This window comes from Thermobia domestica, chromosome 8, assembly GCF_964235325.1.
Source record: "Thermobia domestica chromosome 8, izTheDome1.hap1.1, whole genome shotgun sequence".
Classification (NCBI taxonomy): Eukaryota; Metazoa; Arthropoda; class Insecta; order Zygentoma; family Lepismatidae; genus Thermobia; species Thermobia domestica.
The window spans coordinates 177,796,522-177,868,610 of record NC_137461.1 but is presented as its reverse complement, the minus strand read 5'-3'; positions in this window follow the sequence as shown (position 1 = coordinate 177,868,610).

Genomic DNA, 72,089 nt, shown 5'->3' with positions numbered 1-72,089 from the left:
CTTGGTGTGTCCATTCATTCTTACTCGGAAGATTTAACCAAGTCTACATTCGCGTTTCGCCTGTCGATTTCAGTTTTTGAAACAACATTTGGATATCTATTCATTTTGTGAAAGCTACGCCACAACGATTGTGAAATTCTGATATACACACACCTCCTTTTGATATAAGCAGTGTAGTCATTTTGTATATCGTCAATAATTCAACTCAAGTACCAATACTATATGTTCTACTCCTTTGCATACAATATATAAGTGTAAGAAAAGTTGACAAAGTACATCTGTTATTACTTTAGTACATCAGCCATTATACTTTAATGCTGTGCAAATCCTATATGCAGCTGAAAATATTTCTGAACTGTCCAAAGTTTTACCGCCCTCAGGAAGTTTCCACTTAAGTAATTTCTAGGCACGATTAGATACATTATTTCAGAAAATGGTATAGAAGAACTTTGGGGTATCCTGTACGCTAAGACTATACAAATGAAAATCCAGAATAGCGAAAACGTATAAGCATGAATCCAATCGAATGAGGTTAATGTATATGAATTTTAGGACCCACAGAGATACTATCAGCTCCAGAGACCCGAGATCTCATGTACAAATGGCAGATCGAAAGAAAATCTGATACTGATGTAGACGAAGAAAAGCTGCAGAAAACCAATGTGATTCACCGCAGTCGAATTTACATTTTGTGTATTCAGATATCATCACATATTGAAGGTGGCATTAGCTCTACGTGCAACATATGACAAAATGTTTCCCACAAAAGCATTGTAGAACTTTAGTTATCGTAACACTATATAGGAATGAAAGATTAATGTAGCTAGCGTAGTGTCTGACGTTGAGTTAATCCCCCACAAAACTTCGTGACTTCATTAAGCACTGTTCGATAATCATATCATTTGGAACTCGCTCCAGAATCTCATTCTCACTATCTCATAATCTCATATTATGACATTCTCATTTCGACATTCTCATAATCTCACATTCTCATAATCTCCAGAATCTAATCTCACTACCCTTCTTATCAAATGTCACTATGTCTGTTTGGTTTTACTGAATGTTATCTGGTTGCATTGGTTTTAACACGTACCTCAGCATCTCTTCTTACTAGGCAGGGTACCTCGGTGTAACACGCCGATTTTGATAAGATTGCACAGACATACATATCATCAAGAAAGAAGCGACACGTATTTTTTTATATCGGCCAACAAGCGTATTGAAAGGGTCAAATGGGGGCATAAAAATGGGGTCAAAATGAGATTTTAAGCAATATAGCGAGAACGAGAAGAGATATCGGGAAAGGTTAAATGTACGAAATACTACCCATAGTTGACGCAAGCCATTGAGGTAGAACTTACCCATGTGAAGAATGCAGAACATCCGGAAATGGACCAATCACGTTTACAACATTGTCATAATGTGCTACAGAAATGAGTGAAGAGGGTGGCAAGGAGCAGGAAGATAGAAAACACGAAAATGTAAAATACGTGTTTTTTCTTTGGGTGCATACGTTATCCATATGCGAAAGAGACGCAAATTTATCTCACTGCACGAAGATTCATCTCTACAAGCATGAAGGATGCAAACGCCGTTCATATAGGCAGCCAGTGAGACAATACTGCACAGTGGGTTGCATATATTGTGGAATGGGAGGAACGGTGAGATACATATTGGAAACGGGAATGTTTGTAGCTAGTAACACACACACACACACACAAAATGCATTGCACAGTAGAATGTAATAGCAGGTGGTCCACATGTAGAATAAAGAGCAACAGCAATTTCAGTTCTACGCATGAGTATCTACATTATATCATGAAATGAAAATGAAATGAAATCTTTGAGTTTTACGTCCCACGGTTATGCCGGTTAGGCTAAAGGAGACGGTGATTATGAGAGATGAGTGAAATGGTGGAATGAAGAAAGTGGGAGGAAACGGAAGAACCCCGAGAAAATTCACGAGCACGGTGTATATTATATCATGAAAATACGCGTACATGTGTACGTACAACATAAAATTCAGCAGAGGTGTATGCTGAAAACAAGACGCTCACTCCTGATAAGTAGCACAAAAATGATATTTCAGGAAGAAATCGTCCAAACAAAAACAGTATTTGCAGCACGAACACTTGATGATGGATGGGTTCTGGCACTCTGCTTCTTCGCAGACCAATGACGTCAACTGATGAAAACAAAACTCCACTGGATTTGGAAAATAATCTGGTCGTGATGAAAGATATCCAGAACAAAACCATGCGTATTGGAATAGATGTATGTACCGTGGAGATGAAAGTTGATTATGCACAAGGGATTGAAGTTTCAGTATATTGTCTCTGCTGTATAGATTGATGTTGAGTTGCTGAAGGCGTACCGTATCAGATACTTTGCGTACGAAGTTCTTCCAAATTCTGAAACCATACACATCCAGAGGTTGTATTAACCCAGTTGTGTGTGTAGGTATCGTCATAATGTTGCACTGCTTGTCCTGTGGCATTATTGTTGCCAAGTCGGATCGATCATAACCCGTCCACGAGTCTACTAACAGTACCGTTTGCTCATTGACTTGTGGAAGGAACACTGATTGGAACCACGTCTTAACGATCTGTTTTGTCACTTTCCAAGATGATGATGCACAAATATATGTTTTGTGGGCGAAACATTGTTTGCTGAATCCGTGGCCCAAACGTACCATGAAGTTCTTTCAAGACTATGAGCATGGGCGACAGCAATCTTCCACTGGCAGATATAACAGGCTGTATTGTGTAGCTATGTGTGATGGCAGGTAGAGATTGCATTGTTGCTGTAATATGCTTCTCGCCTCGCAAAGCCAGAGAGCGTCCAGAGTGAAATTCTGAAGCAAAGCCACTCTGATCTGTGTTATATACGTTATCCTCGCCATGAGCAGTAATGAGTAATTGTACATTTTGGACGAAGGTTTTAGCGCTTTCGTGCACTTGTGTGGCCTTCGCTGTAATGCTATGTGTTACAAATTTTGTAACTTTGCGTGAACCAATACCGTGACGTGTTTTAAAGCGCCATAACCATTTCTTCGAAGCTTTGAAATTAGCAACGGCTGTTGTTTGGTTTGCTTCTAACGCCCAACGTTGCAAGTCTGTGTCATGGACAATTAAATGCCGCTGTTTTGCTGTCGCAAATTTTTCATACACAGTTCGGTCTAACTAATACGTACTCACGGAACGGCAAATATTTTATGGCACCATTTTCATTCTATGAATTTTAATACATACAAAAACTTTATATTTCCATATGAAATTATATAGGGACATTAATGGGTCATTTCAAAAGAGTGGGGGGTGAAATGTTCGCATTTGCCCTTCTAATCGCCGCCCATGCTATGATGTGTGGCACATTTGTGCGAAATTAATAATAATATGATTAAACTGTTTAACCACAACAAAATCCTTCTCGTTGTGCTGAAGTGGCTTTTCCTAAGTTTTATTTTTTTCATATAACCTACAGGTTTTTTTCAGGCCTTTTTTTAAATTTGTCCAAATTTATATTTCTCCTTTTACCACACAATCGTCCAATACTTGCACTATAATATTTACAATCAGTATATCATCCTGTAACGTATTTTATTCCTAACACAACATACAAACCCTATCTCACTGGCTTGCACGCGAACCTTTGGGGCATGGGGTCCTGGGGACAATTCCGAGTGGGAGAACATTGAACGACAGTGGGTCGAATTCCGCGTTAAACCTATAGGTCCAATTCTCATAGCCTCGCCGACGAAAGAGGACGCTAAACGGCAATCGGTCAACAGTTGCAAATTTCGGCTGCACAAACAACTTATGTCTTGTGAAACTTATTAAATTTATTTTGTTAAAGCAGCTCTTTTAACAAAATTTCAGTATTAACGTGTCAGATATTTCTATTTAAGGACAAGAAAAAACATATTATTTATTTTGTAACTAAATGATAGCTCTACCCACGTAGATTATAAAAGCAGAAACAATGAAAATCGATACAATAGTGACTGACATTATTTTAACAAATATCGACTCAGATAATAGTTTGGGCTGTATGAAAAGTTAAAAATTCCGATTAATTGTAACTTTATTAGTGGTGGACATTGGAAGAGGATGTATGCTATTAATCAGCCCATTTCATGGGCATCCACACTCACGAGCTCAACGCTCACTAGCTCGGCATTCGCGCTCGACCGTTCTCGGGTTCAATAATTAAGCGCTACCCCGAGCGCCAATGAAATAAGTCAGCGCGAGTCCAACTGAGGGAAGTGAGCCCGAACACGATTCCCAAAGGGATAAATGAGCGAGAGCCCAGTTGAAAAAGATGAGCCCGAGTCGGAGAGAGTCCAGAGCAAAATGGCCATCTATGAACCAAAGTCATCCCATCAAGTCTTTTTCTGTATTCTGATGGTTCCCTCATTGATTGTGTTTGTTCAGATATCAGCCCTCTTGTCATTTACAGCTGAATGACGTGAGTGACTGTCTGTCTGTCTACCAACACTTTAAACATGACAGTGTAGTAGACACTTCTTATCTAAAATGTCTCCAGCACAGGGAGGGCAACAATGGGGCACACTTACTTCTTGATGTAGCGCTATTTCTACCCGGAAACTTTCATGGGAAAAATCAAATATTATTCTTATTTGCATTATTATTTTTAATAATGATGTACGTACACACGAGAAATTGTCTACTGCAAATAATTGAAAGGAAACATACGATCAATGTATAACCTTGCTATGACACTAACTTTTCATCTAGTGGACATGGCAGATGATATTTTAAATTTTGCTTCTTCAAAAGAGGTAAAACAGCAAACTCCAAAGCAGTTGCTTTTAAGGAAGCTTCTCCTCCTCACTCGCTTGCCCTCGTTCTCCTGAAGGAAGTTGTCTCTAGCCATCGTGCACCCTCGCTCCCGGAGTAACACTTGCCCCTCACCCTCGTTCTCTTCGTCGAAGCTTTTACTCGCCCTCGCGCACCCTCACCCTCGGCATCGTAGCTTGTCCTCGCCCTCGCGCACCATCGCCCTCGCTGCCGAAACTTGTCAACGCCCTCGCGCACCCTCGCCCTCTTCGTCGAAGCTTTTCCTCGCACCCTCAACCTCGTCATCGAAGCTTGTCCTCGCCCTCGCGCACCCTCACCCTCGCCATCGAAGCTTGTCCTCGCCCTCGCGCACCCTCGCCCTCTTCGTCGAAGCTTTTCCTCGCACCCTCAACCTCGTCATCGAAGCTTGTCCTCGCCCTCGCGCACCCTCACCCTCGCCATCGAAGCTTGTCCTCGCCCTCGCGCACCCTCGCCCTCGCGGCCAAAACTTGTCCACTCCCTCGCGTCACTGTGGGCGAGGGCACTTGAGGGTGAGGATGCCCTCGAGAGGGCCACCCTCGCGTGGGTGAACATCTCTGCATATTAGACCCTTTTTGTTCTGCTGAATATAGGGATTCAATTACCGTATATCACCGCTATAGATGATTCTGGGAGCAACATTAACGAGTCCACTATTTTCTTCAAACGGATTCCACAAATTCGACGAAGACTTCTTTCATCTTTCCAACAGCCGATTTAAATTTTTCTTGCTTCGACGAGTAATTTTCATGGTGCTTATTATCAAAATCATTATCATTATTTGACATTTTGAATTCGTTAATTAGCCTACTAATTTCTGGTCCCGCTGTCATCCATTTGACAAGAGCATTGAAGCCGTGTAAGAGATAAATCGCCCCGCCATCCCCTTTTATAATTTTGTTATTCTGTTTGTGAGCCGAACTATAGCTATTGCAGAGAAAGGTTTTGATGTCTTTCTTATCACCAAGTAACCCATTTCGAAAGCATTCAAAATCTCAGGGTGTGTTTCTTCCAAATTCTTGAAATAAAAAATGCGAACGGGAATCCAACGAGCATAGTTCAGGAGGTTCGTTACGAAAAACCATTCTGCAATTGGTTTTAGTGATTCAACGTACTAGGAGGTACTAGAGCATATTTATCGGGGAGAACAGGAGCAGTTTTCTTTTTTATATTGACATTATCCAGTGAGACATGGTCACCTTGAATGCAATAGTTATCCTTATACAGAAGCTGGAAAATAGAAATGTTCGTAGGATGAAAAAAATCCTTTGATGTGCTAGAAGGATTGTAGTCAATATAGCTAATGTTGCAATGGTTAAAACACCTCGACGAAGAGTGGAAGGACATATATTTCGTCACTTTGTTTTATCAAGCACTGAGAAAGACTTGAAGGTATTTCCTCTACACATGTAGACGATATACAATACTTTAGTGAATGCAATTCTTTTATGATATAAATTTACGAGTTTTAGCCGAAAAGCTCAGTTCAACATTGAGAAGAAGGGATTGCACGCGATTGCGTTTGTGCCTTGCTGTTTTTGTTTCAATATCTCCTTTTTTCTGATGGAAGTTTTAAAATATAAGTAAGCTAGATGTGGAAGTTGGTTGACTTACGCTGCTATTATGGGTAGCAGATGAACCATGAAGTAACATATTAGCAGCAGCAGCTATTAGTGAAGGAGGAACAGAATCTTCCTGGCAGTGATTCTCAAATTTTCCTGCAAAACGACTCTTGTGGTTTACCATATCCTTTCGAAGCAACTTAACAACACGACTTAGTGCCATAGCATCTACATCAATGCCTTCCTCCAACTCTCTTATTATGTCTGATCCTTCTGAAAGTAAACCATATTCTCTGCCAGACAGAGGAGCTATTACCTCTGGCCTGTGACGAAGAATCCTTACACAAAATCTTGTACTATGAACTTCTATATATTCTGATTTAGGCTTCTACATTATCGAAATTAACCGTGTTTTGTACAGTATAAAAAGATCGCTCATTTTGAATCGGCGGCTTCTTGGTAACACAAGAATTGCGCAGGTGCCTCAAACTTCGCCCTTTTGTGTGATTCCAAACTATTCCCGCTGAAACATTACAAATACTTCGAGAATAGTGCAGTTGTAATTATACCAAGTTTTTTAACACAGTTTGTTTTAGGCGTCCCTTGGTGTTGAAAAAGGTTGTTATACCAAATGTAAAAAACATAAGATTAATTTATCATGATAATCAAGCAATTGGTATACTTCCCGTTCATATGCAACTACAATACTATTCGAGAGTGCTTCCTGCTGAAAAATCTACTTAGCACTCACAACACACTCACGTTTTTCTAGATCGTTTCCTGATAGATACTGTTTAATCTAAAGAGTTGTGTAGTTACGGATAAATTACTTAAACAAAGAGACTTGTTAACACTCGAAGCTATCAAATATGCATTTAGTTAGCGTCCTTGCTGCTCACTAGGGCTTACATACTGATTTGTGTAAGATTCAATATATTCAAGGCTATCATTAGTAATATTTTTCCGAATGTATCCTATAAAACTTGCTATTCAATCCATTATATTCTAACCTCCGAAACAGCTTTACGTTGGTCCTGAGTTTCTTTATGTGATCGAAGAGACAAATAAAGAAGAACAAAACTGTGGTCTATTCCAATAATCATTTCATACAAACTCACTCTATGCCTTGATTATAAATGCCACAAATTTTATACAGCAGGAAACGTCATTCATTCAGAAATCTCTTGATGAAAATTTTTATATCCAAGTGATTGAAAGAAAAACTAATCTGATATCACTGTAGCATTGTTTCGATAAGAATATCGTATCACATTTCGTAATTCTGACTTCCTCTTCTCCTCTAATCTATATGCTAATGTTCTTGGTTTCAGTGCTGTATTACTCGGAAGATTAAATCAAATCTTCATTCGCGTATTGCGTTTCGATTTCTTCTTCTCAAACATCCTTTGGATATCAATTCATCTTGTAAAAACTTTGTCACAAAGATTAAGGAATTGTTAGTTACATGCCTTTGCATTTGTTATAAGCAGTGTAGTTCCTCTGTATTTCTTTAATAACTCAACATCAAATACTAATACTATATTTTATAGTCCATTGCATACATAAATAACTTCAAGCAAAGTGGACAAAAAACATGTGTTATGACATTCATTCAGCTATGTATACGTAAAAAGTGTTCAAATCGTACCTGCAGCTGAGGAAAATTCTGAAATTTCGAAAATTGTACCGCCCTTAGGTCTTCACTTAGGTAATTTATAGGCACAATTGGATACTTTAAGTCAGGAAATTATATAAAAGAACTATGGGGTATCCTGTACGCGTTGAAAACGTAAGTGAATATGCTGAATTGCCATGAATACTCAAGATAATTGTGAACTCACTTCTAGATTTTGCTCGGATATCTTTACATGTAGTTATGAATAGATTTACAACCCTCTGACGAGATGGCACAATCCAAGAACTGCGATTTTATTCAAAAATGTCTGGATGAGGAAATCAATATGCAACATTTACAAGAAAATGAAGCTGCATGGAAAAAAGAAAACGATATCGAGGAATTATCTAAATTAAGACGATGACCTTTACCGAACCTGTAAATTTTGGCTGCATATATACAGAAGGTCAGAATCGTATTGCTATTCATTCAAAGGGACTAGATCGAACAAAGGAGTAGAAACTTTATTTGTAGGCAATTTAATATTTCTTTCGTTTTCTCACGCAGCTGGTCATGTTTTCTATGCAACTTTTGCACATCACTATACTATGCAGATGGAATCCTTGGAGGCAATTACGTTATCAGATGATTACAGGAAATTAATAGCTCAAAGAACTTTCACAATTCGCAGAAAAGGAGGCCTTCTGGGGCGTAGATAAAAGTTATATAATATCGTACAGTGCTTAATGAGTCCACAAAATAATCTTGGGGATTAACTCAACGTCAGACACTACGTTAGTAAGAGTAATCCTTCTATCCCAAATACTGTCACGATAACAGAAGTTCTAAGGACCTTTATGGGAAAAGGTTTGTCATCTGAAGGGCACGTTGAGCTAACGCCACCTTCCTTGTGTGATCATTACTCAATCCACAGGAATGTCAATTCGACTGCGGCGAATACTACAGAGTCGCTGTGGTTTTCTGTTTTAAATCCCACACGTAGAAGATGGTGTCCTTCTAAACGCAATGCTGTGGACTAAAAATGACAAGTCATATCTGCGTTAAGTACGTATATAAATTAGTTATGCGCTTTTTTCATCTAATATTTTACGGATATAAATTACAATTAGACACGGAAAGTCCCGAAAGACCAGAAAGAGCTTTCGCGAAATATATAAAACGATAGAATTTAATTCTGCCTTTGAAGCCACGTCAATTCAATCACAGTTTTTGAGAAACTTCTAGTGATGAAGCAACTGTTCAGGGAACAAAACGTAGTTTATACGGACAACAGTAATTGAAGAAACTTCAAGCGGGAAATATGTGGCTTATGATGGGTCTGATTGAGATCTCTTAAGAATCTTGTTAGAAGAGTTCATATCAGTGTCTGATTGTCTTAAGGCCAAATACAAACAGAACTAAAAGAAAATGCTAGTAATCATTAAATTTTAGAAACTCTAGTGTCATTAAAAAACTGCTTTCACTTTTTTCATGATGCAACAGGCTGTGAATCGATTTCATCTATATTCAGGAGAGAACAGCTGGCAGCCTACAAGATCGTTCAAGAAGAAAAAGAATTCTATAAGTTAGAGTCTTCAACCAATCAGATCTCAATGTATACAAAATGGTCAATATTCGACACTTCGTATTCCCCTGTAAGGAGAACGAAACGTATCCTCTTTGGTATAAGCCACATTAGGTATAACAAGGAAGTAGTTCCAAATCATCAGTATCGCCACTTTTCCCCTTACTATCACGGCAGCTGCGAAACATCAACTCGGAAGTACCTACAAGTCCAGGAGCGAAAAAATCTAAGCATAAACCCAACCGAATAAAGTTACTGTATGCCATTTTCAGGACCCACGTAGCTCATATCAGCTCCAGCCAGATAAGCTTACTTACCTGTAGAAAAAAAGTGAATGTAAGGTAAGATTATGAACCAGCCACATTTTAGTGTAAAACCAGGATATTATGTATTGAAATTTTTGAGAATTCTGCCAAAGGAGTTTATGTAAAAATGCGAGATCGGAAGAAAGTCTGATATAGATGATGACGAACAATAGCTGTAGAAAATCATTCTCTTATTGACAAAGGCTTAATTGTTGATCCAATCAGTTATGTTTAATGTATTGTAATTAAGTCCCCACCTTATAGACCTAAGAAAAATGGACATGAAAACGATCTTGATGTAAATTAAAATGAAGTATAATGACAAGGCATATAACATGGTGGCGGTTTATTATTCTGTTTACATATTTTGGAATCCTTTAACATGAGAGGCATTGGTACCCGATGAGAAAACGAAACTATAGCAGAACACATTTAATTTGATGAGTTAAACCAACTCAATTAGATATAACATTCGCGTACTACAGAACTATTCAATATTACGTTTATAACAATTATTTATATTTTATTGTTGTCTGTTAAGATGTTAAACAACAGTTTACTTCCTCAAAGGATTCTGCCATCTGCAAGGACACTTAAAATTGTGTAACTACTGTTTAGTTTTCAATTCTCCTACTAAGAATCATAGTTTAACATTCTTAATAAAGAGCAATGTTTGGATATTCCGCACATACAAACATTCCATGTACATTTTTATCCAAAACGGGGTCCTAAGAATGAAAGCTCTACTACACGTCGATCCCAGTTGGTTTCAAATTATTGTCCTAGGTTTTTATACGACATACGAATAATCAATGCTTACTGCTCAGCGCCTTGTACCTTTGCGGCTGTATCAAGCTTCTTTTCAGACAGAAGCCAGCGAAGCTTTCTATTTTCTATAACAGATATATTACACTTACTGTAGTAAGGTTGTAAAGGATACACATCCAAGTTGTTGCACTGAATCTCTAGTAGATGATCCTTATGTAATTAGGTATGTGATTAGATGGTAGAACCTGTGAGACTAGTCCTGCCGATAATTACTAAAGCTAGCGTAGTAAAGCACTGTTTCACGATACAAAGGAGTTATACAGGCAAGGACGAACAGGAGTAGAACAGAGACATCAACAAAATTTAAAATTGGCAGAATTTTTTTTATGTAGTTAGGTAACTTTGGGAGATTTTCAGTTTACACCTGAAACACGGAAAACTTCCTAGGCTCACTTCCAACATCTCGGACCAGAAGCAATAATTTCTGGTCTTGGGAATAGTGTTCGAGAACTTACTCTCCTGTGCAAAGGAAGTAAATGAGACTGCGATTAACTTTCGATTAGCCAAGAAAGTTAAACTTGCGTCTATAAAAATTTTCGAGGCGTCTTTTGTAACTTGACTCACTTCTTCAAGATGCTATATTATTAACGCTACCTATCTCTCACAGTGATCTTTAGGCTATAGAACCTTAAAATCTGTCTGCTTTGCACGGTTCATCTACAGACTGCCATAATCACATACAGTGTTTAAACTCCCCTCTAGTGGTATATACTCAAGTACTTGGCGTGTCAATGCTGTCTTACCCGTAAAAATTAATCGTCTTCACTCCCAAAGCTATACATCTGTGACACCCTCGTCTTATTAGAGGGAGAAGTAAATTCACGTTTTTTAAAATGGTACGCCTTTTTATAATGTGAGATAAGTAACACTAAAAGACTACTGCTCCATTTTTAAGACCTTCACAAGTTTCTGGGGCTCCGATTCCATATAGAATCATTTTACTGACTGGAAGCTATTAGGAGTTAAAGATTACATGGCGATGTCCAATGATGACTTCTAAATTTTCAGAAAAAACTTACAAGCCTTACCGAACAACAAGAAAAACAACCCACAGATTATTAGCACGCCTTATGCACCTTACCGTCACAAAGTCCTTTCACTTCTGTTATCATTACAGTTTTTCTGAAATAAGGATTAATCTTACTAACGTAGTGTCTGACGTTGAGTTAATCCTTCAGAAAATTTCGTGGCCTCATTAAGCACTGTTCGATAATGTTATCACATAACTTTGCAACTCTATTTCTGTGAATTTTTAAAGTCCCTTGAGATCTTAATTTCTTGTAATCATCTGGTACCGTAGTTGCCTCCAAGGCTTCCATCTTCTGAATGAGGTGATGTGCAAATATTCCATAGAAAAGACGACCAGCTGCGTGAGAAAATGGAAACATTAATTTAATTGCCTACAAATGACATTTCTAATTCCCTGCTCGATCTAGTGCCTTTGGATGAATATCAATAGGATTTTGACCTTCTCTACGTACTGCAGCCGAAGTTTACATGTTCGCTAAAGGTCATTGTCTTAATTTTGAGATACCTAGATATCGTGTTTTTCATGCAGCTTCATTTCCTTGTATATGTTGCATATCGATTTTATCATCCACAAATTGTTGAATAAGATCGCAGGTCTTAGATTTTGTCATCCCCTCACAAGGTTGTAAATCTCTTCATAAATACACGTAAAGGTCGCCCAGCAAAGTCTAGAAGCGAGTTCTCAATGATTTTGAGTAGTAATGACTATTAAGCAATCTACTAAGGGGATACGCCAAGGTTATTCAATACAATTTCCTGACATAATGTATCCAATCGTGCCTAGAAATATAGTGGAAACCTAATAACGGCGGTTCATTTTTGGATGGTTGAGAAATTTCCTTAGCTGCAGTTATGATTTGAACACCTTTTAAAGTACAATGGCTGATCTAATGTAATAACACGTATTTCGTCCACTTTTATTGTACTTATTTTCTGTATGCAAAAGCGTAAAATAGAATATTGGTACTTGATAATGAATTATTGAAGAATTACAGACGGAGTTGTCTGCTTGCCAAAATTATCAGCTCTTAGGTGTAGTGTGAATGTATTCTACCCAGTTTGCCATAATATTCCGCTATATGCAGCGAAGACGTATGCAGAATTTTAGAGACAACTTACTGCTTCATTTTTGGAAAGTAATTTACTAATTAAAAATCGAACATTCCTAAATATCGGAAAATTTTCATCACTGGTGATACGCTCCTCTTATTATAAGGAGAAGTTAATCCACGATTTTTTAAATGCTACGCAATTACGCCATTGTTAATGTGTCCTGCGATGGTTTCGTTTTCTCTTCCGGGACCAAAGCCACTCATTTATACTATTTAATAAAAGATTTAAACATAAAAACACACCACTTTCATATTTTATACCTTGTCTTTATACCTCAATTTAAATTTACATGAATATCGTCTTCATGTCTATTTTTTTTTGTCTAAAAATCGTGGACGTTATTACAAAATGATAATCATAACTGATTGGACTGTTGTAACGAATAGTGATTCCATTGATTGTGTGGAAACAGTAACATGAAATAACAAAGGGCGTAAAGAAAACATCAAAGTGCCTGCATGTATTGCTTCATATAACAAATACAAGACTGGCGTAGATTTATATACAAATTGATGAGCCTATACCCAATCAAGGTGAAGGGAAATAAGTGGAATTGGAACTAATTTACGAATGTTGTGGAAACTGCTTTAGTTTAGATGGAAACTTTATCGGAATTTCACAGAAGTGTTACAGAATCTCACAGTCTGCAGACTTCGTCCGCGGCTTCAGGGATTTTACAAAAAGGGTTCTGAAGCACGGAAACATAGCAAACGTACCCGAATACGAAATGAGAAAGAAAAGCAAATATGTCAAGGATGTCAAAAAAAGCCGATAACATAATGTCAGAAATGCCAAGTTGGCTTGAGTGCTGTTCCGTCCTTGATAATTAACATCGTTAGTGTAAAAGTGCGATGTAAATTTTCTAAGACAGCCTTACTTTGGGCCTGAGACCGGTGATCAGGATCGATGAGACAAATAAAGAATCGCTTTTAAGTTTTCTTCAGATCCTCTCTTAGACGGTTAGGAGGAAAATCTTTACGGTATAGTCAGTCCTATGTTCGCTACTAGCTTTGTAAAACAGGTCATCCCAAAGCATTCATACTGTGGGCTAAAAAATAATCTTTCATATAAGCTCACTGTGAGCTTTGAATAGTAACTAAGCGCAATCATTTCATTCAGCAGAAAAAGTCGTTCATTTCAGAAGTCTCTTGATGAAAATTCTCCATATCCAAGTTCTTGAATGAAAAAGTATTCTGATTTAATGGTAGCATTGTCTTGATAAGAATATCGTATCACATTTCGTAATTCTGACATCCTCTTCCCCACTAATGCTATATACTCATTTTCTTGGTGAGTCAATACTGTCTTACTCGGAACATTTAATCAAATCCTCGCTCGTGTCTCGCGTGTCGATTTCCTTCTCTCAAATAACCTTTGGATAGTTATTCCTTTTACGAAAGTTTCGCCACAACTACTGTAGAATTGTGAGATACACACCTCACCTTTTTATATAAGAAGTAAGGGCCCTCTGTACTTCTTCAATAATTAATATCAATTATCTTTACTATATGTTCTACTCTTGTGCATAGTGTAAATAAGAGCCAGAAAATTCGACAAGAAACATGTTTTGACATTAGATCAGCTTTCATATTGGAAAGGTGTTCAAATCGTACCTGCAACTGAAGAAATTTCAGAACTGTCCAAAGTTGTACCGCCCTTATGAGGTTTCTAGCCACGATTGGAGTCGTTATGTCAAGAATTGGTATAGAAAATCTGTGGGGTAATATGTACGTTAAGACAACTTTAGTGAAAATGCTGAATGGCCATGCCTACTCAAGAACATTGAAAAGTCGCTTCTAGACTTTGGTTTATTATTCCGTTTACATAGTTTGGAATCCTCTAACACGAGTGGCTTTGGAACCCAAAGAGAAGCGAAATCGTAGCAAGACTGATATAATTTAACGAGCTCAACTAATTCATTTAATTTTTATAATCATTCAATTGAATGATACTCTAGTTCGCGAATGTGATATCTAAATGAATTGGTTTTGCTCTTGAAATTAAATCTGTCCTGCTAAGTTTTCGCTTTCTCTTCAGGTACCAAAGTTACATCAATAAGGTTTTCATGTCCATTTTGTTTTTTTTTATAAGTAAATAGTAACCATAATATTTGGAAAAACAATAAAGCCGTTGTCAATGACGTACGAATTTCTACAGCGGTTGTTCATCATCTATATCAGACTTTCTTCCAATATACCATGTGTACATGAATTACTTTGGCAGAATGCACAATACTTCATATCGGCAGTTTTACACTAACATGTGGTTCGTTTACAATCCTATCTTACATTCACTTTTTATCTGCAGGTAAGTAAGCTTATCCGTCTGGACCTGATGCTAGCTAGCTGTGTGGATCCCGGAATTCGCATATACTCTTTGACACACAAACCACATTCGATTGGGTCCATGCTTAAGCCATTTCACTGCTGGACTTAGAGATATTACCGAATTGAATGCTACACGGCTGCAGCGTTAGTAGGGGCAAAAGTGGCCATATTGAATCTTAGTAACTACTTCCTTGATATACCTGATATGGCAACTTCAGGTAATACAACAACTGACCCTTATACCAAAGAGGACATGTTTCCTTCTCTATAATAGCGAATAAGCATTGTCTAATGTTGACTAATTTGTCAGGATTGAGATTTGGTTGTTTGAGGACTCTAACACAATTCTTTTTTTTTTTTAGGAGGATCTTTAAGACTGCCAACTGTTTCTCCTGATTATAGCTAAGATCGTGTCACAGCCTGTTTTATCATGTAAAAATTGAAAGCAGTCTTTTAATCACCCTAGAGTTTATTTAGATGTAATGATTTCATATTATTTCGTTGCAGTTGTGCTCGTTTGTGGCCTTAAAAGAATCAGTAACTGCTCATGAAGTCTTCTAGCAAGATTCTTAAAGATCTGAATCAGATCTTTGAATACCTTCAGATTTCACGTTGTAGTTTCTTCCAGTAGTGCTGTCCATATAAAGCTATCTTTTGCTCCTTGGAAAATTTTTTGCATTATTTGAATTCGTCTTTTATTGATCCCCATGTATCTCAGAAACGGTGATGAATTGTCGTGGCTGCAATTGCAGAATGAAATTCCATCCTTGCAGATATTTTTCAAAAGGTCTTTCTTGTCTTTCGGTACTCTGAGTGTTTAATTGTAGTTTATATCCATAAAATATAAGGTGAAAATAGCGCTTAACAAAATTTATATACGTACTTAACCCAAATTTTATTTAAAATTTTTAGTCCACAACATTGCGTGTAGAAGAACTCTTCCTTGTACGTGTGGGTTTTATAACATAAGACAACAGAGACTGCAATATTCACCTCAGTTGAATTGATATTTTTGCGCAATGAGGTATTATCCCCCAAGGAAAATAACATTAGCTCAATATGCCGCTCAGATGACAAACGGTTTCACACAAAATTCCTGTAGAACTTCTGTTATCGTAACAGTCTCTTCGAATGAAGGATTAATCTTGCTAACGTAGTGTGTGACATTGAGTTAATCCACCAGAAAGTTTCGTGTCCTTCATTAAGCTGTTCGATATTCATATCACTTGGATTTTCGTTCTAGAAAGATTCTATTTCTGCTAATTTTGATTGTTCCTTGAAGTATTAATTTCTTGTAATCCTTTGATACCGTTGTTGCCTCCAAGTCTTCCATCTGCTTAGTACAGTGATATTCAAATCTTGCATTGAAAAGATGACCAGCTGCGTGAGAAAAGAGAAGCATTAATTTAATTGCCAACAATTGAAGTTTCTAGTCCCTTTTTGATCCAGTCCCTTTGGATGAATAGCAATACGATTCTGACCTTCTCAATATAGTGCAGCCAAAATTTACCACTTCGGTATAGGTCATCGTATTAATTTTGAGATTTCCACGACATTGTTTTTTTCATACCGGTTCATTTCCTTGCAAATGTTGCATATTGATATCCTCATCCAGACATTGTCGAATAAGATCGCAGATCCTAGATTTTGTTATCTTCGCAGAGGGTTGTAAATGCATTCATAACCAGATGTAATGATCGCCGAGCAAAGTCTCATGTCTTTATGCCTTTATTTGGAGTTAGGTCTAAATGGTCTTTATGTCCATTTTGTTAGATCCATAAGGCGGGAACGTTGTTACAAAATATTGTTGATTATAACTGTTTGTATCAACAATTAAGTCGTTGTCAAAGAGTTATTGGTTTTCTTAACGGTTGTTCGTCATCTTCTATACTAGATTATCTTCCGATCTGCCATATGTACATGAACTTTGTCAGAATGCACAAAACCTTGAATAACTCATATCGGCTATTTTATAATACCATGTGCTTCGTCACAATTCTATCTGGCATTCTCTTTTTATCTATAGGATGTATGTATGTATGTATGTACGTATGCATGTATGTATGTATGTATGTATGTATGTATGTATGTCTGTATGTATGTATGTATATATGTCTGTACGTTTGTATGTATGTATGTATGTATGTATGTATAAATTTATCCGGCTTCAGCTAATGGTACCTGGGTGGTCCTGGAAATCGTATACATTAATCTCATTCGACCTTGTGAAGGCATAGACCACTTCACTCCTGGATTAGATTTAAAGATCTTTTGAGATCTTCTCTTAGACGGTTAGGTGGAAAATAATTATGGTCGCTACCAACTTAGTAGCACTGATCAAAACAAAGACACCAACCTGTAGGCTAATCCAATAATCTTTTTATATAAACAAACTGTATGCTTGGTTATCAGCTATGTGCCACACATTTCATAGAGCAGAAAAAGTCATTCATTTCAGAAGTCTCGATGAAAATTCTCCATATTCAAGTTGTTGAATGAAATAGTAATCTGATATAACGGTAGCATTGTCTTGATAAGAATATCGTATCACACTTCGTATTTTTGACATCCTTACTCATATTCTTGGTGTGTCCATTCATTCTTACTCGGAAGATTTAACCAAGTCTACATTCGCGTTTTGCCTGTCGATTTCAGTTTTAGAAACAACATTTGGATATCTATTCATTTTGTGAAAGCTACGCCACAACGATTGTGAAATTCTGAGATACACACACCTCCTTTTGATATAACCAGTGTGGTCATTTTGTATATCGTCAATAATTCAACTCAAGTACCAATACTATATGTTCTACTCCTTTGCATACAATATATAAGTGTAAGAAAAGTTGACAAAGTACATCTGTTATTACTTTAGTACATCAGCCATTATACTTAAAGTTGTGCAAATCCTATATGCAGCTGAAAATATTTCTGAACTGTCCAAAGTTTTACCGCCCTCAGGAAGTTTCCACTTAAGTAATTTCTAGGCACGATTAGATACATTATTTCAGAAAATGGTATAGAAGAACTTTGGGGTATCCTGTACGCTAAGACTATACAAATGAAAATCCAGAATAGCGAAAACGTATAAGCATGAACCCAATCGAATGAGGTTAATGTATATGAATTTTAGGACCCACAGAGATACTATCAGCTCCAGCCGGATAAACTTACTTACCTGTAGATAAACAGTGACTGCAAGATAGAATTGTGTACGTGCCACATGTTAGTATAAAAGAGCCGATATGAAGTATTGAATGTTTTGTGTATATGACCCGAGATCTCATGTACAAATGGCAGATCGAAAGAAAATCTGATTCAGATGTAGACGAAGAAAAGCTGCAGAAAACCAATGTGATTCACCGCAGACGAATTGACATTTTGTGTATTCAGATATCATCACATATTGAAGGTGGCATTAGCTCTACGTGCAACATATGACAAAATGTTTCTCACAAAAGCATTGTAGAACTTTAGTTATCGTAACACTATATAGGAATGAACGATTAATGTAGCTAGCGTAGTGTCTGACGTTGAGTTTATCCCCCACAAAACTTCGTGACTTCATTAAGCACTGTTCGATAATCATATCATTTGGAACTCGCTCGAGAATCTCATTCTCACTATCTCATAATCTCATATTATGACATTCTCATTTCGACATTCTCATAATCTCACATTCTCATAATCTCCAGAATCTAATCTCACTACCCTTCTTATCAAATGTCACTATGTCTGTTTGGTTTTACTGAATGCTATCTGCTTGCATTGGTTTTAACACGTACCTCAGCATCTCTTCTTACAAGCCAGGGTACCTCGGTGTAACACGCCGATTTTGATAAGATTGCACAGACATACAGATCAACAAGAAAGAAGCGACACGTATTTTTTTATATCGGCCAACAAGCGTATTGAAAGGGTCAAATGGGGGCATAAAAATGGGGTCAAAATGAGATTTTAAGCAATATAGCGAGAACGAGAAGAGATATCGGGAAAGGTTAAATGTACGAAATACTACCCATAGTTGACGCAAGCCATTGAGGTGGAACTTACCCATGTGAAGAAAGCAGAACATCCGGAAATGGACCAATCACGTTTACAACATTGTCATAATGTGCTACAGAAATGAGTGAAGAGGGTGGCAAGGAGCAGGAAGATAGAAAATACGAAAAGGTAAAATACGTGTTTTTTCTTTGGGTGCATGCGTTATCCATATGCGAAAGAGACGCAAATTTATCTCACTGCACGAAGATTCATCTCTACAAGTATGAAGGATGCAAACGCCGTTCATATAGGCAGCCAGTGAGACAATACTACACAGTGGGTTCCATATATTGTGCAATGGGAGCAACGGTGAGATACATATTGGAAACGGGAATGTTTGTAGCTAGTAACACACACACACACACACAAAATGCATTGCACAGTAGAATGTAATAGCAGGTGGTCCACATGTAGAATAAAGAGCAACAGCAATTTCAGTTCTACGCATGAGTATCTACATTATATCATGAAATGAAAATGAAATGAAATCTTTGAGTTTTACGTCCCACGGTTATGCCGGTTAGGCTAAAGGAGACGGTGATTATGAGAGATGAGTGAAATGGTGGAATGAAGAAAGTGGGAGGAAACGGAAGAACCCCGAGAAAATTCACGAGCACGGTGTATATTATATCATGAAAATACGCGTACATATGTACGTACAACATAAAAGTCAGCATAGGTGTATGCTGAAAACAAGACGCTCACTCCTGATAAGTAGCACAAAAATGATATTTCAGGAAGAAATCGTCCAAACAAAAACAGTATTTGCAGCACGAACACTTGATGATGGATGGGTTCTGGCACTCTGCTTCTTCGCAGATTAATGACGTCAACTGATGAAAACAAAACTCCACTGGATTTGGAAAATAATCTGGTCGTGATGAAAGATATCCAGAACAAAACCATGCGTATTGGAATAGATGTATGTACCGTGGAGATGAAAGTTGATTATGCGCAAGGGATTGAAGTTTCAGTATATTGTCTCTGCTGTATAGATTGATGTTGAGTTGCTGAAGGCGTACCGTATCAGATACTTTGCGTACGAAGTTCTTCCAAATTCTGAAACCATACACATCCAGAGGTTGTATTAACCCAGTTGTGTGTGTAGGTATCGTCATAATGTTGCACTGCTTGTCCTGTGGCATTATTGTTGCCAAGTCGGATCGATCATAACCCGTCCACGAGTCTACTAACAGTACCGTTTGCTCATTGACTTGTGGAAGGAACACTGATTGGAACCACGTCTTAACGATCTGTTTTGTCACTTTCCCAGATGATGATGCACAAATATATGTTTTGTGGGCGAAACATTGTTTGCTGAATCCGTGGCCCAAACGTATCATGAAGTTCTTTCAAGACTATGAGCATGGGCGACAGCAATCTTCCACTGGCAGATATAACAGGCTGTATTGTGTAGCTATGTGTGATGGCAGGTAGAGATTGCATTGTTGCTGTAATATGCTTCTCGCCTCGCAAAGCCAGAGAGCGTCCAGAGTGAAATTCTAAAGCAAAGCCACTCTGATCTGTGTTATATACGTTATCCTCGCCATGAGCAGTAATGAGTAATTGTACATTTTGGACGAAGGTTTTAGCGCTTTCGTGCACTTGTGTGACCTTCGCTGTAATGCTATGTGTTACAAATTTTGTAACTTTGCGTGAGACAATACCGTGACGTGTTTTAAAGCGCCATAACCATTTCTTCGAAGCTTTGAAATTAGCAACGGCTGTTGTTTGGTTTGCTTCTAACGCCCAACGTTGCAAGACTGTGTCATGGACAATTAAATGCCGCTGTTTTGCTGTCGCAAATTTTTCATACACAGTTCGGTCTAACTAATACGTACTCACGCAACGGCAAATATTTTATGGCACCAATCGAATGTGGTTTGTGTATCAAAGAGTATATGCGAATTCCGGGATCCACACAGCTAGCTAGCATCAGGTCCAGTCGGATAATCTTACTTACCTGCAGATAAAAAGTGAATGTAAGGTAGGATTGTAAACGAACCACATGTTAGTGTAAAACTGCCGATATGAAGTATTCTAGGTCTTGTGCATTATGCCAAAGTAATTCATGTACACATGGTATATTGGAAGACAGTCTGATATAGATGATGAACAACCGCTGTAGAAATTCATACGTCATTGACAGCGGCTTTATTGTTGATCCAAATATTATGGTTATTATTTAGTCTTATAGAAAAAACAAAATGGACATGAAGACCTTGTTGATGTAACTTTGGTACCTCAAAAGAAAGCTAAAACTTAGCAAGACAGATTTAATTTCAAGAGCAAAAAAATTTCATTTAGATATCACATTCGTGTACCTCAGTATCAATCAATTGAATGATTATAAAAATTTAAATGAATTAGTTGAGCTCGTTAAATTATATCAGTCACTACGATTTCGCTTCTCTTCGGGTTCCAAAGCCGCTCGTGTTAGAGGATTCCAAACTATGTAAACAGATTAATAAACCACCTTCATGTTTTATACCATGTCTTTATACCTTTATTTAGAGTTAGGTCTAAATGGTCCTTATGTCCATTTTGTTAGATCTATAAGCCGGGAACGTAGTTACAAAATATTGTTGATTATAACTGTTTGTATCAACAATTAAATCGTTGTCAAAGAGTTATTGGTTTTCTAAACGGTTGTTCGTCAACTTCTATACTTGATTATCTTCCGATCTGCCATATGTACATGAACTTTGTCGGAATGAACAAAACCTTGAATAACTCATATCGGCTATTTTATACTGCCATGTGCTTCGTTCACAATTCTATCTTGCATTCACTTTTTATCTATAGGATGTATGTACGTATGTATGTATGTATGTACGTATGTATGTATGAATGTATGTATGTATGTATGTATGTATGTATGAATGTGTACGTTTATCCGCCTTCAGCTAATGGTACCTGTGTGGTCCTGGAATTGTATTCATTAATCTTATTCGACCTTGCGAAGGCATAGACCACTTCGCTCCTGGACTTGGAGGTACTTCCGAATTGAATGCTGCACAACTGCCGTTTTATAAAGGGGAAAGTGGCCATAATGAAGTATTTTTAACTACTTCCTTGTTATACCAGGACGGACATGTTTCCTTTTCCATACAGGCGAATAAGAAATGTCTAATTTGACGATTATGTCAGGATTGAAATTTGGTTGGTTTAATACTTTGACTAACTTGCACAATAATTTTTTTTCTTTTGAAGGATCTTTAAGACTGCCAATTATTCTCTCCTGATTATAGCGTGTCACGGCCTGTTGCAGAATCTAAAATGATCTGAGTTACAACCATCAACAGCTGCAGATTTCCCGTTTGTAGTTTCTTTCATTACTGTTATCCTTATACAGCCACCTTAGCTCCTTCCAAAAGTGATTGCATCATTTGAAGCCGTCTAATATTGATCTCAAAGTTTTTCAAGAACTGTGATTGCATAGTCGTCGCTTCAATGGCAGAATTAAATTCGATCGTTCCAGATATTTACCGAAAGATTTTTTTGGGCATTTTCTATGTATAATTGAATTTTATATCTATATAATATAAACTGAAAATAGCGGTTTACATAATTTATATACGTACTTAACGGAGTTTCACTTCCAATTTTTAGTCCACACCATTGCGTGTAGAAGGACTCTTTTTTCTACGTGTGGGTTTTAAAACACAAGTCAACAGAGACTCGGCAATATACACTACAGTCGAATTGATAATCTTGCGCATTGAGATATAACTCTAGGAAGGTGGCATCAACTGAACGTGCTGCTCAGGCTACAAACTGTTTTCCAAAAAAGCCATGTAGAAATTCAGTTATCGTAACAGTATTTGGGAATGAGGATTAATCTTGCTAACGTAGTGTCCGACGTAGAGTTATCCCTCAGAAAATTTCCTGGGCATTAAGCACGCTTCGATAAATATATCACTTGGAACTTCGCTCCAAAGGAATAATTTTGTTTCTGCGAATAGTGAAGGCTCCTATTGTTGTTTATTTCTTGTAATCATCATATACCGTAGTTGCCTTCAAGGATACCATCTGCTGTGTTACTATGTTAGTAGCGAACACAGGACTGACTATACCCTAAATATTTTCCACTTAACGGTCTAAGAGAAGATCTCAAAAGAACTTAAAGTCGATTCTTTATTTGTCTCATCGATCCTGATCACGGGTTTCACGCCCAAAGTAAGACTGTTTCGGAGGTTAGAACATAGTGAGTTCCATAAAAAGTTTTACAGAACAAAATCGGGATAATTTATTGACAGACCGGAACATAGTAAAAACTACAAAACTCTGTATTTAAGCTCTATTGAGCTGCAAAGACGATAACTAAAAGCATATTTGATAGCTTGGAGAGTTGACTCACATGAGACTTTGTATAATAATAAATCCGTAAAAACACAACTCTTTGAATTAAACAGTTGATATCAGGCTAACGAAGAAGATAAAGGTGAGAACATTATGTGCTAAATAATTTTTTTCACCAGGAAGCACTGTCAAATAGTTTTATAGTTGCATATTGACGAGAAATATAGCTATTGCTTAATTATCATTGATAAATTAATACTCAAGTTTTTTACATTTGGTATCACAATTTTTTCAACCCCAAGGGCCCACATAAAACAAGCAGTTGTACGTTCCTAAAACTATACGTCTGTGATACCATCGTGTTATTAAAGGGAGAAGTAAATCCACGGTTTTTTAAATGGTACGCCTCTCTATAAGGTGTGTTAAGTAGCTCTAAACGCACTACTGCTTCGTTTTAGGAACCTAGGTAAAAAACACAAGATCTTGCTGCCTCCGACTCAGCGTTAAATTACTTTAGAAGCTGTAAAGCAAGAGGAAATTCGGAATACATATCGATACCCACAGCTGACTTCTATATACGCAGCATTTTTAAAAAAACTTAGAAGCTGGTTAGCCTTCCCGGACACCTCGGAAAACATCCCTCGAATTATTGGAACGCCTGTTGCACCCTAAACCGTAATTAAAAATTGAAAACTTCCGTCCAATTTCAAAATTAATTCTATAATCACCGCATCACGTAGAGGTCGCTTTCATCCCTGATTAATATATCTTTTTAGAATACTATTACAAAGAAGTCAAGTGACTTTACTGATAACGTTCTCATTTTAAGGTGATGTCTCACGTTGCACGTGAAAATTTCAAAAAGCTTCACCAGCTACGGGATGCCTGGCCTATCTCTAATGACCCATCAACTTTTTCATGATTTTAACGCGCTTTATAATTTCTAGTTTTACGAAAACAATACATTAATAGCTCAACCTGATATACATTCTTTTTCAGTTTAAGACTTCATGATCCACTTTTATCTGGGTTTAAACTCAGATATTTCGAATTTGCTAGTCCTAAGGACAATATGAGCTCCTTACCTTTCCCATTTCAATCCATCCAATCTCGTCCGTTGTACTACTTGCAAACTGATTCGATTCGTTCTAATGCAATTATCATGGCGGATCTCGACATCTATTGTTATTATTTATTTATCTAACTCCATCCTGATAATCTTAACATTATATTATCTTATCAGTAAAAAGAAGACTTGTTTTAACTTCCGCGCCTTATAGATCTAACTAAACGTACACAAAGATCATCTTGATATAACTCTGAATAAAGGTATGAAGACAAATTATAAAACATGAAGGTTGTTTAATATTGTGTTTACATAGTATGGAATTCTCTAACACGAACGTATTTGGTACCCGAAGAGAAAACGAAATATTAGCAGGACATATTTGATATAACGAGCTAACCCAATTCATTTAGATATCACATTCGCTTACTACAATTTCATTCACTGTATGTTTATAACATTTTTTTTTTATTATTTGAGTATCTGTTAAGATGTTAAACAACAGATAATTGACTGCAAGGATCCAGCGAACGGTATGGACACATAAAATTGTGTAACTACCGTTCAGTTTTCGAGTTTCCTACAAAGATTAGTTAAAACACTTAATAAAGAACGATTTTTGGATATTGCGTATAGGCAAATATTCCATGTACATTTTTATCCAAGACGGGATTGTAAGAATGAAAGCTGTGCTACACGCCGATCTCAGTTGGTTTCAACTTATTCCCCTGGATTTTATACGACATAAGGAAGACCAATGTCAGCACCTTCTTCCTGTACGACTGTACCTAGCTGTTTTTCAGACAGAAGCCCACGAAGCTTAACAATTATCCGTAACAGTTATATTACGGTTATGATCTTAAACTTGTATAGGATAATGGCCTGAAACTCTAGTAGCAGATGCTTATGTAATTAGGTATGTGATTACCTTGTAGAACCTTTGAAACCTGCCTATGAACTAATAAAGCTGGCGTACCAAAGCACTGTTTCGCGAAACAAAAGAGTTATACGGGCCAGGCAGAACAGTTGTAGAACAGAGACATGAACAAAATTATCATTTGAAAGATTTTTTTTTCTTTTTGTACTTGGATTAAATTGGGAGTTTTTCAGTTAAGTGCACCTGAATAATATAAAACATCGTACGCTTACTTACCACATGTTGAACCAAAAGCCCGGTATATACCCCTTGGTATAGTGTCCGAGAACTTGCTCGTCCTTCTTCTCAAATCAAGTAAAAGCAACAGCGATATTTCGAGGTTTCTATAAGATATTTCGAGGTTTCTTATGCAACTTTGACCCACTTCTTCAAGAAGTTATATTGATAACGCTACGTATCTCTCACATTAATGTTTAGTAAATAGAATTTTAAATTATCTCTGGTACACAAGGTATATCTTAAAGTACAGACTGCCATATCGCACACTCTTATGAAGCTTATTGGTGAATGGGAATTTGTCAATCTTCTCAACGTTTACTCACAGGTCAGCAATACGATTCTGATATTCACTATATACTACACCGTAAGATTACTGGTTCGGAAAACATCACTGTCTTAATTTTCAGAATTCCTCGATAACGTTTTTCTCATGCATATTGATAATGTTGCATATTGATTTTCTCGTCGAGGCATTGATGAATAAGATCGAAATCCTAGATTTTGTCATCTCTTCAGAGGGTTGTAAATGTCTTCATATCCAGATGTAAAGGTAGCCGAGCAAAGTCTAGAAATGGGTTCTTAATGATCATGAGTAGGCATGGCCATTCAGCATTTTCACTAATGTTGTCTTAGCGTACAGGATACCCCAATGTTCTTCTTTGCCATTTCCTCACATAATGTATCCAATCGTACCTAGAAATTACTTAAGTGGAAATCTCCTGTGGGCGGTACAACTTTGGACAATTCAGAAATTTCTTCAGGTGCAAGTACGATTTGAAGACCTTTCCAGCAGAATGGTTGATCTAATGTGATTTGTCTATTTTCTTGCACTTATGTCTACTTTCTTTTCTGTGTTCAGAAGAGTAGAATATATATATAGTATTGGTACATGATGTGAATTATGGAAGATGGATTACACTGCTCATATCAAAGGAGTTGTGTGTATGTCACAGTTCTACACTCGTTGTAGCGAAGCTGTCATAAGATGAATAGCTATCCAAAGATTGTTTTAAGAAAAGCAAATCGAGACGGGACACGCGTGTGAAGACGATTAATGCTTGTGAGAGACAGCCTTGACACACCAAGAACATGAGTACATACCAGTAGAGAAGAAAAGGATGTCAGAATTACGATATGTTATACATTCTTATCAAGACAATGCTACCGTGATATCAGATTACTTTTTCATTCAAGAACTTCGATATGAAGAATTTTCATCAAGAGACTTCTGAAATGAATGACTTTTCTGTTCTACGAAATGTGTGGCACTTAGTTACTAATCAAAGAATACAGTAAGCTTATATGAAAAGATTGTTTAATTAGTTCACTATTTGGTTGCTTTGCGATGAACAGTGTTACTAAGTTGGTAGCGATAACATGACTGACTATTCCGTAAATATTTTCCACCTAATCGTGTATCTCAAACGAACTTAAAATTGATTCTTTATTTCTCTCATCGATTAAATCACAGGTCTCAGGCACAAAGTAAGGCCGTTTCGGAGGATAGAATATAATGGAATACTACGTCGTGTACTTTTGAATCGAGAAGATTCGACTTTTAGTTGAGAAGATATAGGCAAAAACTAACACTATGAATTCGTTGAGGCGGCAATTTTTATAGCCGACATATTGGATTCTTACGATCTGTCAGAGTGATGCCATTTCGATTCCTGCTTAGTTGGTTCAGGGAAACTACATATCCGAGTGGCACCTTATTAACACAAAGTGCAGGATACTTCTTGTAAGATCCCCTACTAAGTAAGCCCGTTACGGAGGTAGGAATGTAATGAATGGGTTTAATAGCAAGCTTAACAATTTTCCGTAACAGTTATATTACGCTCATGGTCGTAAGCTTGTAAAGGATAATGGCCTGAAACTCTAGTAGGTGATCCTTATGTAGTTAGGTATCTGATACCTTGTAGAACCAGGCCAGTTTCTCTTTTCCTGTGAGAGTGGTCCTGCCGATGAAATACTAAAGCTAGCTTAGTAAAGGATTGATTCGAGATACAAAGAAGTTTCCCGGGTCCGGTAGATCAGGTGTAGAACAGGCATCAACAAAACTAATAAATGACTTTTTTTTTGTACCTTGTTTACTTTGTGAGATTTTCAGTTAAGTACACCGGAAAGATATAAAACTTAAGCTCACTGTGGACATGTTCAACCAGAAACCTGAATCCTCCCCTTGGGTATGGTGTTCGAGAACTTACACATCTTGATGCCCAAAGAAATTAAAAGAGACTGCGATAAACTTTCGATTAGCCTGAAAGTTAAACTAGCGTCTTTAAAAATTTGAGGCGTCTTTTGCAACCTTGACTCACTTCATGAAGATGCTATATTGATAACGCTACGTATCTCTCACACTAATCTTTAGTAACTAGAATTTTAAATAATCTCTGGTTCGCAAGGTTCATCTTGCACTACAGACTGCCATATCGCAGACTCATATTAAGTTTATTGGAGTATTTGAATTTACGAATTTTCTCAACGTTTTCTCACAGGTGAGTAAATTTCTAGTAACCTTCCGCTCAGGAGCAAACCAGTGCACAATCTGTATTATCTTTTCAGACACATTACATATCAAAAACCGAATGATCATCAAGAAGAATTTCTGTAATCTTATTTATTAAATTCAACACCAGCACATCTCGCTGACGTGAATATAGCTTCCGTGTCCTGTACACCAACTCAAAGGTATTTTCTCAAGAGCAGAAAGGAACTCCATAACATGTACCCCATTAATCGCCAGCAGTTGAGGCTTACGAAGTGTCATTTGGCCTGGTATGATTGCGAACATATTCATGGCCGTTGACCATAGCCATCCTAGTTCACCAAGTAGATTCCTTTACGAAAATGAAGTAGCAAATCGTCTGTAGATTTTCTTCATAGGTGTTCGCTGCATATAGCGGAATATTATGGGAAACTGGCCTTCACACTCCACCTAAGAGCTGTTAACACTGGCAAGAAGAAAGTCGAAACACAAAGATATGTGCTTAGATCTGTACTTAGATCTATTGAGAGTGCTTCCTGCTGAAGAAATCCACTTAGCACACATAACAATCTCACCTATTTCTTGATTGTTACCCTGATAAAAGCTTTTTAATCCAATGAGTCATGGACTTACAAAGTCTCATGTGTGTTAACACTCTCGGCTATAAAATATGCATTTGATTAAGTGCTTGCTGTTTACTAGGGCTTACGTACAGAGGTGAGTAGGATTCATTCGTTCCGGTCATTCATTATTAATGTTTTCCCGTCGGTATCTTGTATAACTTTCTATGGAACCCACTATAATCTTACCTCCGAAGCAGCCTTACTTTGGGCATGAGACCGGTGATCTAAAGAATGACACAAATAAAGAATCGGTTTTAAGATCTTTTTAAATCTTCTCTTAGACGGTTAAATGGAATATTATTTCGGTATAGTATTATTATTTCCTGTGTTCGCTACCACCTTTCGAAAACTGTCATCACAAAGCAAGCAAACTGTGGGCTGATCAAATAATCTTTTCATATAAGCTCACTGTATGCTCTGATTAGTAACTAAGAGCCTCACCATTCTTAGAGCAGAAAGGTCATTCATTTCAGAAGGCTCTTCATGAAATTCTCTATATCGTACTTCTTGAATGAAAAAGTAGTCTATCACGGTAGCATTGTCTTGATAGAAATATCATAACACATTTGGTAATTATGAAATCCTTTTCCCTTCTAATGCTATATACTCATGTTCTTGGTGTGTCAAGGCTGTCTTACTCGGAAGAATTAATCAAGTGTTCACTCGCTTCTTGCGTCTCGATTTCCTTTTCTCAAACTACATTTGGAAAGCTATTCATCTTGTAAATACTTCGCCACATCGATTGTTAAATGCTGAGATAAACACCTCTACTTATGATATAAGCACAGAAGTCCGTCTGTAATTCTTCAATAATTCAACATCAAGTACCAATACTCTATTCTACGCTTTCGCATACAGAAAATAAGTACAACAAAAGTGGACCAAACACTTGTTATTACATTAGATCAGCCATTATACTTTAAAGGTGTTCAAATCGTACCTGCAGCTAAGGAAATTTCTCAACAATCCAAAAATTAACCACCGTTATTGGGTTTCCACTTAATTTCTAGGCACGATTGGATACATTATGTCAGGAAATGGTATAGAAGAACTTTGGCGTATCCTGTTTGGGTATCCTGTACGCTAAGAAAACATTAGTGAAAATGCTGAATGTCCATTACTACTCAAATTCATTGAAAACTCACTTCTAGACTTTGCTCGGCGACCTTTACGTGTATTTACGAAGAGATTTACAACCCTCTGAGGAGATGACAAAATCTAGGACCTGCGATCATATTCAACAATTTGTGGATGTTAAAATAAATATGCAACATATACAAGAAAATGAAACTGGATGAAAAAGATGATATCTAGGAATCTCAAAATTAAGACAATGACCTTAATCTCAGGTGCAAGTAGAGATTTGAACACTTTTCCAGTATAATGGTTGATCTAATCTTATAACACATGCGATTTGTCCATTTTTCTAGCACTTATATAATGTATTCAGAAGAGTAGAATAATATAGTATTGGTACTTGATGGTATTGGTATTTGTACGTGTACACTGAAGGACTACACTGCATATATCAAAAGGAGTTGTTATATCTCACAATTCTACAATCGTTGTAGCGAAGCTTTTACAATGTGAATATCTATTCAAAGATTGTTTGAGAAAACAAAATCGAGACGTGAGACGCGAGTGAAGACAATTAATTTTTACAAGTAAGACAGCATTGACACACCAAGGACATGACTATATACCACTAGAGGGGAACTTAAACAGAGTGTGCGATTATGGCAGTCTGTAGATGAACCGTGCGTGCGAGAGAGATTTTGAGGTTGTATAGACTAAATGTCAGTGGGAGAGATACGTAGCGTTATCAATATAGTATCTTGAAGAAGTGAGTGAAGTACAAAAGAGGCCTCGAAGGTTTTTATAGACGCAAGTTTAAGTTTCAGGCTAATCGAAAGTTAACCGCAGTCTTTTTTACTTTTTTGGGCAGCCAGAGTAAGTTCTCGAACTCTATTCCCAAGGGGAGAAGTCATTGTTACTGGTCCTAAATGTTGGAAGTGAGCCTAGTTAGTTTTATATCTTTCGGTGTAACTGGATTTCTCCCTTGTTATTTGTTGTATACTTCATTTAAATTACATCAAGATCGTCTTCATGTCCATTTTACTTAGGTCTATAAGGTGGTGATGTAATTGCAATATATTAACCTTAACTGATTCGATCAACAATTAAGCCGTTGTCAATAACATAATGTATTGTAGAGCTGTTGTTCATCATCATCTATAACAGACGATCTCTCATTTTTGCATGAATTCCTTTGGCAGATTGCTCAAAACCTTTAATATTTAATATCGGGTTTTTTACACTAAAATGTGGCTCGATCACAATCTTACCTTACATTCACTTTATATCTACAGGTAAATAACCTTATCTGGCTGGAGTTCATATGAGCTACGTGGGTCTTGCTAATGGCATACACTAACCTCATTTAATTGTGTTCATGATTATTTCGCTCCTGGACTTGTAGGTACTTTAGATATGATGCTGCACAGCTGCGCTTTAGTAGGGAGAAAAGTGGCCATACTGATGATTTGCAACTTTTTCCTTGTTATACCAAATATGGCTTATACCAAACAGGACATGTTTCTTTCTCCATACAGGCGGATAACAAAATCTTGACCATTTTGTCAAGATCGAGATCTGATTCGTTCAAGACTAGCTTATACAATTCTTTCTCTTTTTGAACGATCTTGTAGGCTGCCAGCTCTTCTTTCCTGAATATAGATGAGGTCGATTCACAGCCTGTTGCATCAAGAAGAAAGTGAAAGTAGTTTTTTAATGACTCTAGAGTTTCTATAAATTTAATGATTTGTATCATTTTCTTTTAGTTCTGCTTGTATAGCTATTGCTTGAATATCATTGGTAAATTAATACTTTTTAATATGTTTTTTTTTTATTTTCTATCACAATTTTTGAAACACCAAGGGCCCACATAAAACAAACAGCAGTACGTTCTCAAAACTATACGTCTGTGATACTATCGTGTTATTATATTGAGAAGTAAATCCAGGGTTTTTTAAGTGGTACGACAATGATAAGACGATATCTAGGATTCTCAAAATTAAGACAATGACCTTTACCGTACCGGTAAACTTTGGCTGGAGTATATAGAGAAGGTCAGAATCCTATTACTATTCATCCAAAAAGACTAGATCGAACAGGGGAATAGAAACATCATTAGTAGGCAATTAAATATTGCTTCAGTTTTCTCACGCAGCTGGTCATCTTATCTATGCAAAATTTGACCATTACTATACTCAGCATATGGAAGCCTTGGAGGCAACTACGGTATCAGTTGATTACAAAAATTAACAACTAATGTAACTTTCACAATTCGAAGAAAAAAGGCTTTCTGGAGCGAAGTTTCAAGTGATATGAATATTGAAGCGTGCTTCAGGAGATGATTGATTCCAAGGATTCTGCCACCTGCAAGGACACTTAAAAATCAGTAACTACCGTTTAGTTGTCGACTCTCCTACAAACAATCAAAGTTTAACAATCTTAATAAAGAACGATGTTTGGAAATTCCGTACATGCGTACACTGCATTTACATTTTTATCCTAGACTTGGTCGTAAGATTAAAAGCTGTACTACAGGTGGAACCATGTTGGTTTCAACTTATTGCCCTCGGTTTTATACGACATAGGGATCATCTATTCTCAACAATTTGTTCTTTAGCGACTGTACCAAGCTGCTTTGCCGACAGAAGCCCACAAGGCTTACCGACTCTTCGTATCAGTTATTTTACACATATAGTCGTCAGCTTGTAAATGATTCACATGCATTTAATTGGCCTCAAACTGTAGTAGTGTATCCTTAGGTAATTAGATATTTTATTTGCTTGTAAAACCATGCCAGCTTCTCTTAACCTTTGAGACAAGTCCTGCCGGTGAATTACTAAAGATTCGCGATACAAACAAGTTATACAGGCCTGGTAGAACAGGTACGAACACCCAAATCAAGAATATTATCAATTGACAGACTTTTTTTGTCTATAAAAAATTTCAATGAGTCTTTATCAAGATGCTATATTGATAACGCTATGTATCTCTCACACTAACCTTTAGGCTAAAAAAAAACCTTAAAATCTCACTGGCTCACGCTGTTCATCTTGTACTACAAACTTCCATAATAGCACACTCTAATTAAGCTTACTGGAGGATTTGAATTTCTGAAACTTCTCAACGTTTTCTAACCGGTGAGTAATTTTCAGTTTAGCTTCCGGTCAGTAGCGGACTAGTGCACCAACTGCATTTGCTTATCAACATCTTTCATTTCTGACACGGAATCATCAACAAGAAGAATTTCTGTAATCTTATTTATTAAACTAAACACTACCTCATCTCGCTGACGTGAATAGAGCTTACGTGTCCTGTCGACAAACTCAACAGCAGAGAGCTACTCCACAAAGTGTACCCGATTAATTGTCAGGAGTTAAGGCTAGGGAAGTGTACTCATCTCTAACATTCAACAGGCTGACATTTGGCCTGGTATGTTTGCGTGCATATTCCTTTACTAAAGGAAAAAAAAAAAAAAAAAAGCACCAATTCGACTGTACAATTCTGCATAGGTGTTCGCTTCAGATAGCGGAATATCATGGCAAACTGCCTACAGTACATTCCCAGCGCAGTCCACCTAAGAAGCGTAACACTGGCAAGAAGAGAGTCGAAACACACAGATATCTATACTTCAGACTGTTTTCAGAGAACATTGTATTAGCAAGTGCAGACTTCACGAAACATTTAGACAATATTTTACTAAGAGGAGATTTCGAGATACGTGTTGCTCTTTTATCAAAACGAATGCAACCAGTTAGCATGCACTACAACCAACCAAACATAGTAATATTTTATATGAAGCGTAGTGAGATTAGGATTTTTCTATTGCAACTCACACGCTGTAATACACTAAAATCTGTCAAAACATTACTTACACATCGCAAAAGATTTAAGATTTTCTACAAAGCTGCCGGCTGTGGCTTTCTGCAGAATTAAAGGTGTTACTAATTGTAGATATCAGGATGCATTTAGATAAAAAAATAAATAAAAAGAAAATAAAAGCAATAGATGTCGTGATCCGCCTCAATAATTGCATTAGAACGAGTGCAATCAACCTACTTGCAGTACAATCGACTAGATCGGGTGGATAGAAATGGGAAAACTATACTAGCTAATATATTCGATAGGATTTGCAAGTTCGAAATATTCGAGTGACGTGCGAAATCTAGTGACGTGCTAAACAAGAAGTCATTCCCTGAAAAAAAGGAATATCACGGTTAGTTCGTAAGTTATTGCTTTCGTAAAATTAGTGAAGAGAAAGCGCGTTTCAATGATGAACAAGTTGATGTGTCACTTGCGATAGGGCAAGCATCACTGAGCTGGTGAAGCTTTTTGTAATGTGCATCTGTAAAGTCAGAAATCAACATATATGAGAACATTAGCTCGGATGTCTCTTGACTTGATTGTAATAGTATTCTTCGTTGTATCAAAGGAGATATTAATCAGGGTTGAAAGCGATCTGTGAGTGATGTGATTAAAAAAATAATTTTGAGCATGAACGAGGATGTTCGATTTTTAATTAGTCGATTAGGGTGCAAATGGCGTGCCAATAGTTTCTTTCGAGGTGTTTGGTAAGGCTAAACGGTTTAGAAGTTCCATCGTAAATTCTGAGTAATTTAGAAGTCAGCAGCGGACCTTGGCATGCATTCCGTAATTCCTGTTGGCTTACAACTAGTAAAAAAATTCAACACCAAACCGGAGGCCGCAGGATCTTGTGTTGCGTACGTAAAACATAAAAACGAATCAAAAGTGCTTTTAGAGCTACTTAACTCACATTATAAATTGGCGTAGAAATTACAAACCTTGGATTTACTTCTGCCTTTAATAAGAAGAGGGTATTGCAAACGCATTGCTTTGGGTCCGCACCGCAGTTTGTTTTAGGTAGGCCCTTGGGGTTGAAAAAGGTTGTTATACCATATGTAATTCTTAGGTATTAATTTATCATGATAATCAAGCAATTGCTATATTTCCCGTTCATATGCAACTACAATACTATTCGAGAGTGCTTCCTGCTGAAGGTATCTACTTAGCACTCATAACACTCTCTCGTTTTTCTTGATCGTTACCTGATAGAAACTGTTTAATCTAAAGTTTAATGTGGACTTGTAGGTACTTCCGAGTTGATGTTTCACAGCTGCCGTGTTAGTAAGGGGAAAAGTGGCGATACTGATGATTTGGAACTACTTCCTTGTTATACCTAATGTGGCTTATACCAAAGAGGATACGTTTCCTTCTCCATACAGGGGAATACGAAGTGTCGAATATTGACCATTTTGTATACATTGAGATCTGATTGGTTGAAGACTCTAACTTATAGAATTCTTTTTCTTCTTGAACGATCTTGTAGGCTGCCAGCTATTCTCTCCTGAATATAGATGAAATCGATTCACAGCCTGTTGCATCATGAAAAAAGTGAAAGCAGTTTTTTAATGACACTAGAGTTTCTAAAATTTAATGATTACTAGCATTTTCTTTTAGTTCTGTTTGTATTTGGCCTTAAGACAATCAGACACTGATCATGAACTCTTCTAACAAGATTCTTAATAGATCTCAATCAGACCCATCATAAGCCACATATTTCCCGCTTGAAGTTTCTTCAATTACTGTTGTCCGTATAAACTACCTTTTGTTCCTTGAACAGCTGCTTCATCACTAGAAGTTTCTCAAAAACTGTGATTGAATTGACGTGGCTTCAAAGGCAGAATTAAATTCTATCGTTTTATATATTTCGCGAAAGCTCTTTCTGGTCTTTCGGGACTTTCCGTGTCTAATTGTAATTTATATCCGTAAAATATTAGATGAAAAAAGCGCATAACTAATTTATATACGTACTTAACGCAGATATGACTTGTCATTTTTAGTCCACAGCATTGCGTTTAGAAGGACACCATCTTCTACGTGTGGGTTTTAAAACAGAAAACCACAGCGACTCTGTAGTATTCGCCGCAGTCGAATTGACATTCCTGTGGATTGAGTAATGATCACACGAGGAAGGTGGCGTTAGCTCAACGTGCCCTTCAGATGACAAACCTTTTCCCATAAAGGTCCTTAGAACTTCTGTTATCGTGACAGTATTTGGGATAGAAGGATTACTCTTACTAACGTAGTGTCTGACGTTGAGTTAATCCCCAAGATTATTGTGTGAGCACTGTACGATATTATATAACTTTTATCTACGCCCCAGAAGGCCTCCTTTTCTGCGAATTGTGAAAGTTCTTTGAGCTATTAATTTCCTGTAATCATCTGATAACGTAATTGCCTCCAAGGATTCCATCTGCATAGTATAGTGATGTGCAAAAGTTGCATATAAAACATGACCAGCTGCGTGAGAAAACGAAAGAAATATAAAATTGCCTACAAATAAAGTTTCTACTCCTTTGTTTGATCTAGTCCCTTTGAATGAATAGCAATACGATTCTGACCTTCTCTATATATGCAGCCAAAATTTACAGGTTCGGTAAAGGTCATCGTCTTAATTTAGATAATTCCTCGATATCGTTTTCTTTTTTCCATGCAGCTTCATTTTCTTGTAAATGTTGCATATTGATTTCTTCATCCAGACATTTTTGAATAAAATCGCAGATCTTGGATTGTGTCATCTCGTCAGAGGGTTGTAAATCTATTCATAACTACATGTAAAGATATCCGAGCAAAATCTAGAAGTGAGTTAACAATTATCTTGAGTATTCATTGCAATTCAGCATATTCACTTACGTTTTCAACGCGTACAGGATACCCCATAGTTCTTTTATATAATTTCCTGACTTAAAGTATCCAATTGTGCCTATAAATTACCTAAGTGAAGACCTCCTAAGGGCGGTACAATTTTCGAAATTTCAGAATTTTCCTCAGCTGCAGGTACGATTTGAACACTTTTTACGTATATATAGCTGAATGAATGTCATAACACATGTTTTTTGTCCACTTTGCTTGAAGTTATTTATGTATGCAATGGACTATAAAATATAGTATTAGTATTTGATGTTGAGTTATTAAAGAAATACAGAGGAACTACACTGCTTATAACAAATGCAAAGGCATGTAACTAACAATTCCTTAATCTTTGTGACAAAGTTTTTACAAGATGAATAGATATCCAAAGGATGTTTGAGAAGAAGAAATCGAAACGCAATACGCGAATGAAGATTTGATTTAATCTTCCGAGTAATACAGCACTGAAACCAAGAACATTAGCATATAGATTAGAGGGGAAGAGGAAGTCAAAATTACGAATGTGATACGATATTCTTATCGAAACAATGCTACAGTGATATCAGATTAGTTTTTCTTTCAATCACTTGTATATAAAAATTTTCATCAAGAGATTTCTGAATGAATGACGTTTCCTGCTGTATAAAATTTGTGGTATTTATAATCAAGGCATAGAGTGAGTTTGTATGAAATGATTATTGGAATAGATCACAGTTTTGTTCTTCTTTATTTGTCTCTTCGATCACATAAAGAAACTCAGGACCAACGTAAAGCTGTTTCGGAGGTTAGAATATAATGGGTTGAATAGCAAGTTTTATAGGATACATTCGGAAAAATATTACTAATGATAGTCTTGAATATATTGAATCTTACACAAATAAGTATGTAAGCCCTAGTGAGCAGCAAGGACGCTAACTAAATGCATATTTGATAGCTTCGAGTGTTAACAAGTCTCTTTGTTTAAGTAATTTTTCCGTAACTACACAACTCTTTAGATTAAACAGTATCTATCAGGAAACGATCTAGAAAAACGTGAGTGTGTTGTGAGTGCTAAGTATATTTTTCAGCAGGAAGCACTCTCGAATAGTATTGTAGTTGCATATGAACGGGAAGTATACCTATTGCTTGATTATCATGATAAATTAATTCTTGTTTTTTACATTTGGTATAACAACCTTTTTCAACACCAAGGGACCGCCTAAAACAAACTGTGTTGAAGAACTTGGTATAATTACAACTGCACTATTCTCGAAGTATTTGTAATGTTTCAGCGGGAATAGTTTGGAATCACACAAAAGGGCGAAGTTTGAGGCACCTGAGCAATTCTTGTGTTACCAAGAAGCCGCCGATTCAAAATGAGCGATCTTTTTATACTGTACAAAACACGGTTAACTTCGATAATGTAGAAGTCTAAATCAGAATATATAGAAGTTCATAGTACAAGATTTTGTGTAAGGATTCTTCGTCACAGGCCAGAGGTAATAGCTCCTCTGTCTGGCAGAGAATATGGTTTACTTTTAGAAGGATCTGACATAATAAGAGAGTTGGGGGAAGACATTGATGTAGATGCTATGGCACTAAGTCGTGTTGTTAAGTTGCTTCGAAAGGATATGGTAAACCACAGGAGTCATTTTGCAGAAAAATTTGAGAATCACTGCCAGGAAGATTCTGTTCCTCCTTCAATAATAGCTGCTGCTGCTAATATGTTACTTCATGGTTCATCTGCTACCCATAATAGCAGCGTAAGTCAACCAACTTCCACTTCTAGCTTACTTATATTTTAAAACTTCCATCAGAAAAAAGGAGATATTGAAACAAAAACAGCAAGGCACAAACGCAATCGCGTGCAATCCCTTCTTCTCAATGTTGGACTGAGCTTTTCGGCTAAAACTAGTAAAAAATATATCATAAAAGAATTGCATTCACTAGGGTATTGTATATCGTCTACATGTGTATAGGAAATACCTTCAAGTCTTTCTCAGTGCTTGATAAAACAAAGTGACGAAATATATGTCCTTCCACTCTTCGTCGAGGTGTTTTAACCATTGCAACATTAGCTATATTGACTACAATCCTTCTAGCACATCAAAGGATTTTTTTCATCCTACGAACATTTCTATTTTCCAGCTTCTGTATAAGGATAACTATTGCATTCAAGGTGAACATGTCTCACTGGATAATGTCAATATAAAAAAGAAAACTGCTCCTGTTCTCCCCGATAAATATGCTCTAGTACCTCCTAGTACGTTGAATCACTAAAACCAATTGCAGAATGGTTTTTCGTAACGAACCTCCTGAACTATGCTCGTTGGATTCCCGTTCGCATTTTTTATTTCAAGAATTTGGAAGAAACACACCCTGAGATTTTGAATGCTTTCGAAATGGGTTACTTGGTGATAAGAAAGACATCAAAACCTTTCTCTGCAATAGCTATAGTTCGGCTCACAAACAGAATAACAAAATTATAAAAGGGGATGGCGGGGCGATTTATCATTTACACGGCTTCAATGCTCTTGTCAAATGGATGACAGCGGGACCAGAAATTAGTAGGCTAATTAACGAATTCAAAATGTCATATAATGATAATGATTTTGATAATAAGCACCATGAAAATTACTCGTCGAAGCAAGAAAAATTTAAATCGGCTGTTGGAAAGATGAAAGAAGTCTTCGTCGAATTTGTGGAATCCGTTTGAAGAAAATAGTGGACTCGTTAATGTTGCTCCCAGTGCCCTCGCCCACAGTGACGCGAGGGAGTGGACAAGTTTTGGCCGCGAGGGCGAGGGTGCGCGAGGGCGAGGACAAGCTTCGATGGCGAGGGTGAGGGTGCGCGATTGCGAGGACAAGCTTCGATGACGAGGTTGAGGGTGCGAGGAAAAGCTTCGACGAAGAGGGCGAGGGTGCGCGAGGGCGTTGACAAGTTTCGGCAGCGAGTGCGATGTTGCGCGAGGGCGAGGACAAGCTTCGATGCCGAGGGTGAGGGTGCGCGAGGGCGAGTAAAAGCTTCGACGAAGAGAACGAGGGTGAGGGGCAAGTGTTACTGCGGGAGCGAGGGTGCACGATGGCTAGAGACAACTTCCTTCAGGAGAACGAGGGCAAGCGAGGGAGGAGGAGAAGCTTCCTTAAAAGCAACTGCTTTGGAGTTTGCTGATTGACCTCTTTTGAAGAAGCAAAATTTAAAATATCATCTGCCATGTCCCCTAGATGAAAAGTTAGTGTCATAGCAAGGTTATACATTGATCGTATGTTTCCTTTCAATTATTTGCAGTAGACAATTTCTCGTGTGTACGTACATCATTATTAAAAATAATAATGCAAATAAGAATAATATTTGATTTTTCCCATGAAAGTTTCCGGGTAGAAATAGCGCTACATCAAGAAGTAAGTGTGCCCCATTGTTGCCCTCCCTGTGCTGGAGACATTTTAGATAAGAAGTGTCTACTACACTGTCATGTTTAAAGTGTTGGTACACAGACAGACAGTCACTCACGTCATTCAGCTGTAAATGACAAGAGCGCTGATATCTGAACAAACACAATCAATGAGAGAACCATCAGAATACAATAGAGCAGATAGAAAAAGACTTGATGGGATGACTTTGGTTCATAGATGGCCATTTTGCTCTGGACTCTCTCCGACTCGGGCTCATCTTTTTCAACTGGGATCTCGCTCATTTATCCCTTTGGGAATCGTGTTCGGGCTCACTTCCCTCAGTTGGACTCGCGCAGACTTATTTCATTGGCGCTCGGGGTAGCGCTTAATTATTGAACCCGAGAACGGTCGAGCGCGAATGCCGAGCTAGCGAGCGTTGAGCTCGTGAGTGTGGATGCCCATGAAGTGGGCTGATTAATAGCATACATCCTCCTCCAATGTCCACTACTAATAAAGTTACAATTAATCGGAATTTTTAACTTTTCATACAGCCCAAACTATTATCTGAGTCGATATTTGTTAAAATAATGTCAGTCACTATTGTATCGATTTTCATTGTTTCTGCTTTTATAATCTACGTGGGTAGAGCTATCATTTAGTTACAAAATAAATAATATGTTTTTTCTTGTTTTTAAATAGAAATATCTGACACGTTAATACTGAAATTTTGTTAAAAGAGCTGCTTTAACAAAATAAATTTAATAAGTTCCACAAGACATAAGTTGTTTATGCAGCCGAAATTTGCAACTGTTGACTGATTGCCGTTTAGCGTCCTCTTTCGTCGGCGAGGCTATGAGAATTGGACCTATAGGTTTAACGCGGAAAACGACCCACTGTCGTTCAATGTTCTCCCACTCGGAATTGTCCCCAGGACCCCATGCCCCAAAGGTTCGCGTGCAAGCCAGTGAGATAGGGTTTGTATGTTGTGTTAGGAATAAAATACGTTACAGGATGATATACTGATTGTAAATATTATAGTGCAAGTATTGGACGATTGTGTGGTAAAAGGAGAAATATAAATTTGGACAAATTAAAAAAAAGGCCTGAAAAAAAACTGTAGGATATATGAAACAAATAAAACTTAAGAAAAGCCACTTCAGCAAAACGAGAAGGATTTTGTTGTGGTTAAACAGTTTAATCATATTATTATTAATTTCGCACAAATGTGCCACACATCACAGCATGGGCGGCGATTAGGGGGCAAATGGGGACATTTCACCCCCCACTCTTTTGAAATGAACCATTAATGTCCCTATATAATTTCATATGGAAATATAAAGTTTTTGTATGTATTAAAATTCATAGAATGAAAATGGTGCCATAAAATATTTGCCGTTCCGTGAGTACGTATTAGTTAGACCGAACTGTGTATGAAAAATTTGCGACAGCAAAACAGCGGCATTTAATTGTCCATGACAGACTTGCAACGTTGGGCGTTAGAAGCAAACCAAACAACAGCCGTTGCTAATTTCAAAGCTTCGAAGAAATGGTTATGGCGCTTTAAAACACGTCACGGTATTGTCTCACGCAAAGTTACAAAATTTGTAACACATAGCATTACAGCGAAGGCCACACAAGTGCACGAAAGCGCTAAAACCTTCGTCCAAAATGTACAATTACTCATTACTGGCGAGGATAACGTATATAACACAGATCAGAGTGGCTTTGCTTTAGAATTTCACTCTGGACGCTCTCTGGCTTTCCGAGGCGAGAAGCATATTACAGCAACAATGCAATCTCTACCTGCCATCACACATAGCTACACAATACAGCCTGTTATATCTGCCAGTGGAAGATTGCTGTCGCCCATGCTCATAGTCTTGAATGAACTTCATGGTACGTTAGGGCCACGGATTCAGCAAACAATGTTTCGCCCACAAAACATATATTTGTGCATCATCATTTGGGAAAGTGACAAAACAGATCGTTAAGACGTGGTTCCAATCAGTGTTCCTTCCACAAGTCAATGAGCAAACGGTACTGTTAGTAGACTCGTGGACGGGTTATGATCGATCCGACTTGGCAACAATAATGCCACAGGACAAGCAGTGCAACATTATGACGATACGTACACACACAACTGGGTTAATACAACCTCTGGATGTGTATGGTTTCAGAATTTGGAAGAACTTCGTACGATAAGTATCTGATACGGTACGCCTTCAGCAACTCAACATCAATCTATACAGCAGAGACAATATACTGAAACTTCAATCCCTTGTGCATAATCAACTTTCATCTCCACGGTACATACATCTTTTCCAATACGCATGGTTTTGTTCTGGATATCTTTCATCACGACCAGATTATTTTCCAAATCCAGTGGAGTTTTGTTTTCATCAGTTGACGTCATTGGTCTGCGAAGAAGCAGAGTGCCAGAACCCATCCATCATCAAGTGTTCGTGCTGCAAATACTGTTTTTGTTTGGACGATTTCTTCCTGAAATATCATTTTTGTGCTACTTATCAGGAGTGAGCGTCTTGTTTTCAGCATACACCTCTGCTGAATTTTATGTTGTACGTACACATGTACGCGTATTTTCATGATATAATATACACCGTGCTCGTGAATTTTCTCGGGGTTCTTCCGTTTCCTCCCACTTTCTTCATTCCACCATTTCACTCATCTCTCATAATCACCGTCTCCTTTAGCCTAACCGGCATAACCGTGGGACGTAAAACTCAAAGATTTCATTTCATTTTCATTTCATGATATAATGTAGATACTCATGCGTAGAACTGAAATTGCTGTTGCTCTTTATTCTACATGTGGACCACCTGCTATTACATTCTACTGTGCAATGCATTTTGTGTGTGTGTGTGTGTGTTACTAGCTACAAACATTCCCGTTTCCAATATGTATCTCACCGTTCCTTCCATTCCACAATATATGCAATCCACTGTGCAGTATTGTCTCATGGCTGCCTATATGAACGGCGTTTGCATCCTTCATGCTTGTAGAGATGAATCTTCGTGCAGTGAGATAAATTTGCGTCTCTTTCGCATATGGATAACGTATGCACCCAAAGAAAAAACACGTATTTTACATTTTCGTGTTTTCTTTTTTCCTGCTCCTTGCCACCCTCTTCACTCATTTCTGTAGCACATTATGACAATGTTGTAAACGTGATTGGTCCATTTCCGGATGTTCTGCTTTCTTCACATGGGTAAGTTCTACCTCAATGGCTTTTGTCAACTATGGGTAGTATTTCGTACATTTAACCTTTCCCGATATCTCTTCTCGTTCTCGCTATATTGCTTAAAATCTCATTTTGACCCCATTTTTATGCCCCCATTTGACCCTTTCAATACGCTTGTTGGCCGATATAAAAAAATACGTGTCGCTTCTTTCTTGATGATCTGTATGTCTGTGCAATCTTATCAAAATCGGCGTGTTACACCGAGGTACCCTGCCTTGTAAGAAGAGATGCTGAGGTACGTGTTAAAACCAATGCAAGCAGATAGCATTCAGTAAAACCAAACAGACATAGTGACATTTGATAAGAAGGGTAGTGAGATTAGATTCTTGAGATTGAGAATGTGAGATTATGTGAATGTCGAAATGAGAATGTCAGAATATGAGATTATGAGATTATGAGATAGTGAGAATGAGATTCTGGAGCGAGTTCCAAATGATATGATTATCGAACAGTGCTTAATGAAGTCACGAAGTTTTGTGGGGGATTAACTCAACGTCAGACACTACGCTAGCTACATTAATCGTTCATTCCTATATAGTGTTACGATAACTAAAGTTCTACAATGCTTTTGTGGGAAACATTTTGTCATATGTTGCACGTAGAGCTAATGCCACCTTCAATATGTGATGATATCTGAATACACAAAATGTCAATTCGACTGCGGTGAATCACATTGGTTTTCTGCAGCTTTTCTTCGTCTACATCTGTATCAGATTTTCTTTCGATCAGCCATTTGTACATGAGATCCCGGGTCATATAAACAAAACATTCAATACTTCATATCGGCTCTTTTATACTAACATGTGGCACGTACACAATCCTATCTTGCAATCACTTTTTATCTACAGGTAAGTAAGTTTATCCGGCTGGAGCTGATAGTATCTCTGTGGGTCCTAAAATTCATATACGTTAACCTCATTCGATTGGGTTCATGCTTATACGTTTTCGCTATTCTGGATTTTCATTTGTATAGTCTTAGTGTACAGGATACCCCAAAGTTCTTCTATACCATTTTCTGAAATAACGTATCTAATCGTGCCTAGAAATTACTTAAGTGGAAACTTCCTGAGGGCGGTAAAACTTTGGACAGTTCAGAAATATTTTCAGCTGCATATAGGATTTGCACAACATTAAAGTATAATGGCTGGTGTACTAAAGTAATAACAGATGTACTTTGTCAACTTTTCTTACACTTATATATTGTATGCAAAGGAGTAGAACATATAGTATTGGTACTTGAGTTGAATTATTGACGATATACAAAATGACTACACTGCTTATATCAAAAGGAGGTGTGTGTATCTCAGAATTTCACAATCGTTGTGGCGTAGCTTTCACAAAATGAATAGATATCCAAATGTTGTTTCAAAAACTGAAATCGACAGGCGAAACGCGAATGTAGACTTGGTTAAATCTTCCGAGTAAGAATGAATGGACACACCAAGAATATGAGTATATAGCATTAGAGGAGTAAGGATGTCAAAAATACGAAGTGTGATACGATATTCTTATCAAGACAATGCTACCGTTATATCAGATTACTATTTCATTCAACAACTTGAATATGGAGAATTTTCATCGAGACTTCTGAAATGAATGACTTTTTCTGCTCTATGAAATGTGTGGCGCATAGCTGATAACCAAGCATACTGTTTGTTTATATGAAAAGATTATTTGATTAGCCTACAGGTTGGTGTCTTTGTGTTGATCAGTGCTACTAAGTTGGTAGCGACCATAATTATTTTCCACCTAACCGTCTAAGAGAAGATCTCAAAAGATCTTTAAATCTAATCTTTATTTGTTTTATTAATTGTATCAGCGGTCTCAGACAAAAAAGTAAGGCTGTTTCGGAGGTTAGAATATAATAGGTTCCATAGCAAGTATTACACGATATATCCGGGAAAATATTTTAAATGATAGATTAAGGTTTTGTGAGCATACGAACGCTAATTAAATGCATATTTAAAGCCTGGAGAGTTAAAACACTGCACACTATGTGTATATAATATTTCCGTAAGAACACAATCAAAAATCGAACATCCCAGTCCATCCACAAAATTATTTTTTGATCACCGCATCACTTAGAGATCGCTCACATCACTGATTAATATCTTTCTAAATCAGTGTAGAATACAACTACAATGAAGTCAAGTGACATCCTTAAAATGTTCTTATTTTAAGGTGGTTTCTAACGTTGCAGATGCATATTAGAAATAGTTTCACCAGCTCAGGAATGCCTGCCCTATCGCTAGGGACCCTTCAACTTGCCCATTATTTAAACGCGCCGTTGTATGCGAATGTGATATCTAAATGAATTAGTTTAGCTCATTAAATTAAATGTGTAGTGCTACTGTTCCGTTTTCTCTTCGGGTACCAAAGCTGCTCGTGAACAAAAAAAAGAACCACCTCCAAAGCATGTAAACAAAATAAAAAGCCAAATACATGTTTTGTACCCTTTCTTTATACCTTCATTTAAAGTTACATGAGGATCGTCTTCATATCCATTTTTTTAGGTCTATAAAGGGGGACGTTATTACAAGATAATCACAACTGAGTGAATTAAAACTTATGCCGTTATCATTAATATATTGGTTTTCTACAGCTGTTGTTCGTCATCACCTATATCAAATTGTATTGCGATCTGGCATTTGTGCATGAATAACTTGGCAAAAGGCACAAAACATTTAATACTTCATATCGGCTCTTCTAAACAAACATGTGGCTCGTTGACAATCCTATCTTGGAGTAACTTTTTATCTACAGGTAAGTAAGTTTATCCGGCTGGAGCTAACGGTACCTGTGTGGGTCCCGGAATTCGCATACACTAATCTTATTCATTTGGGTTCATACTTAGACGATTTCGCTCCTGGACTTGGAGGTACTTTCGAATTGAATGCTACACAGCTGCCGTAATAGTTGCGGGAAAAGTGACCATATTGAAGCTTTGTAACTACTTCCTTGTTATATCTGATATGGCTTATACGAGGAGGGACATGTTTCCTTCTCCATACAGGCGATTAAGAAATGTCCAATCTTGACCATTTTGTCAGGATTGAGATTTGGTTGGTTGAAAACTCTCTCTAACTTGTAGAGTTCTTTTTCTTTTTTAAGGATCTCCAAGGCTGTACTCTATTCTTTTCTAGAGTCGGTTGGATCATGAAAAAACTGAAAGCAGTCTTTTAGAGACTCTAGAGTTTCTTTAAATTTAATGATTTCGTAGCATTTCCTTTCACTTCTGCTTGCATGTGGGCTTAAGAGAATCAGGAACTGCTCATCAATTCTTCTAACAAGATTCTTAAAAGATCTGAATCAGACCCATCCACAGTCACAGATGCCCAGTTAGTTTTGCCCATATAGAACTGCCTTTACTGTTTGGAAAAGTGATTGCATCATTTAAAGCCGTCTAGTATTGATCTCAAAGTTTTTCAAGAACTGTGATTCAATTGTCGCGGCTTCAATGGTGAATTAAATTCGATCGTTCAGATATTAACTTAAAGATATATTTTTTTTTGTCTTTCGGCACTTTCCATGTCTAATAGTATTTTATATCCATAAAATATAAGATGAAAATAGTGCTAGAAATAATTTATATGAGTACTTGACGCAGATTTCACTTCCCATTTTTAGTCCACACCATTGCGTGTAGAAGGACTTTTCAATCTACGTGTGGGTTTTAAAACAAGTCAACAGAGACTCGGGAATATTCACTACAGTTCGAATTGATATTCTTGCCAATTGAGATATTATCACACTAGGAAGGTGGCATCATCTCAACGTGCCGCTCAGATGATATACCGTACATATATTCAACTTAACCCTTTAAGAAAAGATCTCAAAAGAACATAAATTGATTCTTTATTTGTCTCATCGATCCTCATCACGGGTCTCAGGCCCAAAGTAAGACTGTTTCGGAGATTAGAATATATTGGGTTTCATAGAAGGTATCACAGAACCAAATCGGGAAAATAACTAATGATAGACTGGAACCTAGTGAATCTTACACAACTCTGTATGTAAGCTCTAGAGACCTGCAAAGACGTTAACTAAATGCATATTTGATAGCTTTAAGAATTGACACATATGAGACTTTGTATAACTAACATTTCCGTAAGAACACAACTCTTTGGATTAAACAGTTCCTATCATCCTAACGATGAAGAAAAAGATGAGACCGTTATAAGTGCTAATTTGATTTCTTCAGCAGGAAGCACTGTGAAATAGTATTATAGTTGCATATAAACGAGAAGTATAGCTATTGCTTGAATATCATTGATAAATTAATACTTAAGTTTTTTTTATTTGGTATCACATTTTTTTCAACCCCAATGGCCCACATAAAACAAACAGCAGTACGTTCTCAAAACTATATACGTCTGTGATACTATCGTTTTATTATAGGGAGAAGTAAATCCACGGTTTTTTAAGTAGTACGACTCAGTAAGACAATGAAAAAGACGATATCTAGGAATCTCAAAATTAAGAAATGACCTTTACCGTACCGGTAAACTTTGGCTGGAGTATATAGAGAAGGTCAGAATCCTATTGCTATTCATTCAAAGGGACTAGATCGAACAGGGAATTAGAAACATCATTAGTAGGCAATTAAATATTGCTTCATTTTTCTCACGCAGCTGGTCATCTCATCTATGCAAAATTTGAACGTCACTATACTCAGCAGATGGAAGTCTTGGAGGCAACTACGGTACCAGTGGATTACAAGATATTAACAACTCATGTAACTTTCACAATTCGCAAAAAAGAGGCCTTCTGGAGCGAAGTTTCAAGTGATATGACTTTGAAGCGTGCTTCCCCAGATGATTGACTCCAAGGATTCTGCCACCTGCAAGGACACTTAAAATTTAGTAACTACCGTTTAGTTTTCGACTCTCCTGCATACAATCAAAGATTAACAATCTTAATAAAGAACGATGTTTGGATATTCCGTACATGCGTTCACTGCATATAAATTTTTATCCTAGACTTGGTCGTAAGATTAAAAGCTGTACTACAGGTCGAACCCAGTTGGTTTCAACTTATTGCCCTAGGTTTTATACGACATAAGGATCATCAATTCTCAACAATTTGTTCTTTAGCGACTGTGCCAAGCTGCTTTGCAGACAGAAGCCCACAAAGCTTACCAACTTTTCATATAAGTTATTTAACACTTATAGTCGTAAGCTTGTAAAGGATTCACATGCATTTTATTGGCCTCAAACTCTTGTAGTGTATCCTTAGGTAATTAGATATTTTATTTGCTTGTAAAACCATGCCAGCTTCTCTTAACCTTTGAGACAAGTCCTGCCGGTGAATTACTAAAGATTCGCGATACAAACAAGTTATACAGGCCTGGTAGAACAGGTACGAACACCCAAATCAAGAATATTATCAATTGACAGACTTTTTTTTGTATATAAAAAATTTCGAGGCGTCTTTATCAAGATGCTATATTGATAACGCTATGTATCTCTCACACTAACGTTTAGGCTAAAAAAACCTTAAAATCTCACTGACTCACGCGGTTCATCTTGTACTACAGACTTCCATAATATCACACTCTAATTAAGCTTATTAGAGGATTTGAATTTCTGAATCGTCTCAGCGTTTTCTAACCGGTGAGTAATTTTCTGGTTAGCTTCCACTCAGTAGCGGGCTAGTGCACCAACTGCATTTGCTTTACGACATCTTTCATTTCTGACACGGAATCATCAACAAGAAGAATTTCTGTAATCTTATTTATTCAACTAAACACTACCTCTTCTCGCTAACGTGTATAGAGCTTGCGTGTCCTGTCGACCGACTCAAGGGTATCTTCCCAAGAGCAGAGAGCTACTCCACAAAGTGTACCCGATTAATCGTCAGCAGTTGAGGCTTGGGAAATGTACTCATCTCCAACATTCAAAAGCCTGACATTCGGCCTGGTATGTTTGCGAGCATATCCATGGCCTTTGACAAAAGCCATCCTAGATCACTAAGTATATTCCTTTACTTAAAAAAAAGCTCCAAGTCGTGTGTAGAATTCTGCATAGGTGTTCGCTTCAGAGAGCGGAATATCATGGTAAACTGCCTAGAGTACATTCGCAGCACAGTCCACCTAAGAGGCGTTAACACTGGCAAGAAGAAAGTCGAAAAAAACAGATATTTATACTTCAGACTGTTTTCAGAGATAATTATATTAGCAAGTGCAGACTTCACGAAACATTTAGACAACATATTACTAAGAGATTTCGAGATACGTGTTGCTCTTTTAATAAAACGAATGCAACCAGATAGCATGCACTACAACCAACATAGTAATATTTGATGTGAAGCGTAGTGAGATTAGGACTTTTCTATTGCAACTCACACGCTGTAATACACTAAAATCTGTTAAAACATTAGTTACACATGGCAAAAGATTTAAGATTATCTACAAAGCTGCCGGCTGTGGCTTTCCGCAGAATTAAAGGTATTACTAATTGTAAATATCAGGATGCATTCAGATAAAAAAAAAATAAATAAAAGCAATAGATATCGAGATCCGCCATAATAATTGCATTAGAACGAGTGCAATCAGTTTGCTTTCAGTACAATCTACGAGATCCGGTGGATAGAAATGGGAAAACTATACTAGCTAATATATTCGTTAGCATTTGCAAGTTCGAAATATTCCAGTGACGTGCGAAATCCAGTGACGTGCTAAACAAGAAGTCATTAGCTGAGAAAAAGGAATATTACGGTGAGTTCGTAGGTTATTGCTTTCGTAAAATTAGTGAAGAGAAAGCGCGTTAAAATGATGGACAAGTTGATGTGTCACTTGCGATAGGGCAGGCATCACTGAGCTTCTGAAGCTTTTTGTAATGTGCATCTGTAAAGTCAGAAATCAACTTATATGAAAACATTAGCTCGGATGTCTCTTGACTTTATTGTAATAGTATTCTTCGTTGTGATCTGTGAGTGATGTGATGATTAAAAAAATAATTTTGAGGATGGAAGAGGATGTTCGATTTTTAATTAGTGGATTAGGGTGCAAATGGCGTGCCAATAATTCGAGGGGTTTCTTTCGAGGTGTCTGCTAAGGCTAAACGGTTTAGAAGTTCCATCGTAAATTCTGAGAAATTTAGAAGTCAGCAGCGGACCTCGCCATGCATTCCTTAATTCCTGTTGGCTTACAGCTAGTAAAAAAATTGAACACCAAACCGGAGGCCGCAGGATCTTGTGTTGCGTACGTAGGACTTAAAAACGAATCAAAAGTGCTTTTAGAGCTACTTAACTCACATTATAAATTGGCGTAGAAATTTAAAAACCTTGGATTTACTTCTCCCTTTAATAAGAAGAGGGTATCGCAAACGTATAGCTTTGGGTCCGCACCGCAGTTTGCTTTAGGTTTGCAGCCCCCCCTCCCCGAACATTGTTTCTGAAAGAAACACTGCTTATGAAGGACTTCTTTTTCAGCGAAATGCTATCTCAATTAGTTCCAAAGCGGCTGACTAACGTATCGAGACCTTGTAAGAAGAAATGAATATGAAAGTACACTCGCATAGGTTAATTTTTGAGCCATTTTTCCTGGCAATTAAAACGCAACTCTTGTAGCTTTCTTAACTAATACGTACTCACGGAACGGCAAATATTTTATGGCACCATTTTCATTCTATGAATTTTAATACATACAAAAACTTTATATTTCCATATGAAATTATATAGGGACATTAATGGGTCATTTCAAATAATGGGGGGGTGAAATGTCCCCATTTGCCCCTCTAATCGCCGCCCATGCTATGATGTGTGGCACATTTGTGCGAAATTAATAATAATATGATTAAACTGTTTAACCACAACAAAATCCTTCTCGTTTTGCTGAAGTGGCTTTTCCTAAGTTTTATTTGTTTCATATATCCTACAGTTTTTTTTCAGGCCTTTTTTTTAATTTGTCCAAATTTATATTTCTCCTTTTACCACACAATCGTCCAATACTTGCACTATAATATTTACAATCAGTATATCATCCTGTAACGTATTTTATTCCTAACACAACATACAAACCCTATCTCACTGGCTTGCACGCGAACCTTTGGGGCATGGGGTCCTGGGGACAATTCCGAGTGGGAGAACATTGAACGACAGTGGGTCGAATTTCGCGTTAAACCTATAGGTCCAATTCTCATAGCCTCGCCGACGAAAGAGGACGCTAAACGGCAATCAGTCAACAGTTGCAAATTTCGGCTGCATAAACGACTTATTTCTTGTGGAACTTATTAAATTTATTTTGTTAAAGCAGCTCTTTTAACAAAATTTCAGTATTAACGTGTCAGATATTTCTATTTAAGGACAAGAAAAAACATATTATTTATTTTGTAACTAAATGATAGCTCTACCCACGTAGATTATAAAAGCAGAAACAATGAAAATCGATACAATAGTGACTGACATTATTTTAACAAATATCGACTCAGATAATAGTTTGGGCTGTATGAAAAGTAAAAAATTCCGATTAATTGTAACTTTATTAGTGGTGGACATTGGAGGAGGATGTATGCTATTAATCAGCCCATTTCATGGGCATCCACACTCACGAGCTCAACGCTCGCTAGCTCGGCATTCGCGCTCGACCGTTCTCGGGTTCAATAATTAAGCGCTACCCCGAGCGCCAATGAAATAAGACAGCGCGAGTCCAACTGAGGGAAGTGAGCCCGAACACGATTCCCAAAGGGATAAATGAGCGAGAGCCCAGTTGAAAAAGATGAGCCCGAGTCGGAGAGAGTCCAGAGCAAAATGGCCATCTATGAACCAAAGTCATCCCATCAAGTCTTTTTCTATCTGATCTATTGTATTCTGATGGTTCTCTCATTGATTGTGTTTGTTCAGATATCAGCGCTCTTGTCATTTACAGCTGAATGACGTGAGTGACTGTCTGTCTGTGTACCAACACTTTAAACATGACAGTGTAGTAGACACTTCTTATCTAAAATGTCTCCAGCACAGGGAGGGCAACAATGGGGCACACTTACTTCTTGATGTAGCGCTATTTCTACCCGGAAACTTTCATGGGAAAAATCAAATATTATTCTTATTTGCATTATTATTTTTAATAATGATGTACGTACACACGAGAAATTGTCTACTGCAAATAATTGAAAGGAAACATACGATCAATGTATAACCTTGCTATGACACTAACTTTTCATCTAGGGGACATGGCAGATGATATTTTAAATTTTGCTTCTTCAAAAGAGGTCAAACAGCAAACTCCAAAGCAGTTGCTTTTAAGGAAGCTTCTCCTCCTCCCTCGCTTGCCCTCGTTCTCCTGAAGGAAGTTGTCTCTAGCCATCGTGCACCCTCGATCCCGCAGTAACACTTGCCCCTCACCCTCGTTCTCTTCGTCGAAGCTTTTACTCGCCCTCGCGCACCCTCACCCTCGGCATCGAAGCTTGTCCTCGCCCTCGCGCACCATCGCCCTCGCTGCCGAAACTTGTCAACGCCCTCGCGCACCCTCGCCCTCTTCGTCGAAGCTTTTCCTCGCACCCTCAACCTCGTCATCGAAGCTTGTCCTCGCCCTCGCGCACCCTCACCCTCGCCATCGAAGCTTGTCCTCGCCCTCGCGCACCCTCGCCCCCCGGGCCAAAACTTGTCCACTCCCTCGCGTCACTGTGGGCGAGGGCACTTGAGGGTGAGGATGCCCTCGAGAGGGCCACCCTCGCGTGGGTGAACATCTCTGCATATTAGACCCTTTTTGTTCTGCTGAACATAGGGATTCAATTACCGTATATCACCGCTATAGATGATTCTGGGAGCAACATTAACGAGTCCACTATTTTCTTCAAACGGATTCCACAAATTCGACGAAGACTTCTTTCATCTTTCCAACAGCCGATTTAAATTTTTCTTGCATCGACGAGTAATTTTCATGGTGCTTATTATCAAAATCATTATCATTATATGACATTTTGAATTCGTTAATTAGCCTACTAATTTCTGGTCCCGCTGTCATCCATTTGACAAGAGCATTGAAGCCGTGTAAGAGATAAATCGCCCCGCCATCCCCTTCTATAATTTTGTTATTCTGTTTGTGAGCCGAACTATAGCTATTGCAGAGAAAGGTTTTGATGTCTTTCTTATCACCAAGTAACCCATTTCGAAAGCATTCTAAATCTCAGGGTGTGTTTCTTCCAAATTCTTGAAATAAAAAATGCGAACGGGAATCCAACGAGCATAGTTCAGGAGGTTCGTTACGAAAAACCATTCTGCAATTGGTTTTAGTGATTCAACGTACTAGGAGGTACTAGAGCATATTTATCGGGGAGAACAGAAGCAGTTTTCTTTTTTATATTGACATTATCCAGTGAGACATGGTCACCTTGAATGCAATAGTTATCCTTATACAGAAGCTGGAAAATAGAAATGTTCGTAGGATGAAAAAAATCCTTTGATGTGCTAGAAGGATTGTAGTCAATATAGCTAATGTTGCAATGGTTAAAACACCTCGACGAAGAGTGGAAGGACATATATTTCGTCACTTTGTTTTATCAAGCACTGAGAAAGACTTGAAGGTATTTCCTATACACATGTAGACGATATACAATACCCTAGTGAATGCAATTCTTTTATGATATATTTTTTACGAGTTTTAGCCGAAAAGCTCAGTCCAACATTGAGAAGAAGGGATTGCACGCGATTGCGTTTGTGCCTTGCTGTTTTTGTTTCAATATCTCCTTTTTTCTGATGGAAGTTTTAAAATATAAGTAAGCTAGAAGTGGAAGTTGGTTGACTTACGCTGCTATTATGGGTAGCAGATGAACCATGAAGTAACATATTAGCAGCAGCAGCTATTAGTGAAGGAGGAACAGAATCTTCCTGGCAGTGATTCTCAAATTTTCCTGCAAAATGACTCCTGTGGTTTACCATATCCTTTCGAAGCAACTTAACAACACGACTTGGTGCCATAGCATCTACATCAATGTCTTCCCCCAACTCTCTTATTATGTCAGATCCTTCTAAAAGTAAACCATATTCTCTGCCAGACAGAGGAGCTATTACCTCTGGCCTGTGACGAAGAATCCTTACACAAAATCTTGTACTAGGAACTTCTATATATTCTGATTTAGACTTCTACATTATCGAAGTTAACCGTGTTTTGTACAGTATAAAAAGATCGCTCATTTTGAATCGGCGGCTTCTTGGTAACACAAGAATTGCGCAGGTGCCTCAAACTTCGCCCTTTTGTGTGATTCCAAACTATTCCCGCTGAAACATTACAAATACTTCGAGAATAGTGCAGTTGTAATTATACCAAGTTTTTCAAAACAGTTTGTTTTAGGCGGTCCCTTGGTGTTGAAAAAGGTTGTTATACCAAATGTAAAAAACATAAGAGTTAATTTATCATGATAATCAAGTAATTGGTATACTTCCCTTTCATATGCAACTACAATACTATTCGAGAGTGCTTCCTGCTGAAAAATATACTTAGCACTCACAACACACTCACGTTTTTCTAGATCGTTTCCTGATAGATACTGTTTAATCTAAAGAGTTGTGTAGTTACGGATAAATTACTTAAACAAAGAGACTTGTTAACACTCGAAGCTATCAAATATGCATTTAGTTAGCGTCCTTGCTGCTCACTAGGGCTTACATGCTGATTTGTATAAGATTCAATATATTCAAGACTATCATTAGTAATATTTTTCCGAATGTATCCTATAAAACTTGCTATTCCACCCATTATATTCTAACCTCCGAAACAGCTTTACGTTGGTCCTGAGTTTCTTTATGTGATCGAAGAGACAAATAAAGAAGAACAAAACTGTGGTCTATTCCAATAATCATTTCATACAAACTCACTCTATGCCTTGATTATAAATGCCACAAATTTTATACAGCAGGAAACGTCATTCATTCAGAAATCTCTTGATCAAAATTTTTATATCCAAGTGATTGAAAGAAAAACTAATCTGATATCACTGTAGCATTGTTTCGATAAGAGGCAACAACGGTATCAAAGGATTACAAGAAATTAATACTTCAAGGAACAATCAAAATTAGCAGAAAAAGAATTTTTCTAGAACGAAAATCCAAGTGATATGAATATCGAACAGGTTAATGAAGGACACGAAACTTTCTGGTGGAATAACTCAATGTCACACACTACGTTAGCAAGATTATACCTTCATTCGAAGAGACTGTTACGATAACAGAAGTTCTACAGGAATTTTGTGGGAAACCGTCATCTGAGCGGCAGATTGAGCTAATGTTATTTTCCTTGGGGGATAATACCTCATTGCGCAAAAATATCATTTCAACTGAGGTGAATATTGCAGTCTCTGTTGTCTTATGTTATAAAACCCACACGTACAATTAAGAGTTCTTCTACACGCAATGTTGTGGACTAAAAATTGTAAATAAAATCTGGGTTAAGTACGTATATAAATATTGTTAAGCGCTATTTTCACCTTATATTTTATGGATATAAACTACAATTAAACACTCAGAGTACCGAAAGACAAGAAAGACCTTTTGAAAAATATCTGCAAGGATGGAATTTCATTCTGCAATTGCAGCCACGACAATTCATCACCGTTTCTGAGATACATGGAGATCAATAATAGACGAATTCAAATAATACAAAAAATTTTCCAAGGAGCAAAAGATAGCTTTATATGGACAGCACTACTGGAAGAAACTACAACGTGAAATCTGAAGGTATTCAAAGATCTGATTCAGATCCTTAAGAATCTTGCTAGAAGACTTCATGAGCAGTTACTGATTCTTTTAAGGCCACAAACGAGCACAACTGCAACGAAATAATATGAAATCATTACATCTAAATAAACTCTAGGGTGATTAAAAGACTGCTTTCAATTTTTACATGATAAATCAGGCTGTGTCACGATCTTAGCTATAATCAGGAGAAACAGTTGGCAGTCTTAAAGATCCTCCTAAAAAAAAAAAAAAAAAAAAAAAAGAATTGTGATAGAGTCCTCAAACAACCAAATCTCAATCCTGACAAATTAGTCAACATTAGACAATGCTTATTCGCTATTATAGAGAAGGAAACATGTCCTCTTTGGTATAAGGGTCAGTTGTTTTATTACCTGAAGTTGCCATATCAGGTATATCAAGGAAGTAGTTACTAAGATTCAATATGGCCACTTTTGCCCCTACTAACGCTGCAGCCGTGCAGCATTCAATTCGGTAATATCTCCAAGTCCAGCAGTGAAATGGCTTAAGCATGGACCCAATCGAATGTGGTTTGTGTGTCAAAGAGTATATGCGAATTCCGGGATCCACACAGCTAGCTAGCATCAGGTCCAGTCGGATAAGCTTACTTACCTGCAGATAAAAAGTGAATGTAAGATAGGATTGTAAACGAACCACATGTTAGTGTAAAACTGCCGATATGAAGTATTCTAGGTCTTGTGCATTCTGCCAAAGTAATTCATATACACATGGTATATTGGAAGAGAGTCTGATATAGATGATGAACAACCGCTGTAGAAATTCATACGTCATTGACAACGGCTTTATTGTTGATCCAAATATTATGGTTATTATTTAGTCTTATAGAAAAAACAAAATGGACATGAAGACCTTGTTGATGTAACTTTGGAACCTCAAAAGAAAGCGAAAACTTAGCAAGACAGATTTAATTTCAAGAGCAAAACCATTTCATTTAGATATCACATTCGTGTACCTCAGTATCAATCAATTGAATGATTATAAAAATTTAAATGAATTAGTTGAGCTCGTTAAATTATATCAATCACTACGATTTCGCTTCTCTTCGGATTCCAAAGCCGCTCGTGTTAGAGGATTCCAAACTATGTAAACTGATTAATAAACCATCTTCATGTTTTATACCATGTCTTTATAAGTTTATTTAGAGTTAGGTCTAAATGGTCTTTATGTCCATTTTGTTAGATCTATAAGCCGGGAACGTAGTTACAAAATATTGTTGATTATAACTGTTTGTATGAACAATTAAGTCGTTGTCAAAGAGTTATTGGTTTTCTAAACGGTTGTTCGTCAACTTCTATACTTGATTATCTTCCGATCTGCCATATGTACATGAACTTTGCCAGAATGCACAAAACCTTGAATAACTCAAATCGGCTATTTTATACTGGCATGTGCTTCGTTCACAATTCTATCTTGCATTCACTTTTTATCTATAGGATGTATGTACGTATGTATGTATGTATGTACGTATGTATGTATGAATGTATGTATGTATGTATGTATGTATGTATGAATGTGTACGTTTATCCGCCTTCAGCTAATGGTACCTGTGTGGTCCTGGAATTGTATTCATTAATCTTATTCGACCTTGCGAAGGCATAGACCACTTCGCTCCTGGACTTGGAGGTACTTCCGAATTGAATGCTGCACAACTGCCGTTTTATAAAGGGGAAAGTGGCCATAATGAAGTATTTTTAACTACTTCCTTGTTATACCAGGGAGGACATGTTTCCTTTTCCATACAGGCGAATAAGAAATGTCTAATTTGACGATTATGTCAGGATTGAAATTTGGTTGGTTTAATACTTTGACTAACTTGCACAATAATTTTTTCTTTTGAAGGATCTTTAAGACTGCCAATTATTCTCTCCTGATTATAGCGTGTCACGGCCTGTTGCAGAATCTAAAATGATCTGAGTTACAACCATCAACAGCTGCAGATTTCCCGTTTGTAGTTTCTTTCATTACTGTTATCCATATACAGCCACCTTAGCTCCTTCCAAAAGTGATTGCATCATTTGAAGCCGTCTAATATTGATCTCAAAGTTTTTCAAGAACTGTGATTGCATAGTCGTCGCTTCAATGGCAGAATTAAATTCGATCGTTCCAGATATTTACCGAAAGATTTTTTTGTGTGTGTTTTGGCATTTTCTATGTATAATTGAATTTTATATCTATATAAGCTGAAAATAGCGGTTTACATAATTTATATACGTACTTAACGGAGTTTCACTTCCAATTTTTAGTCCACACCATTGCGTGTAGAAGGACTCTTTTTTCTACGTGTGGGTTTTAAAACACAAGTCAACAGAGACTCGGCAATATACACTACAGTCGAATTGATAATCTTGCGCATTGAGATATAACTCTAGGAAGGTGGCATCAACTGAACGTGCTGCTCAGGCTACAAACTGTTTTCCAAAAAAGCCATGTAGATCTTCTGTTATCGTAACAGTATTTGGGAATGAGGATTAATCTTGCTAACGTAGTGTCCGACGTAGAGTTATCCCTCAGAAAATTTCCTGGGCATTAAGCACGCTTCGATAAATATATCACTCGGAACTTCGCTCCAAAGGAATAATATTGTTTCTGCGAATTGTGAAGGCTCCTATTGTTGTTTATTTCTTGTAATCATCATATACCGTAGTTGCCTTCAAGGATACAATCTGCTGTGTTACTATGTTAGTAGCGAACACAGGACTGACTATACCGTAAATATTTTCCAATTAACCGTCTAAGAGAAGATCTCAAAAGAACTTAAAGTCGATTCTTTATTTGTCTCATCGATCCTGATCACAGCTTTCACACCCAAAGTAAGGGTGTTTCGGAGGTTAGAACATAGTGAGTTCCATAAAAAGTTTTACAGAACAAAATCGGGATAATTTATTGACAGACCGGAACCTAGTAAAAACTACAAAACTCTGTATTTAAGCTCTATTGAGCTGCAAAGACAATAACTAAAAGCATATTTGATAGCTTGGAGAGTTGACTCACATGAGACTTTGTATAATAATAAATCCGTAAAAACACAACTCTTTGAATTAAACAGTTCATATCAGGCTAACGAAGAAGATAAAGGTGAGAACATTATAAGTGCTAAATAAATTTTTTCACCAGGAAGCACTGTCAAATAGTATTATAGTTGCATATTGACGAGAAGTATAGCTATTGCTTAATTATCATTGATAAATTAATACTCAAGTTTTTTACATTTGGTATCACAATTTTTTCAACCCCAATGGACTACATAAAACAAGCAGTTGTACGTTCCTAAAACTATACGTCTGTGATACCATCGTGTTATTAAAGGGAGAAGTAAATCCACGGTTTTTTAAATGGTACGCCTCTCTATAAGGTGAGTTAAGTAGCTCTAAACGCACTACTGCTTCGTTTTAGGAACCTAGGTAAAAAACACAATATCTTGCTGCCTCCGACTTAGCGTTAAATTACTTTAGAAGCTGTAAAGCAAGAGGAAATTCGGAATACATATCGATACCCACAGCTGACTTCTATATACGCAGCATTTTAAAAAAAACTTACAAGCTGGTTAGCCTTCCCGGACACCTCGGAAAACAACCCTCGAATTATTGGAACGCCTGTTGCACCCTAAACCGTAATTAAAAATTGAAAACTTCCGTCCAATTTCAAAATTAATTCTATAATCACCGCATCACGTAGAGGTCGCTTTCATCCCTGATTAATATATCTTTTTAGAATACTATTACAAAGAAGTCAAGTGACTTTACTGATAACGTTCTCATTTTAAGGTGATGTCTCACGTTCCACGTGAAAATTTCAAAAAGCTTCACCAGCTCCGGGATGCCTGGCCTATCTCTAATGACCCATCAACTTTTTCATGATTTTAACGCGCTTTCTCATTTCTAGTTTTACGAAAACAATACATTAATAGCTCAACCTGATATACATTCTTTTTCAGTTTAAGACTTCTTGATCCACATTTATCTGGGTTTAAACTCAGATATTTCGAATTTGCTAGTCCTAAGGACAATATGAGCTCCTTACCTTTCCCATTTCAATCCATCCAATCTCGTCCGTTGTACTACTTGCAAACTGATTCGATTCGTTCTAGTGCATGTATCATGGCGGATCTCGACATCTATTGTTATTATTTATTTATCTAACTCCATCCTGATAATCTTAACATTATATTATCTTATGAGTAAAAAGAAGACTTGCTTTAACTTCCGCGCCTTATAGATCTAACTAAACGTACACGAAGACCATCTTGATATAACTCTGAATAAAGGTATGAAGACAAATTATAAAACATGAAGGTTGTTTAATATTGTGTTTACATAGTATGGAATCCTCTAACACGAACGTATTTGGTACCCGAAGAGAAAACGAAATATTAGCAGGACATATTTAATATAACGAGCTAACCCAATTCATTTAGATATCACATTCGCTTACTACAATTTCATTCACTGTATGTTTATAACATTTTTTTTTTTATTTTTATTTGAGTATCTGTTAAGATGTTAAACAACAGATAATTGACTGCAAGGGTCCAGCGAACGGCATGGACACATAAAATTGTGTAACTACCGTTCAGTTTTCGAGTTTCCTACAAAGAAGATTAGTTAAAACACTTAATAAAGAACAATTTTTGGATATTGCGTATAGGCAAATATTCCATGTACATTTTTATCCAAGACGGGATTGTAAGAATGAAAGCTGTGCTACACGCCGATCTCAGTTGGTTTCAACTTATTCCCCTGGATTTTATACGACATAAGGAAGACCAATGTCAGCACCTTCTTCCTGTACGACTGTACCTAGCTGTTTTTCAGACAGAAGCCCACGAAGCTTAACAATTATCCGTAACAGTTATATTACGGTTATGATCTTAAACTTGTATAGGATAATGGCCTGAAACTCTAGTAGCAGATGCTTATGTAATTAGGTATGTGATTACCTTGTAGAACCTTTGAAACCTGCCTATGAACTAATAAAGCTGGCGTACCAAAGCACTGTTTCGTGAAACAAACGAGTTATACGGGCCAGGCAGAACAGTTGTAGAACAGAGACATGAACAAAATTATCATTTGAAAGATTTTTTTTCTTTTTGTACTTGGATTAAATTGGGAGATTTTCAGTTAAGTGCACCTGAATAATATAAAACATCGTACGCTTACTTACCACATGTTGAACCAGAAGCCCTGAATATTTCCCTTGGTATAGTGTCCGAGAACTTGCTCGTCCTTCTTCTCAAATCAAGTAAAAGCAACAGCGATATTTCGAGGTTTCTATAAGATATTTCGAGGTTTCTTTTGCAACTTTGACCCACTTCATCAAGAAGTTATATTGATAACGCTACGTATCTCTCACATTAATCTTTAGTAAATAGAATTTTAAATTATCTGTGGTACACAAGGTATATCTTAAAGTACAGACTGCTATATCGCACACTCTTATGAAGCTTATTGGTGAATGGGAATTTGTCAATCTTCTCAACGTTTACTCACAGGTCAGCAATACGATTCTGATATTCACTATATACTACACCGTAAGATTACTGGTTCGGAAAACATCACTGTCTTAATTTTCAGAATTCCTCGGTAACGTTTTTCTCATGCATATTGATAATGTTGCATATTGATTTTCTCGTCGAGGCATTAATGAATAAGATCGAAATCCTAGATTTTGTCATCTCACCAGAGGGTTGTAAATGTCTTCATATCCAGATGTAAAGGTAGCCGAGCAAAGTCTAGAAATGGGTTCTTAATGATCATGAGTAGGCATGGCCATTCAGCATTTTCACTAATGTTGTCTTAGCGTACAGGATACCATAATGCTCTTCTTGGCCATTTCCTCACATAATGTATCCAATCGTACCTACAAATTACTTAAGTGGAAACCTCCTATGGGCGGTACAACTTTGGACAATTCAGAAATTTCTTCAGGTGCAAGTACGATTTGAAGACCTTTCCAGCAGAATGTCTGATCTAATGTGATTTGTCTACTTTTCTTGCACTTATGTCTACTTTCTTTTCTGTGTTCAGAAGAGTAGAATATATATATAGTATTGGTACATGATGTGAATTATGGAAGATGGACTACACTGCTCATATCAAAGGAGTTGTGTGTATGTCACAGTTCTACACTCGTTGTAGCGAAGCTGTCACAAGATGAATAGCTATCCAAAGATTGTTTTAAGAAAATCAAATCGAGACGCGACACGCGTGTAAAGACGATTAATGCTTGTGAGAGACAGCATTGACAAACCAAGAACATGAGTACATACCAGTAGAGGAGAAAAGGAAGTCAGAATTACGATATGTGATACATTCTTATGAAGACAATGCTACCGTGATATCAGAATACTTTTTCATTCAAGAACTTCGATATGAAGAATTTTCATCAAGAGACTTCTGAAATGAATGACTTTTACTGCTCTATTAAATGTGTGGCACTTAGTTACTAATCGAAACATACAATGAGGTTTTATGATAAGATAATATGATTTGCCTAATGTTTGGTTGTTTTGTGATGACAAGTGTTGGGAAGTAGGTAGCGAACACAGGAAAGATAATACCATAAATATTTTCCACCTAACTGCCTAAGAGATCTCAAAGGAACTTAAAATCGTTTGTAACTTCTTTATTTGTCTCATTGATTATATCTCTAGTCCCACGCCCAATGTAAGGCAGTTTTGGAGGTTAGAATATAATGGGTTACATGGAAAGTCTTACAAAGGTATTAATGATTGACCGGAACCTACAGAATTTTGTATGTTGGCTCTAGTGAGCAGCAAGGACCCTAATTAAAGGCACATTTATAGCCTCGAGTGTTAATACACAGGAGACTTTGTTTAAAAAATATATGCGTAAACACCACTCTTTGGATCTATCAACTTCTATCAGGCTAACAATCAAGAAAAAGGTAAAAAAGCCTATTTAAAACAAACCGCTGTACGTTCCCAAAACTATACGTCGTTCATACCCTTGTCCTATTAAAGGGAGAAATAAATCCACGGTGTTTTAAATCGTACGCCAATGTATAATGTGAGATAAGTAGCTCTAAAAGACACATGCATTGTTTTTAAGACCCAGTTACACGATACAAGATTCTGCGCCGCCGTATCAAGGTTGAATTCCTTTACTACCTGGAAGCCATTAGGAATTAAGGAATTCATGCCGATGTCCACTGCTCACTTCTAAATTTCACAGTCAGAAAAGCAGATTGGTACAATCACAAGGAAACAAGGTGCTTACAAGCTTTAGCTAAAGTGAGGTAGTTTTGAAATTAATAAATAAGATTACTGGAATTCTTTTTGTTGATGATTCTGATATTCGAAACGCTAAGACTGTTGGTGCACTAGGCTGCTACTGAAGGTTACCAGGAATTTTCTCACCGCTGAGAAAACATTTATATGATTGAGAAATCCTAATCCTGCAATAAGCTTTATAAGAGTGAGATCGTTCAAAAAGAAAAAGAATTCTATAAGTTAGCGTTTTCAACCAATCAGATCTCAATCTTTACAAAATGGTCAAGATTAGACATTTCTTTTCCCCTGTATGCAGAAGGAAACGTATCCTCTAAGGTGTAAGCCACATTAGGTATAACAAGGAAGTAGTTCCAAATCATCAGTATCGCCACTTTTCCCTCTACTAACACGGCTGCTGTTAAACATCATTTCGGAAGTACCTACAAGTCTAGGAGCGAAATAATCTAGGCATGAACCCATTCGAATGAGGTTAGTGTATGCCATTTTCAGGACCCACACAGCTCTTATCAGCTCCAGCCGGATAAGCTTACTTACCAGTAGATAAAAAAGAATGTAAGGTAAGATTGTGGACGAGTCACATTTTAGTGTAAGAGACAGGATATTAATTATTGAATGTTTTGAGCATTCTGCCAAAGGAGTTTATATACAAATTCGAGATCGGAAGAAAGACTGATATAGATGATGACGAACAACAGCTGTAGAAAATCATACTCTTATTGACAAAGGCTTAATTGTTGATCCAATCAGTTATGTTTAATGTATTGTAATTAAGTCCCCACCTTATAGACCTAAGAAAAATGGACATGAAAACGATCTTGATGTTAATTTAAATGAAGTATAATGACAAGGCATATAACATGGTGGCGGTTTATTATTCTGTTTACATATTTTGGAATCCTTTAACATGAGAGGCATTGGTACCCGATGAGAAAACGAAACTATAGCAGAACACATTTAATTTGATGAGTTAAACCAACTCAATTAGATATAACATTCGCGTACTACAGAACTATTCAATATTACGTTTATAACAATTATTTATATTTTATTGTTGTCTGTTAAGATGTTAAACAACAGTTTACTTCCTCAAAGGATTCTGCCATCTGCAAGGACACTTAAAATTGTGTAACTACTGTTTAGTTTTCAATTCTCCTACTAAGAATCATAGTTTAACATTCTTAATAAAGAGCAATGTTTGGATATTCCGCACATACAAACATTCCATGTACATTTTTATCCAAGACGGGGTCGTGAGAATGAAAGCTCTACTACACGTCGATCCCAGTTGGTTTCAAATTATTGTCCTAGGTTTTTATACGACATAAGAATAATCAATGTTTACTGCTCAGCGCCTTGTTCCTTTGCGGCAGTACCATGCTGCTTTTCAGCAGAAGCCAAAGAAGCTTACTTATTTTGTATAACAGTTATATTACACATACTGTACTAAGGTTGTAAAGGATTCACATCCAGGTTATTGCACTGAAACTCTAGTAGATGATCCTTATGTAATTAGGTATGTGATTATATGGTAGAACGTGTGAGACAAGCCCTGCCGATAATTACTAAAGCTACCGTAGTACAGCACTGTTTCACGATACAAAGGAGTTATACGGAGCAGGGAGAACAGGAGTAGAACAGAGAAATCAACAAAATTATCAATTGGCTGAATTTTTTTATGTACTAAGGTAACTTTGGGCGATTTTCAGTTTACACCTGAAACATGTAAAACTCGCCAGGCTCACTTCCAACATCTCGGACCAGAAGCAATAATTTGTGGTCTTGGGAATAGTGTTCGAGACACTCATTTTACTGACTGGAAGCTACTAGGAATTACGGATTACATGGCGATGTCCAATGATGACTTCTAAATTTTCAGATAAAACTTACAAGCCTTACCGAACAACTCGGAAGACAACCAACCCACAGATTATTAGCACGCCTTTAGCACCTTAAATCGTCACAAAGTCCTTACACTTCTGTTATCGTAACTGTTTTTGTGAAATAAGGATTAATCTTACTAACGTAGTGTCTGACGTTGAGTTAATCCTTCAGAAAATTTCGTGGCCTCATTAAGCACTGTTCGATAATGATATCACTTATAACTTTGCAACTCCTTTTCTGTGAATTGTGAAAGTCCCTTGAGATCTTAATTTCTTGTAATCATCTGGTACCGTAGTTGCCTCCAAGGCTTCCATCTGCTGAATATAGTGATGTGCAAATTTTCCATTGAAAATATGACGAGCTGCGTGACAAAACGGAAACATTAATTTAATTGCCTACAAATGTCATTTCTAATCCCCTGCTCGATCGAGTGCCTTTGGAAGAATATCAATAGGATTCTGACCTTCTCTACATACTGCAGCCAAAGATGGGTAAAGGTCATAGTCTTAATTTTGAGATTCATAGATATCGCCTTTGTCATGCAGCTTCATTTTCTTGTATATGTTGCATATTGAATTTAACATCCACAAATTGTTGAATAAGATCACAGGTGTTAGATTTTGTCATCGCCTCAGAGGGTTGTAAATCTCATCATAAATACACGTAAAGGTCGCCCAGCAAAGTCTAGAAGCGAGTTCTCACTGATCTTGAGGAGTAATGGCCATTATGCATTCTTCTAAGAGCAAACGCCAAGGTTCTTCAATACCATTTCCTGACATAATGTATCCAATCGTGCCTAGAAAATAAGTGGAAACTTAATAAAGGCGGTTCATTTTTGGATGGTTGTGTAATTTCCTTAGCTGCTGGTACGATTTGAACACTTTAAAGTATAATGGCTGATCTAATGTAATAACATTTGTTTGGTCCACTTTTATTGTACTTATTTTCTGTATGCAAAAGCGTAGAATAGAATATTGGTATTTGTTGATGAATTATTGAAGAATTACCGACGGACTTGTCTGCTTATAACAAAAGTAGAGCTGTGTATCTCAGCATTTTACAATCTATGTGGCGAAGCTTTTACAAGATGAAAGCTATCCAAATGTTGTTTGAGAAAAGGAAATTGAAACGCGAGAAGCGAGCAAAGACTTTATTAATTCTTCCTAGTAAGACAGCCTTGACACACCAAGAACATGAGTATATAGCATTAGAGGGGGAAAAGATTTCATAATTACCAATGTGATACCAATGTGATACGATATTTCTATCGAGACAATGTTACCGTGATATCAGATTACATTTTCATTCAAGAACTTGGATATAAGAATTTCATCAAGAGCCTTCTGAAATGAATGACTTTTTTGCTTTAAGAAATCTGCGGCTCTTAGTTATTAATCAAAGCTTATATGAAAAGATTATACGAAAAGAGTATATAAGTGAGCTTATATGAATAGATTATTTGATTAGCCCACAGTTTGGTTACTCTGTGATGACCAGTTTTCGAAGCTCTGGTAAGCTTTTGCTGAGTAGCACACTAGTGCACCAACTGTATTTGCTTTCGACCCCTTTCATATCTGAGTCGGAATGATCAACAAGAAGTATTTATGTAATCTTATTTATTAAATTCAACACTACCTCATCTCGTTGACGTGAATAGATCTTGCGTGTCCTGTGCACCGACTCAAAGGTATCTTCTCAAGAGCAGAAAGCTACTCCACAAAATGTACCCGTTTAATCGCCAGCAGCTGAAACTTACAAAGTGTACTCACCAAACACTGTACCAGACTGTCATTTGGCTTGGTATGTTTGCGAGCATATCCATGGCCGTTGAGCAGAGCCATCCTAGATCACCAAGGAAATTCATTACAACATAGGAGCACTAAATCGTCTGTAGAATTCGGCATAGCTTTCGCTGCATATAAAGGAATATCACAGCAACTGCCTAAAGTTTTTTCTTGTACAGTCCAGCTGACAGCCGTTAACACTGGCAAGAAGAAAGTCGAAAAGCATAGTTATGGGCTTAGAACTATATTTCAGAATGTATTCAGAGAACATTGTATTACCAAGTGCAGATATCGCGAAACATTCAGATAATGTTTTACTAAGAAGAAATGTTGTGGTACGTGTTAAAACCAATGCAAGCAAGTAGCATTCTGTAAAACCAAGCAGACATAGTGATATTTGATAATAAGGGTAGTGAGATTAGATTCTGGAGATTATGAGAATGTGAGAATATGAGAATGTGAGAATATGAGAATGTCAGAATATGAGATTATGAGATAGTGAGAATGGGATTCTGGAGCGAAGTTCCAAATGATATGCTTATCGAACAGTGCTTAATGAAGTCACGAAGTTTTGTGGGGGATTAACTCAACGTCAGACAGTACGCTAGCTACATTAATCGTTCATTCCTATATAGTGTGACGATAACTGAAGTTCTACAATGCTTTTGTGGGAAACATTTTGTCATGTGTTGCACGTATAGCTAATGCCACCTTCCGTATGTGATGAGATCTGAATAAACAAAATGTCAATTCGACTGCGGTGAATGACATTGGTTTTCTCCAGCTTTTGTTCGTCCACATCTGTATCAGATTTTCTTCCGATCTTCCATTTGTACATGAGATCTCGGGTCATATACACAAAATATTCAATACTTCATATCGGCTCTTTTATACTAAGATGTGGCTCGTACACAATCGTATCTTGCAGTCACTTTTTATCTACAGGTAAGTAAGTTTATCCGGCTGGAGCTGATAGTACCTGTGTGGATCCTAAAATTCATATACATTAACCTCATTCGATTGGGTTCATGCTTATACGTTTTCGCCATTCTGGATTTTCACTTGTATAGTCTTAGCGTACAGGATACCCTAAGTTCTTCTATACCATTTTCTGAAATAATGTATATAATCGTGCCTAGAAATTACTTAAGTGGAAACTTCCTGAGGGCGGTAAATTTTAGACAGTTCAGAAATATCTTCAGCTGCATGTAGGATTTGCACAACTTTAAAGTATAATAGCTGATGTAGTAAAGAAATAACAGATGTGCTTTGTCAACTTTTCTTACACTTATATATTGTATGCAAAGGTGTAGAATATATAGTATTGGTACTTGAGTTGAATTATTGAGGATATACAGAATGACTACACTGCTTATATCAAAAGGAGGTGTGTGTATCTCACAATTTCAAAATCGTTGTAGCGTAGCTTTGAATAGATATCCAAATGTTGTTTCAAAAACTGAAATCGACAGGCGAGACGCGAATTTAGACTTGATTAAATCTTCCGAGTAAGAAAGAATGGACACACCAAGAATATGAGTATATAGCATTAGAGGAGTAAGGGTGCATGTTGATCATTCCGTCTAAGAAATGAAAGGTGTCGAAGAGCAAATAGAGTTTGTGCAATAGTCTGTTCCTGATCGGAAAGTTATCACACATTTACTGACCGGTAAAAAAGGTTCAGAAGATACGAATCATCAAATATGTATAATAAGAGTATGCGACTATGGCAGTCTGTAGTGAAAGATGAACCTGGCGAGCCAGAGATTTTACGTTCTATAGCCCAAAAGTTAGAGAGAGAGAGGTAGGTAGACTTATCAATATATCTTCTTGATAAAATGAGTTAAGACGGCAAAAAACACCTCGAAATATTTTATAGACGCAAGTTTAACTTTCAGGCTAAGACCGAACACCTCGAAAGAAAACCCTCGAATTATTGGAACGCTTGTTGCTCCCTAAACCACTAATTAAATATCGTTTTTCCCGTCCATCCTAAAATTATTTCTTTAATAAACGAATCACTTAGAGATCGCTTTCGTCCCTGATTAATATCTCTTTTGAGACAATGTAGAAACTATTACAATGAAGTCAAGTGACATCCTGGTTAACGTTATCATTTTAATTTGATTTCTAAAGTCGCAGATGCATATTAGAAAAATCTTCACCATCTCAGGGACGCCTGCCGTATCTGAGGAGACCCATCAGCATGTCCCATCTGCACGAATATTTCGAATTTGCAAGTCGTAAGGACAATTTCCGCTTCCGTGCTTTCCCATTTCAATCCAACCGATGTCGTCGCTTGTTGAGCATTAAAATCATTCCGATCGTTCTAATGCAAGTATCATGGCGGATCTCGACATTTACTGCATTATCTCAGTAGGGACAAAGGGACTAGATTGTAGAGGGGACCAGAAACTTCATTTGTAGGTTATCAAATTGATTCTTCCGTTTCTCACGCATTGGTATCTCTTGGATCCAAAATATGCACATCACTATACTCAGCAGATGGAAGCCTTGCAGGCAACTACGGTATCAAATGATTACAAGAAATTAACAACTGAAGGAAACCACTATTCGCAGAAAAAGAGCCCTTCTGGATCGTATTTCCAAATGATATGATTATCGAACAGTGCTTAATGAGGCCACGAAATTTTTTGGGGGATTAACTCAACGTCAGACTCTACGCTAGCTACATTAATCATTCATTCCTATATACTGTTACGATAACTGAAGTTCTACTATGCTTTTGTGGGAAACATTTCTTCATGTGTTGCACGTAGAGCTAATGCCACCTGCCATATGTGATGATATCTGAATACACAAAATGTTAATTCGATTGCGGTGAATGACATATTGGTTTTCTGCAGCATTTCTTCGTCCACATCTGTGTCAGATTTTCTTCCGATCTGCCATTTGTACATGAGATCTCGGGTCAGATGCAGAAAACATTGAATACTTCATATCGGCTCTTTTATACTAACATGTGGCTCGTTCACAATCCTATCTTGCAGTCACTTTTTATCTATAGGTAAGTAAGTTTATCCGGCTGGAGCTGTTAGTACCTGTGTGGGCTCTGGATTCATATACATTAACTTCATTCGATTGGGTTCATGCTTATACGTTTTCGCCATTCTGGATTTTCACTTGTATTGTCTTAGCGTCAGGATACCCCAAAGTTCTATATCATTTTATGAAAAAATGTATCTAATCGTGCCCAGAAATTACTTAAGTCGAAACTTCCTGGGGGTGGAAAACTTTGGACAGTTCAGAAATTTCTTCAGCTGCATTTAGGATTTGCACTACTTTAAAGTATAATGGCTGATGTAGTAAAGTAATAACAGATGTACTTTGTCAACTTTTCTTACACTTATATATTGTATGCAAAGGAGTAGAAGATATAGTATTAGTACTTGAGTTGTATTATTGACGATATACAAAATGAACACTGCTTATATCAAAAGGAGGTGTGTGTATATCAGAATTTCACAATCGTTGTGGCGTAGCTTTCACAAAATGAATAGATATCCAAATGTTGTTTCAAAAACTGAAATCGACAGGCGTAACGCGAATGTAGACTTGGTTAAATCTTCCGAGTAAGAATGAATGGACACACCAAGAATATGAGTATATAGCATTAGAGGAGTAAGGATTTCAAAAATACGAAGTGTGATACGATATTCTTATCAAGACAATGATACCGTGATATCAGATTACCTTTTCATTCAAGAACTTGAATATGGAGAATTTTCATCGAGACTTCTGAAATGAATGACTTTTTCTGCTCTATGTAATGTGTGGCACATAGCTGATAACCAAGCATAGAGTTTGTTTATGTGAAAAGATTATTTGATTAGCCTACAGTTTGGTTGCTTTGTGATGATCAATGCTACTAAGTTAGTAGCGACCATAAATATTTTCCACCTAACCGTCTAATAGAAGATCTCAAAAGAACTTTAAATCGATTCTTTATTTGTTTATTGATTATATCAGCACTCTCAGACACAAAGTAAGGCTGTTTCGGAGGTTAGAATATAATAGGTTTCATAGCAAGTTTTACAGGATATAATCGGGAAAATATTATTATTGATAGACAGGAACCTATTGAATTCTACACAACTCTGGATACAAGCTTTTGTGAGCTGTACGAACGCTAATTAAGTGTATATTTATAGCCTGGAGTGTGAAAACACTGCACACTTTGTTTATATAATATGTCCATAAGAACACAACTCTTTAGCCTGTTGAAACCTAAACCACTAATTAAAAATCGAATATCCCCGTCCATCCACAAAATTATTTTTCTATCACCGCATTACTTAGAGATCGCTCACATCCCTGATTATTATTTTTCTAATTCAATGTATAATACAACTACAATGAAGTCGAGTGACATCCTTGAAATGTTCTTATTTTAAGGTGTTTTCTAACGGTGCAGATGCATATTACAAATAGCTTCACCAGCTCAGGAATGCCTGCCCTATCGCTAGTGACCCATCAACTTGCCCATCATTTAAATGCGCTGTTGTATGCGAATGTGATATGTAAATGAATTAGTTTAGCTCATGAGTTAGTTCCGTTTTCTCTTAGAGTACCAAAGCTGCTCGTGAAAAAAAAAAACACATCCAAAGCATGTAAACAGACTAAAAAGCCACCTCCATGTTTTATACCCTTTCTTTATACCTTCATTTAAAGTTACATTAAGATCGTCTTCATATCCATTTTTGAGGTCTATAAAGCGGGACGTTATTACAAGATAATCACAACTTTGTGAATTAAAATTTAAGCCGTTATCATTAACATATTGGTTTTCTACAGCTGCTGTTCACATATTGGTTTCATCACCTATATCAAATTGTCTTGCGATATGGCATTTGTGCATGAATAATTTGGCAGAAGGCACAAAACATTTAATACTTCATATCGGCTCTTCTAATCAAATATGTGGCTCGTTGACAGTCCTATCTTGCAGTAACTTTTTATCTACAGGTAAGTAAGTTTATCCGGCTGGAGCTAATGGTACTGTGTGGGTCCCAGAATTTGCATACACTAATCTTATTCATTTGGGTTCATACTTAGACCATTTCGCTCCTGGACTTGGAGATACTTTCGAATTGAATGCTACACAGCTGCCATGATAGTTGGGGGAAAAGTGACCATATTGAAGCTTTGTA